A 71,255-nucleotide genomic window follows, 5' to 3' on the forward strand; every position below is an offset into this window, starting at 1 on the left:
AAGAGGTTAACACGTGCAGTTTATTTCTGTTAATCCCACAGGTCTCTGCAAGATGGTGGTTTAAAATTGCACACAATTGACACTGCTCAATTGGAGAAATTATGCAAAGCAGTGATCTGCACTAAGTGAATTTACCCAGAAGTACTTTTGAAAATGAGACATCATTAACATATTTGACCTTTTCTTGTGATGGCGGTTCAAAAGTGAAGCTTATTGTGAATGCAAGTGTTTCATGATGGCCTTAACTGTATCAAGAGGCCTGGATACTAGTAAGAGAAGTGTTCTAGTTTCTGTTTGTAGTCTTAGAATATAGACCAATCAAAAACCAGCCAGCTTTACAATCCCATGTCATCAGTGACATCCCATCTCCCATTAGTAGTGATCGATGTATTTATTCCTGAAACAAATATCTGCATGCAAGTGCAGCTAATGATTCGTTCTTGATCAAAAAATGTCAACAATAAGATGTTATTTTGGCAAACTCAAGAGTCGTTAATGCTGGGTTTATTTCAGATTCATATAGACTAGCCAAAGTATTAAGCCAGATTGAAGCCCCTGTGTGACTCAGACTAACAGACACTGAGACAGAAACAGGAGACTCCAGAGGATATAATGAACCCATGGGAGGGGGGGAGGACAGTGAACCATGCTGCCGGCGCTCCAGTCTGATTTTATTTTACAGCTGATATGGAAGCTTTAACATGCATTAACACAATGCTGCTATTTTTAGATGTATCACTTAAAGCTTCCCCTCAAACTCTCAAAGTAGACGGTACACAGAATGACTGTGAGCCAGACCCAAGCTCTGTGGTCCTTGTTAATGAAGTAACCCATCAAAAAAGGTTATTTTCTAGGGAACTCATTGAGCCAAATAACGTTCTCCTGTTGGTCTGCATGCCTCAGATTGAGAGCCAGAGCCGAAACAGTGCCTGGGGAAGCCTTATAAGATGTGATGTGTATAGACATTGATGATCAAAAATTCTAAATGAGCCATTCTGGTGCATCTGAGCATGCAGTATATATCAAATAACTACTAATACTGCACTCAGGGCACACAAAGACTCTTGATGAGTGCATTAAGATCATTTTAGTATAATATTTTGACAAAACACAAGCATTGAATTATGGTTTATTTCCTCTCATAATGCACTAATGATGCCTCCTAGAGTATTTATGTTAAAGTTACAGCCAAATTCCTCAAATGATGAACAGAGAGGGGAATTTCTGATTATAGCCATTTGTTGAACCTAACTGCTTGCAAATATTCTGAGACTTTAAGAGGGCAGTATTCAACATTTTTAGATTCTAAAGAATCCTGAAGGTTTTTTGTCTCAGGTTTCCCGTTCTGCTGGAACCTAATTAACCAGCGAGCAGGCTTGTGAAGCTCTGCAAGGCGTCTGTTGCTCTTTTCTCTCATCATTCCTCCTGAGGGCTGCCTCTAATAAATTGAGGTGGATGTGAAATGAAAAGTGACTTAATTCCATGTTATGCTACCAGTCAGGCTGCATTCATTTTCCTTTCCATTTCACAACCATCCATCTGTCCAGTAGAGCTGATATTCTGCACACTTCTGACAATCAATCAAGCTTCACTGAGTGAGCGAAGAACACTGTTTGGTTTAAGAGCTTCCTGTTCAACTGCTGTTAACATACTAGATCCAGTCGACCCGTTCCAATCAAGGAGACCCCAGGTGACTTATTACATACTCATTTTACAGAATCTTTGCACTGTTTTTTGCTTCATCCCTGCACATGGTACAATGTAGAAGCAACAGCATGAACTGTAAACTTTGCAAAACAAGTCTCAAAAGGACAAGTCATTGTTTGCAAGGTTTTTGCTGGGAGATGAATTATCAGAAGCACTGACTATCCATTCATTATCTTTACCGCTTTTTCCCATTCGGGAGGCGGGGGCTGGAGCCCACCACAGCTGTCATTGGACAAGAGGCGGGGTACACCCTGGACTGTCAATGACAGTGCTGACATATAGAGACAGACAACCAGCCACACTCATATGGGCAATTTAGAGTCACCAATTGACCTAAACGGCATGTCTTTGGCTTGTGGGAGGAAGCCGGAGCAACCGGAGAGAACCAACGCATGCACAGAGAGAACATGCAAACTCTGCACAGAGAGGGAGAGGGAATCGAACCGGGAACCTGCTTGCTGTGAGGCAACAGTGCTAGCCCTCCCACCACCGTGCAGCCTGACTAAAGCATGCTTATGTTTAAAATCAGTATCTGTCTCACACTCAGGGCTTTGGGGGATGCTAGCTGAGCATTGTGAGCAACCTCTGATTTTTGTTTAATAACTGAATTCAATTCTTCCATTCAAATGAACAGTCAACAACAACAGTGTTATTACCAAGAAAACATACACTTAGCAGGAAATATCAAGCTGAGATATTGTCCCTTGACTGTAGCTTCATATTTAACACACATTGGAGGGGTGTATATACAAATATATATAAACATTAAGGTCATGTGTTACAGGAGACATCTTATATGTTTACATAGTGATGTCACAGCAAAACTGGTGCAACTTAGAAAAGCTGTTCTTTTGTTGCATCATCAAAATTCACTGTATCAGCTTTCAGAGTGCTGATCAGTGAATATTTCCTTTAAAGAGGACATGCTATACCCCTTTTCTAAATGCAATGAGCCCCCCCCCCCCCCCCCCCCCCCCCCCCCCGAGTTTTCCTGGTAGACATCACTCAGACCTGAGCGGACCTGCGCAAAAGTTTTGCTCTAGGCTGGGGGTGGAGTACATGGCCGGAGATACCCGGGGAGGGGAGGGTATTTATTTTAACCAGAATCCCACTGTGACGTCACAAGGAGAGCAAATTTGAAACGGAGCATTTTTCTCTGTGTTGTAAGACTTATGCAGACCACAAACAAAAGACTGGATGGGTTTATTTCACATTTTGTGTGCCGATAGACACTCAGGTTACCCAAATATATGTTCAAAAACACTGTGAAGGTGGATTTTTCATATATGTCCCCTTTAAAATCTGTATCATATCAGCCTCTATTCTCCATTATCTGACAGGTTTTATTTCCTACAGACAGAGTTTGGTTTGGTTTAGAGATTGAGGATGGAACTTAGTAAGAAAGTATAGCTACTTTTCTGTGTATAACATGTGACATTGACTGACCACTCGTCATGTACTGTATACTAGCAGATTACCAAACATCTCTCTCAGCATAAAGATAATCTTGTCAGGCATGGCTTATTTTGGGAAAGCCTACCGAATTTCTTCTACTTCAAAATTTAAACTGTGGCTGAGTTAATGACATACATGTCTCATCTCTTGTCTCAGCTACCCAAGTTCAAGCTGATGCTCTTTATGTTGAAGTCCTCAGCTGCATTTAGTGAATCACTTCACATCTTAAATGAGCCCTGCAGCTTCTTATAATTACACTATTTCCTGCCTTAGTAAAATTCCACTATGGTTCTTCCTCTCCAGACACAGAAATCAAGCATGGGAATTGATCTTTCAGAGGTAAAACTGAGGTCATCAGACACACAGGGAAAGTGTTGGAAATGAAAGAGACAGGCACTAAGCCTATAACTGCTTCACTGCACAGTGGCCAGTAGTAATCAGCAGTACAGCATCAGTGACTTATAGGTGACGGCTGAAAACAAGGTAGCTGTCAATATGAGACTTATCTCCATGTTGCTCTATTTTCCTATTTATTTATTTATTTAAAGCATATAAAAATAACAAGATCAAATATATTGGCGAACTTTCTGCAAAGATTTGATTTATAAACACGTTCTCCTAAAATAAAGGTGTAGGTTGAAGAATAGGCTATCTAGTACCCCGTTATTCCTTTTTAGATTTAATCAAGTCAAGGACGAAGCATTCTTAATATCACTAAAGAAGACAGAAGACCACAAAAGCAACAAAAACTCAACGTCAAAAATAATGAGGGAAAAGGGAATATATCAAGATGCCAAACATGGTGTGTAATGCAATTGGAATAGATGTGTCTAACTTACTGCTATACTAAGAAAATAATAATGATTAAAAAATGATGTTATTTATAGCCTATAATTATTATCATAAATTGCATATAAATCAAATGTCATACAAGAAACTTTGTTCAAATTGCTTTAATTGCCCACATAAAGGGGATCGTGATTTTAAATGTAATAAAACATTGGAATACATTGTAAAGCAAAGTATAATAAACAAAACGTCTGATACAAATAAAATAACAAATAATACCAAAAGTTTAAATTCAAGTCAAACGTCTACGTCGACATGTTGGCAACAATGATGCATGTAATATGGGCTTTTGAAATTATATCATAGGCTTTATTCTGTTTGGGAATCTTCCACTTTCAAACAGAGAACCACCAAATCAGATATTACATTGTCCTTCTCTCATTTATTCATCGATTTGTTGAGTCTAATTAACACGTTAAATGGATTGATGTTACAACAGTGATCAGCATGATTCGGTCAATCACAGCAATACAGAGACGCGCTCACTAAACACAGGGTAAACTTCTCATCATTCTTTTTTCTATTGAAAAAAAAAATAATTTACCTTTTACTTTTCATCCAGTTTCTTCCAGTATCTCCTTAAAGTAGTTTTTCTCTGAACAAATAAAAATGTCTTTAGTTTTCCTCCGTGTACGTTCCGAGTCAGCAGCTGGTCTGCAGTCTGCTGTCTTCAAGCTGCTCAGCACAGCGCTGTGTCACTACTACATACTGAGCTCCACACACGCACACACACACACACACACGCACACACACACGCACGCACGCACGCACACACACACACACTGGATTCCGTCACACTTCCACACAGGTACGATTAAAGGTGCACCTGTGCCTTCAAAATAAGGGCGCAATACCTTTTTAGAATGAGATAATAGTCACGTTTTATCATTTACTCCCCTAGTTATTATGATTTATTCAACGACAAAGAGACAAAGACGCAAAATGTAGTAATAGGCCTACTTAACCTTTAACTTTCAATAATGAATGTTATTTTTATTTCGCCTGGGATGAACTTAGTTCTGAATTTTCAATAATTAGACCCCATCATGTTTTCTGATTTATTTTTTTTTCTAGCGAATATAGGCTTTTAATGACAGCCTATGCATGTGGTTGACATCATGGTACGCCTACTTCAGTTTTACTTTTAAAAATGTCTTAAGAGGAAGGGATGTATCTTCTGTGTTCCAACTTGACGATTCCTCCTGCGCCTTCTGGCTCTTTCTGCATCCTTTGCGCTCCTTCGCACTTTCCAGGGCTCATGTGTTCGAGGGACGCATCTCCCTGCTGCACACAAACTCTATATTCTCTGAAACCAATAGGAAATCAAAATGCATAACTGTATCATGATTTAAAGTTTTGCTATACAACCCAGTGTAGCATCATTCCTTTTTACAACTTGGTTAACATGTTTCATGCAGAGCCTAGTTTGTAGGCTTATCCTTGTCCCCGTTTTTACGTTCACGTTGCATTATCTATGTGATGGCCATCAAAAGAAGAATTTAAGTTTTTTATCACCTCACATGTATGGCCCTGCAGAAACCAAGAAGAGTAGGCCTACACCTTTTAGAATGCATTCGCTACACTGGTTACTGCTGCTATCTAGTGGCTAGAAGCAAGAAAGCAACCGTGATGCTTTTTGTGTAGGGAGGCAAATACATATCCAATGGTTTACTCACATTTCCTTTCATGGTGTTGAGCAGGGGTAAGAAATAATATAGCTGCTCAATCAGAGCTTAAAAGAACGGAGATACATAGAGAACTCAATAGTCCTGAGCAAAAATAACTAATGTTTTCTATGCTTCAAGAGGGCCAATGTAACCACAGATGTGTTGATTTAATTTTGTTTGATTGTTTTGTTTTTTTCCCCCATTGTTTTTTATTAGCATTTTCAAAGTTGAACAAACAAAAATAGGGCAGTAACCCATACATCAAAATTATCAATACAACAACAAAACAGATAAAAGATACAAGTAGTTTTCAAACAAGATATATATGAGACAGTAAGTAAATCAAAATAAAACACGTACAGATGCAGACACATAAAATTGTTTGATTGTTAATGATTACAAGCACTTTACGTCTTCCAACAAACCATTTAGTGTTGTTTTGTCCACCGCATTTGTAGGAAAATTACAGAAACCTCTGATTGTAGGACCCAAGTGACCATTTTGCTTCATGCTATTTATTCAGTTTAATATTGAAGACAAGGTCGAACAATTTCAGAGCTACTCTAACTTGCCTGCTGTATAGTTCTGTTTACTGTAGCTAAAGGTTTAATGGTGGAGAGGAGTAAATAACTGTATGGTGTAATGATTTAATTGCGAATTGTCTTTCAATCTAAACCATTTTATTGTTTCATTAAAGTTAACAGACCAACTAGACTTTAAAATGATGATTATTACTATATTATTACAATACTGTGTCCTTTACTCGTTCCATTTACTTCATAGAAATGGCTATTTAAACTTTTGTAAGAGTTACGAGGAGCCTGGTCAGGCCCCAAACCTTTTGTTCTTTGATGCATATAGAAAGAAAATAGATATATCTTTAGAAGCCATAGTGTTGCAAGTCTTTGTGCATCATATCTAGTGGGGTTTTTTTTTACGACTGTGATGTTTGTGTGTTTGCTGTTTTTTTCTATTTAAACTCTTTCAACCATGATAACTGTATTGAATGCAATGTTCAAGATTTAATATTTATTTTATTTGTCTATAAACTCTAAGCATACATGAGAGCAAGATGCCTTTGTCCTCCGATAAGGCAAACTTAAAAACAGAGACAAATGTAAACAAGAAAGCATTGGTAAGAATTTGAGATTGAGATTAAATATTCATAGCCACATAAAGTTAAGACAACCCAAGTGATAAGAACTTACAAAGTTGAACAATTTTAATGAGAAAACATTTACTAACATTTAGTAAAAGTTAGGGTAAAAAACAGATTCTTTAATTAAAAAAACTTTATTCTTTAGTCAACCCCAAAGTGTTCATTTTAAGATGGCAAAAATAAAGAATCTGAAATAAAATAAGACCTGCATTATCAATCTTAAATACAATAGAATATAAAAGACTCTCATATGAAATTAAATGACACAATATAATATAATGTAATCAACCAATCAAATCAAACTTGTTTTGTATAGATAGCTCTTTTCACAATAATAATACAGCACAAAATGCTTAACATAAAAATAAATCGATAAACAACAATATGTATCATCATCAATAACTAAAACCCTCAGATTTGTCCTGGTTGACATGTAAAAAGTTCTCTGCCATCCATATTATTATCTAAAACACAGTTAAAAATGCACTAATGGCTCTGTGTCATTGGTAGACACAGCAATGTAGAGCTGTGTAGCGTCTGCATAACTAAGAAAATTGATGCCATGCCTCCTGATGAAATTTCCTAGAGGTAAACTATAAAGGTTAAAAAGTAGAGGACCTAAAATTGAACCCTGGGGGACCACTACATTTAAATTCATAGTCTAGATTACCATTCACCTAAACTCACATAACATTTTCAATTAGTAAAGTAAGATTCAATCCTAAAAACAGTATCAGATATGCCAATGACTTTAAGGAGTCTGTTGAAAAGTTCTGTAGCGTATGAAATGCTTCACTCAGGTCAAGTAGCTAATACTAGAACAGAGGGCATCTTTCTAGTGATATCTCTGTGCTGTGATTTTTAAAACCAGATTAATTAATTTGATTTATGTTGCTGGAGTTCATCAAATAATTTAACTTAGAAGGCCTTGCCTACTTCTTTTTTTTTTATAAGGTAATGTAATATATAGTATAATAAAGTATGGTAGACTATAGTAAAGTATCAACTATATGATTTAATTGTTATTGATGAGGTTGTTCGTGAGGCCGCCACTGCACTGTCACTAAACACAAATCAGACTTTGTCGGTACAGCAGCATAGACTGTAAATATTAGAACAGCAGTCAACATCTGGCCCTGCACACTGATCTCAGGTCCGTCCTTATTCATTTCCAGCGCGGCCTTTTCCCTCCTCGGCTGTCGTCTTTTGATGACGTCGAGGTAATGGCCGCTCTCGCTGTGCCGTTCCTAATGTTTTATTTTCTCCACCACAGCGGTTAAACTAAATCGTTTATTATTTATTGTAGACTGTTAAAACCAATATAAGCGGGAGAGGCGAAGTTCTTAACGCAGCAGCGCCGTCTTAAAAGAGGTCCGGGTCGACAAGGTAAATGAAAACATGCAGTAGTTGGTAGCATGAGTGTAGCTAAGAGGTTAGCTTAGCTTCGGGACAGGCTTCATTGTTGATTGAACGACAGACGAGTTAGCTGCTTTGTCCACTCAGCGCTTACGCTACTGTCGGTTAATATGCATTTAGACTAACCAGTGTGTTTGTTTGTGTCGGTGGATGCTGCTCTGCATGTGGGTGAAGACGGTGTTGTAGGTTGTAGCCTGCTCTCTTCACGTTGCTAAGTTATGGGCCTTGATGCAAACTAGCGCGGCTAAGCTAATCTGTTAGAAGTCATACTGTCTGTGCTCACTTGTAGTGTTGTCAGGTGTTGTTCTGCTATTAATGTACAATATTTAACTTAAACCTGGAAAATAATAGCAAACATTAAAGAATACAGTATTCTACAGACGCCAACTTTCAGAAGAAAAAATGTTTTATAAGCATCATTTGGTCTTCTCCACCGAAACAGTTAACCGAAGTTAACAAATCTCTACAAACATGTAAAGTTATCTGTCATTCATGTTCGGTGCTGTCAAGACTATTATTTAACTTTTTAATATGATTTATGTTTACTTAATAGTAAGGTCAAATTACTGGTGTTCTCAAGTCATTTAACATCTATTTGGAGATTTTCATTGTGTCACTGTTTACTTTATTTCTGTTTTTATAATAGATTATTCTCTAATGGATACTCCTGAGAGCCCTACCCAGTCCCCTCAGTCCCCTGAGGAGGACGAGAAGGGCCTTTCTGACAATGACCTGCTGGATTCTCACGATGAAGACGAGGACGGGGTAATCTCAGATAGTGACATGGTCCACGAAGATGACAATGAGGCGTTGGCTGACGAAGATGACGATGATGAGGTAGCGGAAAGCCGAGGAACAGGTTTGGAATTTGATGAAGAGAGGGAAGAAGATGAGGTGGTCCCTGACTTTGTCTCAGACCCAGAAGATGAGGAGCCTCAAGAAGAAACAGAAGGGATGGGACAAGAGGATGGGACCATTCTGCTGATGGAGGGGGATGAGGATGGTACACAGGGGGATCGGGAGGAGGACAAGGACGGAGACGAGCAAGAAGATGGAGTGATTGACACCCCACAGTCTCCAGACTCAGAGCCGGATCAGGGCAGGCGCTACATTGCTGAAGAAGATGGAGAAGATGGGGAGGAAGAATACAGGGACTACCAGAAGGAGACCTCGACAGAGCGTGAGTCAGCTGAGGTGGGTGATGAGGAGGAAGAAGACAAAAGCAAAGCAGAGGAGGAAGAGGAGGACGAAAGGATAAGAGCTGAGGAAGAAAAGAGAAGGAGAGCTCTTGCGATAAGGGTAATGAAGGATGACTCAGCATCTGTTTCCAGGGACCTAGATGAGCATGAACTGGATTACGATGAGGAGGTCCCAGAAGAGCCCAGCATCCCTGGTCATGAGGAAGAGGAAGATGAGGAAGACACAAAAGGGGAAGGAGAAGAAGAGGAGGAGCGTGAGGACAAAAGCATTAAGAAGAAGGAGAGGAAAAAAATTCTCCCTCCATCTCCGAAAGACGGTGAATTCAGGAGGACAGACGACTCCAAAGGGTCTGAGAGGGCACGCAGAGATTCCTTCAGAGACAAGAAGAAAGATGAGGATGATGGAGAGATTGATGAAGGAGAGATAGATGTAAGTGATCATTATTTTGCTTGTCGTTACAAGACAATAAGCGTAGAGCTGTGTGATGTTGGGGAAAAAAGTGATGCCTTTTATTTTAACTAGCAAAAAATGTGACAGGACTGCGAAGTTCAAGAGTATCCTGATAATGACAGAAGCCTGAAGGAAACAGATCGTTAATAAGGAATATTGTTTACTAACAATTTAAGGATAAAAGTTGTTTCTGGATGCAACATGAGTTATTTGGGCTTGATCCTTAAATGTACAAATATACATCAAATGCCAAGAACATTGAAAAGCATTTAATTAAAAAAATATATAAATGCCTTTTAAATTTCATGGTCATTTCATCCCTTAAAACAAACTCTATCAGTATCATATCTTCAACAAAAAGACTTAAGGATCAGCCATTACAATGGCTTAAAGAGCCCATATTATGCCCTTTTTGGGGTTCGTATATTTAATCTATGTACCTACTTTTGTATGTTCACAATAGCTAAAGTCTGAAAAAAGTGTCTGTTTTCATGTACTGCTCCTCCTTGCTCCCTTTCTGCTCTGAGTCCATCAGCTGCACTCTGCTGAGCCCCCACTGTTAGACCTCACGTGGGCCAAGTCTGCTCAGATTGGTCTGCTGATCCGCTCTGTCGTTATTGGTCAGTTGCTCAGCACGCGTCTCGGAAATTTCAACATGAGCTGCAGGGCTTGCCACAACGAGCCAATGGGCTTATCCATTTTTTAAAGAAATTTCATTCAACAGTTCATTTCATATTACAGTTTATTATGGCTGTATTCTTCATAAATAAATAGTAATTAAAATTGATCAAGCATTCAGGAGATTGCAAGCCGAGACGCCAATAATTTATAATCTGCATAATAGAGATGTTCCTAGCGACTAATTTCCCAGTAGGTTTAACAGAAATGTAAGCTCCAAACAGCCCACGTGTCTCAAGGTAAAAACACACTTAGCCTGCATACTACTGTCTCCTAATTTTCTAGATCTCGATTCCATCCGTCCACTGTGCTGGTTTACACCCGAGCAGTAGCAGGATGAGAGAAGGCCCGTTAGTAACAACATTTAGCCTGGATTAGGAGCCTTCAAAAATATTATCAGTTTGTTCAACCGACTAGTTATTTTGGAGCCGACTAGTCAGGATGCCGACTTTTTGACAATTTTGGCAACAACTTCCTCTCTTTGCAGTAAAGCGGGAGTTCTCTTCCTGACCCTCTGTGCTACTAGTTTTGGATTTTGACCCCGGCAAATAATCCCCTAATTAACACCTGCAGCTCAATGAATGTTTTATAGCTGTTAGTCCCACGTGTCCCTCTGCAGAATATCCAGTTGATTTTTGCAAAATTGAGGTTGAGGTTAGTTTTTCACACAACCTCACATCAGTGGGATGTGTTTGGCTATAAGTTTGGAAGGTGATCTCTTTTTCTGTTATTGTGTTTTTGCTTTGTTCATCAATACACAAACTGTAGTTGTTGAATGATTGAATTGCAGTAAAGATATGATCTCATGTCCCAAGCTTTTGAGGCCATTCAAGCACTCTTACATTGATTGGCATGATTTCAATAAAAGTCAAACAAATACTGTTTCTAACAACAAATACTGGGCACCACCACTTCAGCCTGCTACTGTTTTAAATGTTTTTATTGCCCCTGGAGTGCATTTCACTCATAAATGTAAGTGAACATTACTTTCATTGCTTTTACACTACATGTCACATTGACCCTATCACACACATTCATACACTGATGGCTGGACTGCTATACAAAGAGTTCATCAGTTATATCTAAACCCATTCATATGCATTCACACACATCTAGCTAATGCCTTCAGGAGCAATTTTGAATTTGGTCTCTTGCCAAATGATACTGACATGTGGACTGTAGGGGAGGGTATAAAACTGCCAGCCTTCCAGTTTAGAGACATCTGTCCCTGCCACAGAGACATGACCCTCCTATATGTATGCCTCATATGTACGAGAGGCATTATCATTGAATCTAGCTTCATTTCACCACCTTGCCACTTGCGTAGCCAGTTTCCCCTGTCTGCAAAAAGGTTTGTGCAAATAGGCGAGAGTTTGCTACGCTTTGTCTTTTTTGATCACATCTTTCGCTTGGGAAGTGGCATACTCCTCTTTCAGGCCCTTTTTTGTGTGATTACAATGGTTATAAAACAAACTCCAGGGCTGTGATGAAATAGATTTTCTTTGTGCGTACAGGATGATGACCTGGAGGAGGGAGAAGTTAAAGATCCCTCCGACCGGAAGATAAGACCCCGTCCCATCTGCAGGTTCTTCATAAAAGGTAGGTGGTGAAGAGCAGGCACCACCATGTGGCTGGACACATATATCAGCACAGTGGAATGTGTTGCTCCAGTCATTTATGTCAGATAATGTTTGCTGTTTAAAAATAATGGATCAAATGATGGTAAGGCTGGAACATTTTTGTATTGTTTTATGACATTTCTTTTTTCCACAGTGAGTTTTAGAAGTTGTTTTGGTATTTTCTCAAAGAGGATGATACCAAGTACCTGTAACTTTTTAAATTCTGGAGCAATCCTTGACTCAGATCCCAAAAAATGAACCAGGTTTTGATTTGTGCTGAGATTCAAGAACAAACACAAAGAATGCTGTTGCATATTATTGGATTACTTTAGTTTAGACTGTGTGGTTTTACAAATTTATCAAACCCCAAACTCTCCTGAACAGTGAATGAACCCCACATATCATACATTATGTGTTCTTAATTGTAGATGTATAACAATCTTATGTCCTCATTATTTATCTTGTATTCATCCCTTAACAGTGTGTGAGGAAAGTTAGTCAGTTCTGATGCATGTTGAACTGCAGGGGGAGCTGTTGTACTGACTAAATCGTTTTTCTACTTCCCTTTGTAAGTCTTGCACTCAATTAAGTTAAATGGATACCATATAAAAGAAGATTTTGCTTCACCATTGTGGAATTTATTTCCAGTTTTAAGTCAAGAACAATCAATATAGGTACAACACCAACTGAAGTGTTTTTATTGATACCTTAACATTGCTTCCAATATTATGTAGAACATTTAATTTGTCTCAGAAGAACATATTGTTGCAAGCATTATAGATATAATAATTTCTCCCACATGCCTTTGATACCTTTGACAGACTTTGGGGTCTAAATGTATTATAAGGTACATTGTGTTCAGTAAATTCTTCTGGCAGACAGCTGCAAAAAAACACAGAATTCTCGTTTTCAAAACTGAGGAGTTGCTTGTCAGTTATTTCTCTTTTGAGTAACGGTAGGTTTGTTTTGTCATTTTTAATACATATTGAAACATATATTTAGTTATCATTTCAAATGCTAAAGTTTATAGATTAACACAACCAAACAAACTGATAGTGGTCACAGTAGATCAGTAACTCCTGTGTTCTACAATGTAAAATGACAATTTGTATTCAAAGCGTCTGGTGGCTTTGAACAGATAAATGTAACTCCTATTTCTGGTGAAATAAAACAATATTTACTTCAAACAAATCTTTGAAGGAATTCATTGTTTTCTGTCATGCAATAAGAATACAAATCTGAGCCTGTCTGTAGCAAAAACTAGCACTTTAAGTAGAAGTAAAAATGTCCCCCCAGAGATGACAGTCCAGCCCTCTAACAACTTCAGTGGCAGCCAGCTCATGATTTACTGATGAAATAAAAAAAAAAGCTTTTGCACCATTTAGTCATTTAAATCCGATATTACTAAAAAACTAGTCGCAGGATAGTAAATATCAGAAACCCCCAGTAATGCAAGTACTACTCGTGAAAAAAAAAGAAACGTTTTTTGACTGTATACATTTTCTGTGTCATCAGCTGCCTGCAATTGATTTTAAAACACTTTCTTTTTTTTTTCTTTGTACAGGAAATTGCACATGGGGTATGAACTGTCGGTTCATCCACCCTGGTGTCAATGACAAAGGTAACTATTCTCTCATCAGTAAGCCAGACCCGTTCTCACCTAACGGAGCGCCTCCAGGAGGACCACACCCACTCATCCCCAATAACCCCTGGGTAAGTCTGTCTCTCACAGGGCTGCATTTTTGTAACACTAATAAAGACATTTTTTTATGCACTATGTAAACAGTAAAAAATTATGTATGATATCTTTGCTTTTGTTTTTGGAGGAAAATGTGTAAAAACTGTTATATTGTTACAGGAGTAAATACTAATAGATCAGAAATAAAATGAATGAACGAAATGCCATGCATCTGGAACTGTACTGTCAGAAATTCTATTGACATTGTTTCTTTGGCATGTAATCTGTCTGTGAGCATCTGTAGACAAATGTATTTTTCACTGCTTTAGGCTGCACCTGCCGTAGAGGAGCTTCCTCCCCCCCCTCCTCCAGTGGAGCCTCCTGTAGAGAGTGCCTGGGAAAGAGGATTACGGCATGCCAAAGAGGTAAACCCTTCCAATGCCACTTCTTGACACATTTGACCCCCCGGGCGCCCTTCACAGACACAAAACATTTAAACTAACTTTACCGTTGCAATAATGAGCCTAAAACCAACGAGTGTTGACAATCTAAAAGGAGTGATTTCTTTTAATATATATTATTCACCAGAAACACAAGTCTCGTAACTTGATTGGGATCGAGTGCAGCTCTCTATTTATTCACAATATTACCCTCTGAATAGAACTACCATTCAAAGCGCACAGAGATTCGCAGTACACACAAATGTTTGTGGGTTTGTAGCGACCCTGTGTCAGTGGGCTGCTGTCTGCAGAAAGACCAGTCTCCCTCATGTGAGTGTACATCTCCTCAGTCACTCCCTGGCCTCTTGCTTTTGCCACAACATTACAGTCTTCATTTACTGAGGTCAATAGTGCATGCAATGGTCAAGTTACACTGAGGGCGCCCACTAGTGGCTCAAACTGCAAACTACATGAGACGGCCTGGTGCGCTGATAGACTATATTTTGAATTTGAATGGCTCATTACAGTTTCAACCTTCTCCTCCATGTTAGAATGAATGTGCGACCTTCGAATAAAAAATGAAAGCCTTAACTTCTATCTTATGATACAGCAGTCATTCTGCATAGTGTGCGTGGGACTTAATGGTGGGCAATATTGCCTCAGATTCAAACCACAGTATTTTTACTGTCCTTCTGCTAGAGCTTACAGAACCAGTCCTTCCACAAAGCTGCAGCTCTTAATATGAGGAGACTTGTTGTGATTTCCTCCTTTTACCTCCGACAAACGAAACACCTTGTCATCAGAGCAGCAGAGTGCAGAATCCAGAAATAGTTAAACATAAACCACTCTTCACGTCAAACAATCAGTCAAAGTGTTGCAAGCAATCATTTTCTATACAATCACAGTGAAATGTATCCCTGTCAGTTCTTACAATCTATGTTTTGATCACAGTGTTTGAATACAATAAGTAAAGTAGGGATCATTATGACAGAGAAAGAAACATGTGGCATGAATCCTTTTTGCTCCTTTACATCAGAGTTGAAACTAATTAGTCTTTTTAATTCTGTGTCCCGTAGGTGCTGAAGAAGGCCACTATCCGTAAGGAGCAGGAGCCCGACTTTGAGGAGAAGCGCTTCAACGTGACCATCGGAGAGGACGAGAGAGAATTTGACAAAGAGAACGAGTTCTTTAGAGAACGCAGCTACCGCATCATCAGAGAGTATGACCCATTCCCATGAACACTAAAGTCATCAGTGGAAACTAGAACACACAAGACACTGAATCTTTAAACGATTCTGTTTCTCTCTTTCAGTGAAATGGAATTCAGGGACCCTGCATACGGGTAAGTTGGACAAACTGAAATAACTTTTATGAAACCCTGTAAGGTGGACACATATTTACTGTTAGCTATGGGTACGGCTCTCTTGTGCGCCCTCTAGAGGCATCCTCCAGTAACACACTTCACATACACATTAACATTTACCGTACATGTAAGAAAGTCAATCTTCATTTGTGCAAACAGGAGAGTTGTTTTTACAGCAACTGTTGAATAGCTCAACATCTCTGTCACGAGTGTCCGGACCATTTCTCATGAATCCAGAACTTTTTTGGTACATGCATCTTGTCATAGATGAAAGTAATCTTGGAATACTTGGACTGAGTGATCTCACGTGGATTAGAAATTTCCTAATCTAAGTGAGATTATCCTTTCTCAAATTGTTAAAATAATTAACAAAATAAAACCCATGTTTATCTGTGTTGTTTTTGTTTTTCTAACTGACAGCAAAAAAGTCAACATAATATAAACGCGGTCAGCCCACTTTGCATCTTCTCATGAAATGTCATGTTTTATGGCAGCGTGTTGAAGCTTATATTGCCCCGTGTGCTCCATAAACATCTAAATTACCATTTGTGACGTATTATTAAAAGAAATGTGTCTTCCTCTTAAGCGACCCTTATGCTGATCCATACTTTGACTACGAAATGGAGGCCCTATGGCGAGGGGGGCAGTATGAAAACTTCAGAGTGCAGTACACAGAAGCCCCTCTTCCCTACCCCTACCCTGTAAGTATCCATTGCATCTGATTAGACAGTGGTCTTCTACTTTCTATAATTTCTGATTCTTTGATAAACATTTGTTCAACAATGAGAATGAATTACATTACAATAATCAATTAACTTATATCATGGGAAATACTTTTCTTTCAAAATTCATGTACAACATTTTATTCTGGGCCAATAAACAAATCTGTTGCTTTACCTTTTTCTTAAAATATAATAACTGACATTACAAAGAGGCTGAAAAGAGGTGCAATCATGTATTGAATGAGTTCATGTTAATTTGAGGCTAAAGGAGTATTCCATCTAGGTCTGAAGTACCTAGGTATGATAGTCACTGCGTATATCAAAAAGTACTGTGAATTAAATATTGGTGATTTGCCCCCCCTAGTGGACATGCAATTCAATGTATGCCAAATGCAGGGAGAGAGAGCCATGATGGTCCAGCAAGCCAGAGAATGGAAGCAGAGAGGTTGTAAGTTAGCAAAAAGAAGAAAAACAGTTCAATAATTACATGTTATTTTATTATTGTTTCATGTTGTTGCTGTTTTAAAGAACAAATAACACTGACACCCCTTGCACAGCCCCGCAGGAATGAACTACATGTTTACATATGTCTGTCTACCTACCACAGACAGACACCTTCATGATGCCCTTATGTAATCTCACTCATGACTCTCCAGAGTTCCCTCGTTGATAGAAAAGTCAAATAGTATAGTGAGAAGGACTAACACATTGTGGTCTTTTTACATTAGCAGATAAGCCGGATTCCGTCAAAGTAAAAAGCTCAATATTTGGCATTTCTTGCAACACAACTGATCATATCGATCTCAACAGGATCGCGAACGTGAGCGAGACCCCCGTGAGCGGCACCGGGACAGAGAGAGGGAGAGAGATCACCGTGAGAGGGAGCGCCGACAGAGAGAAAGAGAGAGAGAGAGGGAGCGTGAGCGTGAGAAGGAGAGGATCCGGCGGAAAGAGGAGTGGGAGAGAGACCGGTTGAAGCGTGACGATAAGGAGAGGCCGAGGGTGCGTCCTCCTCGAGATGCAAGGGAGAAGAAAGAGGAGGAAAAAATGAAACCGCGCTCACCTCTAAGCATGCCGCCAAAGTAAGTCACACATGTTGGTTTTTGATGTCAAAGGACAAAGTATTGGTCACAATGTACAGTACACATGATCACACAGTGTTCATCACAATGTACAGTACACATGATCACACAGTGTTCATCAAAATGTACAGTACACATGATCACACAGTGTTCATCACAATGTACAGTACACATGATCACACAGTGTTCATCACAATGTACAGTACACATGATCACACAGTGTTCATCACAATGTACAGTACACATGATCACACAGTGTTCATCACAATGTACAGTACAAATGAACCCCCCCCCCCCCCCCCCCGAAGGTCCCTTTTAAGATTTATTTTTGGGCTGACAGGACAGCTGTCATTAAAAGTAACGCATAAACACCAAGATTCCTTCAAGTGTTTGTGTCGGCGTGTCCCCACCCCCCCAACGCTGTCAACCTAGGGGAAACACTGACAGTGTTCATCACAATGTACAGTATAATGTGACATGAGAGACAATGTTACTTATGATGTCATGATTATGAGGATGACAAGGTGGGATAATTCCCATTACATCACTAAGTATAAAAGGTTTTAATCATGGTTTATTTAATATTCAGCACCCTCACATCATTTTGTAGTGGTGGGTGATATGACCGCAGATCTTTATCAAGGTTGTCGTTCTTTTTGTGGTAATGGTATTATATCGCGGTATTGCAAGGGATCACACGTATAAACACAAATTCACTTGATACTAGAGAAAGATGTTATTATATGTTCAGCTCTCAGTAACTTGCAACAGGTTCTGCATGGTTTAAGGTTCAGTTTCTGTCCTGCAATGTTGGTTCAAGGGAGTTTTAGTATTTACAGCCGCTCCTCTTACCCTTAGTCACAGTCAGCTTCATTTAACCATTTCAGACTTAAGACAAGAGAGCAATGAGTTTAAACACACCTCAGGTAGATCTGTTGTAATGGAGATGCAAATCCATTCCAGAACATAGGCTATGTTATAGCCCCAGACAGACAGAAAGAGACGGATGCAAGCGAGCTGCAAGCTGTTATTTGCTGAAACTTGGAAAGGAAAGAATACAAGTTCACCTGATTGCTGAGCAACAATTCACTTTCACTGTAAACACTGACACCAGCTCTAACACGAGGAGGAAGCAGTGCCATTTGGAGCGTGTGAGACAAATCACTATTTAACGCTACTTTTGTTTAACTGCCTCTGTGGCTGAGCAATTGGTATTGCTTTGTAGGTGTGCTACAAGCAAAGATCCTCTTTTTCTCAACTCACTGGTTCCTTGTCTTTCTGCAGCTCTGTCAGACAGCCTCAGGCTGATTCATTAAATGTAATGACGCTCTGCAAGCATCATATTCGGCTTACTTCCTCTTTTAAATTTTCCTCAAATGGGGATTCTGTTGACAGGGATGGATATTACCGGTAAGTGCTAAAAATAGCATACCTATGTTGTGATTCTATTTTTTTAGCTGGCCTATGGTGTAATCTGATGACGCCATCTGTTTGCTCTTGCATCACACCTGTGGAGTGCAGTCTTTCCCCTACCATTATATTAGGTCATGATTCCATAACTCTACAGTCATGATTCCGTCAGTATCATCATGGAAACGGCCAGGTCTGGGGATGATATTGACAAAAGGCTTATGTTTATAGTGTATCAACTCATAAACAAACAAACTGTTTCCAGCTGCAATAAAAATGAGGAAAAGAAGAGAATCCCCTCGTTCTGTTAAAATCTGATGCATTCATAACTCTTTATGGTGAGAGTAAAGCTTAGGCAGAGGTGAACTTCAATCATCAGACTCCCATGTTTATGATGATGCTTTAAATCTGTTGGAATGTGACATTTAACATTCATGCATGCATGAGCATTGTATTATTTAAATGAAATAAGTTTCCCTTTGAAAAATACAGACATCCATGACAAATTGTTGCATAAAAACCAAGATCATAAAAAATAAAGTATTTGACGGTCAAAGTAAAAAAACGATGTAATTAATGTTGAAGTCAAACTCAGCCTTTTGCTTAATGACTGAATTTCATGACTTTCAAAGCTGCTGTCCCATAATTTATTACATTTTACTGCAGATGCATAAAAATCACCTGTCAGTCATAGGTGTGCTCTTGTCCAGTTAAAGCATACACCTACGAAAATAAAGAATGCTTTTTCAGCAACACCTTCTGCCAAAAAGTCTGACAACCACGGGCTTCAGATTTACCAGAGAGGGGGAATGTGGTCTGCAGCACCACATCCATGCAGTGAAGCCATGCCTATCTATTGAAAAGAAAACATGAAAAAAAAATTCCACAAAAAAAGTCACAGGTGAACAATGCATGTCAGTCTGAAACATGAAACTGTGACCAGGACATAATTTGTCATATCTGTCCATTGTTAAAAGTTCATATGATAAAACCACTTCCTCAGTGTGATTCAAAGCTGACAAATCTGATGACAGTCCATCAGTCAGAGCCTTTTCTTCAGCCAGAGTCAGTGATTTTGAAATATTGGAAGTTAAACAGGTCTTGTTCCAACTAGCCTCAGAGACAACAGACTGATATTCTGCGTCACACCCATGCTTTGCTTTTGTGTTGAGCCACGATGAGTGATGTAAATCACTCATAGTAAATCCTTATTTCCTACCAGAGGCAACATTGAAATCCTTCCTGTTTGAACTACTAAGTAATCAAAAAGAGAAAGCGTTTGAATCCCAAACTAAAGTGGAAGTCAAATTAAGCTGTTTACTTGATGACTGCATTTCTTGACTTTGGAAGCTGCTGTCCTATCATTTTATTATTTGACTGCAGATGAAGAGGTTGAATCACAGCTGAACAATCATAATGGTTAATAGAATAGTACATTACTAAAAACGGACTGCTTTGGGTGTTCTGTAATGGTGTCTAAACCATTTTTTCCAAAACCTGTACACAGTTTTTTCATGAACATTTCGTCAGGTTTGCCTTCATCATTTTTTCATGAAAATTTCCATCAGGTCCCAGACAATGGTACATGTACCAATCAATAACATTTGATCTGCACATTAATTATATGTATGCAACTACTTTCCTTGATCAGCCTTGCTTTTCAAGAATAGTGAACTTACCAAACAGGTGTTGTCCCTTTAACTCTGACAACAGAAGTGACACTAACATATATATATATATATATATACACACACACACAAAAAGGCCTCTTGCTTTGTACGTGTGCTACAACCAAAGATCCTCTTTAGTCTAAACTCACTGCTTCCTTGTCTTTCTGCAGCTGTCAAGTAAATATTCTACGTCTGATCTATATTTAGAAAGAAACTGACGCAAGGTTCATGTTAGGTTCAACTTCAGTTTGTATAATTAACCGAGCCTCCTCCTGTCAGAGGGTCTCAGGCTTTTCCATGAAGGCTTATTCATTAAATGTAATGACGCTCTGCAAACATCGTATTCAGCTCACTTCCTCTTTTAATTTTTCCTCAAATGGGGATTCTGTTGATAGGAATGGATATTAAGTGCTAGAAATATCATACCTATGTTGTGATTCTATTTATAGCTCGCCTATGGTGTAATCTGATGATGCAATCTGTTTGTTCTTGCGTCACACCTGTGGAGTATATTGTTCCTTTAGTTTTCATTGTTATACTATAAATTCTCCAAAACCAGACAGCAACTGACTTCTTCAAGTATTCAAATTCTATCGTCTCTAATACAGGGCCGTTCCTTTCACTGTGGGAATATCCACTCAGCTTGTTCATTTCCTCTCTCAAATATTTAGAGACACGCTTTAAGATAAACACTCAGTTCTTGGTGTGTTATTCATAAGAATAAATATTTACTTCTCTAATGGGGAAAAGTCAATACATGCTGATGGTAACTGTTGTAACAGCAAGCTATTCCATTATTATTGGAAATCAGCTCTCATCAACTGTCAGTGATTTATCATCAAGGATAAAAAAGGAAAAGCCTGACATTTCAAACCTGAGTGTATGCTGTCAGATGAGAATAAGATTTAACATATCAGCAGATATTACTTTATGAGTCCCATAGTCTAGTTTTGTCTGACTTTATTAAATGCCAAGAAAAATTGATCAAACAATTTGTCCATCAGTCAATAGAGAAAACAATCAGAAGTTTTGATGATTGAAAAACAATTTGTCTGGTGTAAAAATGCCAAAATGATGAGCTGTTTCCGACAGGAGGAAACATGCAATTTGAGGAACATGTCAGACAATGTATTTTCTTTTGAATTTGACCTTTGTCCAAAGAGAACTCTCGCAGAACTCTGGGCCGCAGGACAGAGAATTGTGAAGAAAAAAGGTTTAACATATCTTCAACGTAACTTACACCTATCTCTAACCAGCAATTGATCCTGTTTTCAAATTTGTCAGCAGGCCGATGGAGCCTCCCTCAAAGAAGGATATGATGCCAGTCATGAGGCGACCAGATGAGTGGAAGGATCCATGGCGTCGGTCCAAATCACCAAGAAGAAGACCTGGAATGGGGTCCCCACCACGAGGGCGCAGGCGACATCGGCCCTCTGGCTCCTCTGTCTCTCTTTCAAACTCCTCCAGGTAGGATTAACTTCTTTACTTGTACTTCTTTCAGTATAAATGTCTGATTAAGATTGAGTAACAAGGTTTCATCTGTTTCTGTCACTCATTATCATAGCGTTGTTGTTAAGAAAATGATCAAATAAGTAAAAGTCAAAATAATCTTGCAGGCCAGATATTATTGCTGGTAGGCAAAAAAGTTGTGGTGCGATAATACCACATACAGCGCTATTGAGCCACCCTGGACCACAGGGATGGGAATTCCTTCACTGCGACATCCCTACTGTTAAGGAGCTTGTGCCTGCTGTAATGTACCCTGTGTTTGTGTTGCAGGTCTTCTTCTCGCTCTTCATCCTACACAGGCTCTGGGTCCTCTCGTTCCCGCAGCCGCTCCTCCTCATTCAGCTCCTACTCCAGCCACTCCTCCCAACGCAGCTCTTTCAGCGGCAGCCGCTCTAGGTATACTAGTGTGTTTGTCTCACTACACCTACTTGTTGATTTTGCCCCAGTGCTTAAAGGAGACACATCATACTGTCATTCCTGTGCTTCTGCACCTCTGCATGTCCTCTACTCCGGGATTTCACCGTTTGAAGAAATGGATTCAAATTTGAAGCACTTGCAGGAAGTCGACATTAAATAGGAATTTACAGCATTAAAAAGTTTTAAGTGCTGAAAATTCAAAGGAACACTGAACCACAGTATAAAACCATGTCAGTTAAACTTCAGCCATATCAATCTGTCCATTTAGGAATAACAGCTAATTGTCAATGCATTGAGTGCAGTGGTACTAGCAAAAGCAAGACTATCTGAAGGGAATGGTTTTGTATCTGGTGTTCACAGATTATTGCGCTCTTCTCATTCTACCTGACTGATTCTTCTCTAGAACCCTTTTCACACATACGGAAATCTCCTGAAAAACTCCGGAGATTTGGCTACCCGGAGGGTCTTTAGGCTATGTGTGAACACAAACAGCTGCATTTTTTGCGCTGACCTTACCCGGAGTTTCTCCAGCCAGACCCCTAGTATTTTATCCGCAGAAAATCAGAGTGAGCTGATGTCTGAACGCGGCCGCATATACTCCGGAGATTTCAATTCGAGCCAATGGGACCCGAGTGACGTTTATATACAGTGACCGGCTAAAGTGTCTGCACGCGACCACTACGATCTCTGTGCGCGTAATTAAACGGCTCCATTATGTTTTCTGTTCGTCAGTATATTGTTCTCCACTCTTTTGTGGATGTTGTCATTCCATTGGACTACACATAGCATTGATATAAAGGCAAATATTCTCATCATAACGTCGTGTAGCGGACTCTGTTACTTCGGCCGCTACTTTCGTGTTGTTTATTTACGTCACGTTGTACCTCCCCCTCCCCTCTGACAGGGAAAGTCCCCCGCTGTGAGGAGCATATGTGAACGGCTAGATCGGGAGAATTTCTGGAGCGGTCCTCCTGCAATTATCTAGATATTATCCGGAGTGCATATGTGAAAACGGCTTAGTTTTGTGTTCTGCTAGTGTCTTCGTTATTACTGGTAGCATGAGGCAGTACCTGCTGCCCAATCAGGTTGCACAGGTAGTCCAGCTCTTCCAGGGTGGCACATCCATATGTGCGGTCACAAGAAGGTTTGCCGCATCTCCCAGCACAGTCTCAAATGGAGATACCAGCAGTTACACAAGGAGAGCTAGACACAGCCGTAGAAGGGCATCAACACAGCAGCCATATATAAACTCTGTTGTGTTAGGAGGAATAGGAGTAGCACTGCCAGCAGGCTATTGGTGTGCATGTTTCTGACCAAACTGTCACAAACAGACTCCATGAGGGTGGAATGAGGGCCCGATGCAGATGCTCCCAACACCGGGCAGCTCAGTTCACCAGAGAACACCAGAATTAGCAGGTCCACTATTTGCACCCTCTTCTCTTTATATATGAGAGCAGGTTCACACTCAGCACATGTGACAGGATTGAAAGAGTCTGGAGATGTTGTGGTGACGATATGCTGCCTGTAAAATCATCCAGCATGACCGGTTTGGCAGTGGGTCAGTGATGGTCTTGGGAGGCAAATACAGTCCAGTACAGTCACAGACTGTCCAGGAGCTCACTGATGCCCTGATCCAGGTCTGGAAGGAGATCCCCCAGGACACCATCTGCCGACAGAGCATGCCTGGACATAGTCAGCAGTGCTTATGAGCTTGCGGTGGCCATATATACTACTGAGTCACTTGATGAGAGGCCATGATAAAATTCACGCAAATTAGATCAGCGTGTAATGTCAATTTTAATTAAAATTTTCAGTGTGATTTGGAATCCAGCTCTCAAAATGTTTGATGCTTTTGGTTTCCATTGACAGTTGTTACTGCATTTTGTTCTCTGATGTACAAAGATATTTCTATTGAATAATTTCTTCATCAAGATCTCCTGTGAGTTTGAAGTGTTCCCTTAAGTTATCATAGCAGTGTAGATTAATTGATTGGCTGTAATAAGTGACTGATGCCAGAATATTTGTGAAAGATAGAAACATGACAGCAGAATGAGCATGATGTGACGGTGAAAATGTATGTTTTAAATTGAATTAATTTCTTTAAATTTTCAGTGACCAGCCTTTGTTTTGTTCTGCTAATTATTTATCCAGATATCTTCTTTCTTATTACAAATTAAAGTCCAGCTACAATCTGTCATATGTTAATACAAGGGTTTGACGCTTATGTAAACACCAGTCAGCAGAGAAAATATGTGTAAATGCTGACCCGGAAATTCTGTTTAACATGAAAGCAAAAAAAATACACTTCCACTACACTTCTGAAATGTGATCTAATGTTGAATTTAAGCTTCATTATAACACTCTCATGACTGTGTCATAGGTCTCGATCTTTTTCCACGTCTCCTTCACCGAGTCCAGCAGCACCAAGGGCGGCTAAGAACAAACCAGACCCTCCCCCTATGCTGGCTAAAGGGTAAATACTTCATCCACTCAATCCATAGACACTGATTATTTCTTCTGCCTCCATCTTTGCTTCACCTTCGCTTCACCTTCAAGGGTTATCTTGATCATTGGATCATCTGGACTATTTTTAACATGACCCTGACTTTGATCACAAAGCCTGCAGCATTCAATATTGGCTCACTCAATGATCCACCTTTTTAGTAGCGCACTATGAGCTGGACTTTTGTCGTGGCCTTTCAAAAATCAAGTTTTGTTTCCTTAATTACAGCGCCCTCATCTTGTTGATTGTGTTCATATGTTTTGGAAAGCTAATGCACATCATTTACAGTTATTGTATTGTATTGTATTGTGTCAAGTTTTGTGGTTCTACCTTGTGAACCCTGATTCTTGTTTTTCAACACTCATTACACCTCCCCTAATAATTTGAAATATGAACGAGGTGTAAAATAATGCTATTACATTTAATTAAGTGTCTAATTTATGGTCAACTTTTTCTCCATAAACCACAGTCAATCAATAGGTTGTCACAACAGGGCCCTTCAAAGTTTATAATGACGGTTTCTTCATAGCATCAGATGTCATTATGATTGATCACAAGTTAAAACATCACATGGCATGGTAGATGCTTTCAAATTTTGCCCTTTTCCCTTCAAGCATGCCGCCGAAGCCAGGGGCCATGCCCCCTCCTCGCAGAGACAAAGCTCCCATGAAGAAAGCTCCCAGCCCTCCTCCTCCTGGTGGACCACAAGGCAGGCCTTCCAAACCCCCGCCAGAAGGAGGAAAGCCTCCCATCAATCCTCGGGAGCCTGGAGGTGCAGGTGGTGCGGCAGGTGGTGGCGGAGCAGGGAGACCCCTGCCTCCACGGGAACCTGGAAAACCTCCCAACCAGAGGGAAGACAGACGGAGAGACCGGCAGCAGCATCTTCCTCGGAGGTAGGTGTCTTATCTTAAAGGTCTTCATGTATTTGCACATTGCATCATATGCTATGGGGTTGGGACACATCACCAAAGGAATTTGATTCATGGTAAGAATCAGGTAAAGAAAAGGCTTGCTTCGAGGTAGTCTATTCAAACTCAAGTTTGCATTGGGTTCTTGCTGAACTGGTTAAAAAGACAGATCAGGAGAAACTTGAAACTGTCACTTTTTTCAAGGATTTTCTAAAGCTCTGAAATTGGTCTCGTTCGAGTTTACTTATGCCAAAAACCTAATTGCTTATAAATAATTTTGACTTTTACTGTTCACCTGCAGCCAAAAGCTGAAGTCTTTCCTGCTGCTCAGAGTTTTTCAAGCTTCACTACAAAGTGGCCCCGGGTGAAATACCATGTGTTATATAGCTCTATATATATGTATTATCCAAGGAACACAGAGAAAGAAGCTACTTTTAAGTGGCATTAAATAAGCATGTGTTTAAATTCCAAGGACCACGCTAATATGCAAGCGAGTAGTAATGTGGAGTAGTATCACAGCCTAATTTTATCACAAGTTCTACCGTCTTTCTTAAGGCTATGACCATGATACAGTATCAGTACGCTTGTTATTGATGTTTATTATTATTAACGGCTGGCAGTTTAATCGGTCAGGCTCTATTTTGAACAATGGAAAATGGCTACATTCCTTAAGTAAAAATAATTTTTAATCAATTGTGATTCAAATTCAGGTCTTTGTCATACTGTAAGACCGTATTGTGACAATTATTTAAGTCAGTTTACTGAAAATGGTTGAGAAGTAATTGACTCCATGGTCCTGCCACAGATGTGTGTAAATGTCATTATTTTCCTGTATTTTTTCATTCTGCAATGGATACTTAGTCATGATGTCATCAAATGTCATGTTGCACAGCTTGAGCTTGAGAAAAGCTTCCAGGATTTTATTAATCAGGTGTTTGTTGTGCATGTAGCTGGAAAACATAGGATGCCTGGGTGTTTGTGTTCAAAAGGTTTGCATTTGCATGAAGTTTGTTTTGTGTGGAAGACATACAGCAAATAGTTTTGAAAAAGCAGAAAGGTGTTTCCTCACAATTTCATTTTTGCATAGTTGTTTGTGTGTGTGTTTGCGTGTGGCATTCAGTGATACCAGAGTTGCATCCAGCCTCTGCTGTTTGGGGGGGAAAACCAGAGAGATTGTGTGTGTGTGTGTGTGTGTGTGTGTGGGTGAGTGAGTGGGTGGAAAGGCTTGAGGAAAAGCGGTGAGCGATGTGAGTTTGCGTGTGATTTGAGCCAGAGGGGAGGAACAGGTAACGAGCAGGGGACAACAGCTATGGTGTGTGAGAGTGTCTTCCTCTCTGTTTGTGGGCGTGTGTGTGGGCAGCCTGTTGAAACTATCCAGGAAAACCAGTTTGTATTTCTGTTTGTGAACGTCTGCACTGTGATTGCATTGATAGTTTTTGATATATGTCAGTGATACTGCGGCTGTGGGATAGTTAACGTTCATCAAATATTTCACGTGGCAGATAAAGATTGTCCATGTCTTTAAAGTCACTAGAAACCAAATCCAGTTTGAGAAATTAGTTTCATACAACATATTGATGGTGGTGCTGGATGTCTGCTTCGCTTGTGTACTGTGTCTTTTCATCTGTGGGTTTAGATTGGGTTTATGATGATCTAATTTCATCAGCAACTGTTGATTTTCCATGGAGAGAGTTTGGTTCTGTTATATGACAATAAATCAAAAAAGTAGGGGGACACTATAAAATGTAAATAGAAACGGAACGAGAAGGTGTACAAAACACTGAAACCCCAGATTTAATTTAAATAGCACAGAAAAAGAGAAAATATTGAAACTGACATTTAGTTGTATTGGGAAAATCAGCATGTTTTTTATTTTCCATAAACGATGGAATTTTGAAGTTTTAACATTTGATATATTGTCTCAGTGTTTCCCACACAGACTTTTCCGGGGCAGGCCGCCCAAGTATATTTCCGACCTTTTTTTATTTCATTTTTCATTTATTCATACAATTGCTGCGTGCACGAGAGTATTAAGCGTGTTGTATGTAGCTGAAGCTACTTTTCCCTGCTGTGAGCATCGTGGGACACACTGAGACACATCAACATACTGCTGCACAAACACACACACACACACACACACACACACACACACACACACACTGGAGCGCCAGCCACCACGCGCACCTTTTTACTGCAACAGCACAAAGTTGATCCATACGGACCAAGTCGGGAACACACGTGATCCGGTCAAACGGTCTGTTCGACTTTACTACGGTCACTCTCACCGTGACTGTAGCTAACCAACAGCAACGTCATGTCAAGGATTCAACATTTCCTTGAGAATCACTCCAAGCACTATCAGGGATCTCAAAAATGTTTAGTTCTGAATCTGAATGTCTGAATTGATGTTCAGGATCATTTAAAATGTATCGTCTCAGAGATGTTTAGTTGAAAAGATGTCTCCTAAGTTTCAAACTTTCGCTGACTGAGTAACAATGAGTCCATGGCTCAATGATGAAAACCTGCTGCTTTTGCTTTCATGAACTCGGCAATGATCTCTGCTGGATGAGAAATGCTGATTCAGTGTTTGTCAGAGAGAGACCGAGGAAGTGTTGTACTGTTTTCTCTGCTCCAGACTGACTCAATGACACAGTTACTGTGGCTGAGCAGAGAAAATAGATATTGATAATAAATAAAAAATAATATATGGATGAACAAAGAAAAATAAATATATTGTATGTAACATATGTTATAATTAAGCAGCCATCCATCCATCCATTTTCTATACCGTTTTTTCCCGTTTGGGGTCGCTGGGAGCTGGAGCCGATTCTAGTTGTCATTGGGGAGAGGCGTGTGTACACCCTGGACTGTTCGTCAGTCAATCACAGGGCAGACATATGTAAACATGTCTTTGGACTGTGGGAGGAAGCTGGAGTACCCGGGGGGATCCCACGCATGCATGGGGAGAACATGCAAACTCCACACAGAACAGGAACCTCCTATCTGTGAGGCAACAGTGCTAACCACTGCACCACCGCGCAGCCATAATTAAGCAGACATCAGGGTTTTTTCCTGCATAGAGAATTCTTTGGCGCCCCCCAAAGAGGTTTTACCCAAATGGAAATTCCCAGCACAAAAACAACAAAAAAAGACGATTGAAATTCTCTCTGAATGTATGTTTAAAATATCAATATATCAAATGACTTTTGAACAAGCAGAACATGAACTTAAATACGACATGTCTGACTTCCAGCAGTCAACTCCCCTCTCCCCTCCGTTTATGCATGCAGCTCGCGCTGGATAGCCAGCTGTTCGTATGTTTTGGCATGGGTGGATGCTCCACTGACAGTCCGCATGAACATTCTGCTTATATTAGGTATTTAACATTGTCAAAGCTAAATCAAGAGAAAAGCTAGTTTTTGTGGATGAAAGCAACCCTTCTCCCAACCTCACTACAGCACTCTCGCTCGAAATCCCCCCCCCCCCCGTTTCACTGTTGCAATAAAAAAAAATCTTAACCAGATCTAATCGGGGTTTCATTTATTTAAGCATAATGCCAATTTTCTTTGTAAAATGGTCAGAAATAACAGGAAAATCGAATGCTTACTATAGTTCTTATAGTCACCCCCAATGTTGCGTTTTGGTCAAAGACTCACTGGTTGAGTTTTTACAAATATAATAAACATTCTGGCTCATGAACCTGGATTAGCTCCTACCCCAGGTTTGAAAATCCAGGATTTGCTGGTCCTTTAATAGAAACAGCAATAATATGGTATGCAAACACCCTATACAGGTCTAAGATCAATCTGCCGGGCTTGCTTGGGCCTCTACATGTAGAATGACAAAGTAGCATGTCAGTACAACCAGTCTTTGTCTGTGTCTTTCAGACAAACTGTGAGTGGGAGTGTTAGTGGAAGTGGCAGCAGTTATTCTGGTTCCAGCTCCAGATCCAGATCCTCCTCCAACTCCCTCTCACGCTCACGCTCTGGATCAAGAAAATCCAGGTACCCGCTCCTGTGAACACCTTCTATTCACATCAAGAGAGTGACCTGTGAAATTTTACTTTTATAGAGATAATGCTGAACATATATTTCAAATATGGGTGTATTTACTTCTACAAAGCTTTAACCTATCAGATGAATGATCTCATTATATAACCATTACACTTTCACCAATAGAAGATTGGACACAAAGCATGTTTGCACATAATGTAACTCTGTGCAGTTAACACATACAATCCAATAGAGCTGATCATAAGCTCAAAAAGTTTCAACTATTTTGCATTACTTGAAACTGTCAGTTGCATTAGTGTCGCACCACGTGGAGTCAGAAAGGTTTTTTTGCTTTGTAGATGTTGCACAGACATTAGCTCTGGTGTCAGGATATAGCAGTTCAAAAAACATAGAACTTAAAATATATTATTTTTATTCTGAAAATTTTAGCATGTCATCTGGCATTCTGCTTGAGGCACCAAAATATAAAAGCTACTTTGAAATGTATATTAAAGAGGTCATGCTGAGTACACATCCTAATGAAGATGAATTATGTGCTCTTCTCTCCTTCTTTCACGTGCTGCTTCTGTTTGGAAACATCCAGGAAATCCAGGTATGCTAGTCATCTCTGATGGTGTGTGCATGTGCAGTAATGTTATGTTGGTAAATGGACTTGAGCTCGTGTAGCACTCTCCTAGTCTTCTGACTACTCTGGTTCTACTATTTATAGGATTTGTGTTTTGTTGAAAATCAACAGTTTTGTTTAATTGTACACCACATTTCCCCAAATTCCAAATAAAAGATTCTCATGAAGGTATTGTATTTATTTTTTAAATTCCATCTGTCTTAAGCCTGGCTCACACTGAGATTTTTCCCCGTTGTATAAAAGTCGGGGGGGGGGGGCATGTCAGCTCACACTGTACGACTGAATTGTTTACGACGCCCGACCAGACCTTGAGATTGACGTGCTCACACTGTACGACCCGATTGTCGGGCACGGCCGGAGAGCTCACACTGTACGAGTGAAATCGGGACGGAGCGTTGACAGTTGTTAATAAAGTTTCATTTGGAAAAAACATAGGACGGCGGTTGGTGAAAGAGAAGGAAGTGGAACTTGTTGTAGGATATAGGAAAGTAGATACAATTGTAGATATATGGATACAAGTTTCAGAAAAGATCTGTACGCCGGGTTGCGTCCTGCCGCTGGTCGCCATGACTACAGTCCTCCCTTGTCTCTCGTGATTATATTGTAGTCATACACAACTTCTGCCGGACCCTTTCGTGACGTGAATGTCAAATATTTTAATTTGAAACATCAAACATGTTTGAAATAAATCGGGGACGTTAAGATTGCCGCTCACACTACAAGATAATCTGAGCAGATAACCGGGTCCGAGCAGCCTTGAGTCGGGAGAGACCCTGCGATTGTCGGGAAGGAAGAATCAGAGCTCAAATCAACCCGATTATCCTGCAGTGTGAGCCAGGCTTTAAGAGACGTATGCAAAGAACAGAACACTCATGTTTTAACTTACCTCTTGTTTCCCGCCGCAGGTCTCTGAGTGTGAGCAGCGTGTCATCGGTGTCATCAGCATCGTCCAGCAGCAGCTCTGTGCGGAGCGCTGACTCGGATGACATGTACGCTGACTTGGCGAGCCCCGTGTCCTCCGCCAGCTCCCGCTCGCCCACACCAAATCAACCGAGGAAGGAGAGAGGGCCTCCACGGGACCGTCTTCCACACGGCAGAGACAAAACCAGGGGTTAGTGAAGACACCAAAGTCCCTGTTCAGTGGGATGCATGGCCAGACTGATGGACAACAGCATAACATACATGTCCCCCATCTCAAATAACCAAACATAATAACAGCTGAAATGACAGTGATCTTTTCAAATATGTACCTTTTAAATGTTTACTTTGATAATCAAGGCATTTAAAAAGATTTAAGAATGTTTTATGCTTTATAAAAAATGGGTATAAATAATTGATGGCCATGACTCATCAGTTTGTCATCCTCAATATAGAGAGACCGCCAAAGAAAGATGAACCTTTCCGGGAAGAGCGCAGGAAGATTGACCCATCTGGAGGCCCACCAAGAGGAGGCAACCCTATGCCTAGATCAGGACCAGGAAGCCGCGGTGGCCACCCTTTACATCCCCCACCTGGCGCCATGGGCCCCCCAGGAAACTATGGAGGTTCAGGATCTCACAAAGACATCAAACTCACCCTCCTCAACAAGGTGGCTATTGTAACTCTTTCCAGTCTTAAAGAGTCTGTTTAAAAAACACCAGAAACAAACTCTCTGTAGCCTACATTTAACAGTACAATATAAAGATATTCTTTTACCTTTACCCTCCCCATCACATTTATTCAGAAGAAACATAAAGTCAGGAAACAAAAAGAAGTGGAACCACACTTGTTTTTGGTGGAGGTGTTGGTGCTTTTAGAGTTATATTCAATGTTTTATTAAGCACGATCCTGACAAAGTCAAATGTTTTAAACACAATTTTAACCAATTAAAAAAAGATCGGAACAGATGTGGAGAAAAAAACTCACATTCTGCTTATCTCAAAACTTTTTCCAGATAAAACCTTTAGAAAGGAGGGTTGTCTGTTTGAAATGGCAGCACGCTGCTCAGTAATGCAGTAGATTCCCTCTGTGTAACATCAAGGTTGCGCTGGGTCTATGTCTGAAAACAAAGTCAACAAGGGGCGGGCTCAAGACAAATTTACGTGATGGATGTAAGCTGCTAACCTAATCACAAGCTGGAAACCACAGCCACATTGTGGAAGTGAGTTTCTCAATTGGCGGAACAGGACAGTAGAATGGATAAAAGACGTTCATGCTCTGCTAAAATAAAACAATTGCACATAAATTAATTTCAACTCAATTCCATAAATTAAGTATTTTGTTCCTTTCTTTTGGCGGGGTGGGAATGGTAGGGGAAACACTGATAACATAAAATTAGATTTACAAGATATCTGAAGTGTGGAGGAATGTAAAAATTAGATGCATAATAAGTCAATTTAAACCCAACTAAATCCTTTTCCCTTTTTACGTTGCATGTTAAAGATGTTTCACCTCACCGTCAGTGTAAATGTCACAGAGGCTAGTTTGGCTCAGTCTGTAGAACAGGCATGGAGTGTACAGAGGCAGAAATCCTCAACGCCGCAGCCACAGGGATGATTTCTGGCCTCGGTTTTTAAATGTTACTCTTTTACTCTTCCACATTTAGGGCCTTATTAAATCAAAGTAGAAGTACAAAGGCAGAATGATGGTGGAGCATTTGACAGGTGTGGCATTAAAGGAAAAACAGAGACAGTCAAAGTATGGCAGAGCTGTCTGCTGCGATGGTCAGGAGTGTCACTGCTGATGCATACTTGAAATTGATTTCTTCCACTCATGTATTAAAATGCAGTTACTTTCTGACGCTGCTCACATTAACAGATACAGCAGGGGCTTCAAAGCTTTAAAACTGTTGTCCAGAGGTCAGTGGGAAATAGTAACAGTGGCCACATCCTCTGAAGAAAAGTCCATATTAGTTAATATGACGAGCACTGTGAGCCTTTACAGCTGGTATTGAGTGCGATTTTCCATCACTAAACAAAGTTTTAAGCACTTAGAAGTGGATTTTAACTGCCTTGTTGACTCGTTCTCACTCAGGTGTTCAATGAATGTTTGCACTCTTTACAGCAGCAGGGAGATAAGGGCAACCGCAAAAGGTACCTGCCTTCTGACAAAGACAGGCCGGGTTCCCCCCTCAGCAAGAGAATGGCGATGTCTCCAGACCGAGGTGAGAAACATGCTGAGAAACTATACACACACCTGTTCGCTCTCACAATGTCATGTTGATCCGACACTGCAGACTTACACAACCTTTTTTTTCTTTTTTTGGTAAATAATCAACTTTATTAAGCTTGTCTAAATGTTGTTGGATTCAGAATTAATGGATGAACTTGTGCTGTGATGATTCTTATCTAACCAGTAAGGTCCTCTATAAGAAAATATGCGTCAGTGTTTAAAGTTGCACAATGGTATTATGTCATCAGTGTGTGTGTCGAATTTCAGCAGGTTGCAGCAATGAAATCAAAGGCTTGCGCCGCTCCTTTGTTTCATCAGTTAAAACTCACAGACTTTACAAACTCTATCAATACCAATGAATGTGACTTAGTTAATCATAAACTGTATGATGCATTTACTTTACAATCTGGTTTCAGTGCTCAAAAGACAAATGTTACAGCTCATATCAGGGGAGTCCATTATTTCACAGTGAAAACTTAAAGCCAACATGTCTGTTTTTGTTACTGTTGCTTCAATATTTGGTCATCTGGTTCATGTTTTCCTCCTCCACACTGACACATCAAATTTACTTGGTTTTGCTCTGAGGTGACCCTACAGCAGTATTCAGATGTTATTCTCTTTTAAAAACAACAAACACAAAACAACATTTTATAAGGAAGACAATAAAAACTCACCTTAAAATCTATTTGTATCTTGTGTTTGTGAAAGCTGCAGTAAATAATATTTTAATTCTGATTTGAATGTGTTAACGGTTTTAACAGACCAGCTTTAGCACTGCAATCAAAACAAAGTTGATAACGTCTATAAGTTACCTAAAACCAATGCTTATTTTAAAATGCATGTATCTAGAGATGTTGCTCACTGGTTAAGCTAAAGCAGTGGTCAGCAACTACATTTGTACGAGGGCCAGCTTTTTCTTAACAGACACAATGGGGACTGGACTTTTAAATGTGCTGGCACATAACCTGACAGCTGCCCGATGTGACAGGTCAAATAATTCTACATTAGACGCCGGACTAAGTGTCATTTTTTTTTGCATTTCTGCTTTAAACAGTCAGCGTCAGTAGAACTTGCCTGAACAACATTTCCTATTTGACACCACAAGAAGAAATCTGAATGTATGAATCAAACAAACAGACTCTGAGGTCTCCATGCTCGGATGACTTCTAGTCCTGCTGTGGTTTGAAAGTTCAGGACTCTTATGAAAGTGTCCATTCTGTTAATTAACCTCTCTAACAAAAACACTAACCCACATCCTGTTTCAGATCAACCAATGTGGAAGTTGAGACATTTCATGAAAGAAGTTAACAGCTGCCACGAATGAATTCAGAAGAACTTCATTAACGGGTTTATCCAGTCCTCAGCATCATGTCTGACCCTGAATATGTTTGCTTCTCAGGCCGTGATAAGAGGATTCCTGGTCGACCCATGCTTTCCCCTCGAATGGATCGCCCCAGAGGCCAAGGTCCCAGACCAATGCCCCCCCAGGGAGACAGGTTGGTTCAGCATTAACTTTTAACATTCAACTGCTGACTGTGATGTTTTGTATAGTTTATCATACATCATAAAAAGTTAGGGGGGAATCCCTTTTGGTTCGTCCCTATCACTGTTTTTTAGTCAGGTCAAACACATCAGGGTTTTCAGAGCATGAACTTGCTGACCACACATGTCAGGCCACAATAGAGGAACATTCCACGGAAGTGGAAACATTCAAATATTATATCATCACTGCTTACGTGACAATATTATACTGGCTGGTTCACAAATTCCCCAGTTTTTGATACAAGCTATGTAAAGGCAAAACAATTAAGTGAGCACATCAAATGACTAATTAAAAGGTTCCATGCTCCCTCTACGCTCTGAGTCCGTCAGCTGCACTCTGTTGAGCCCACACTGTTAGACCCCACGTGGGCCAAGTCTGCTCTGATTGGTCTGCCGATCCGCTCTGTTGTTATTGGTCAGTTGCTCAGCACGCTTCTCGGAAATTTCAACATGAGCTGCAGGGCTTGCCACAACGAGCCAATGGACTTAGATCAGTGATCTCACACTGACAATGACATCGGACTGACACATTTTTTTCGAGGGGGGCTAGAACCGAGCGATACATGCAGCTAATGCTACAGCTAACAGGAGGACGTAGGAGAAGCCGCGTTTCCGCGGACTTTGAATTTTTGCACATAGATGTGCCTAAACATGTACAGGACACTTGGAAAACACACTAAAGGACATATAAAACCAGAAAAAGCATAATATGGGACCTTTAAAGAGCGATGACGTCCAAACACACATATCGATGGATTCGCCCACTATTCAGATAAGTTTTCGAGTGAGGTCCTCAGGTATTAGTATCTAATTTTAGACTTTTAATTTCCTCAATGAGTTGCATCATGAACTCATTCGTCATAACATAAATAAATCTATTTTAATACATGAACAGGGAAGTATCTGAATTTCTTTTTGTTTTAATTATGTTATCAGTTTATAATAAGTAACATTGTGTTGAGTTTGATTACCATTATTTAAGTGAGCGCTCATATGTGTCATCCACACGCGAACGTGTCTGTGTGTGTGTATGTGTGTGCATCGGGGCGAAACTCCGCCATGCGTCACACGGAGAGCAGAGGAGAATTGTAAACACGCGACCATGTAGAGACAGAAATGACATGCCGTCGTGTAAATAAGATAAATAACATGAGGCTATTAAGTTTGTTTAATAAAAGGACGAGGTATAGACCTGTTCTTTAGGAAAGGTATCCTTATGACTTATGAGAAAATAAAATTAACTTGACCATCAAGGGGGGTGTGGGGTGCCGTTGGGGGGGGCGGGCCGCCCCCCTAATATAATGGTAGGGGAAACACTGCAATATTATTTTCTTAACTGAAATTAATGAAACTTTTGCTCCTCTTCCTCAGAAAACGACCTCTGTCACCACCCTCAAAGTCGTCTGGGAAAGGCCCGGCAGTGCCTTTGGGCAAGCCGGCCGCCCCAGGCTCTGCTCCAGTTGCTGGCTCAGGCTCTGGTTCAGCTTCAGGCTCTAACAAACCCAGCAACACACTGTCCCGCCGTGAGGAGCTGCTGAAGCAGCTGAAGGCCGTGGAGGACGCCATCGCTCGAAAACGTGCAAAGATCCCCTCCAAATAAACAAAAGCCCACATCTCGTCTGTTAGCCTGCCTGAGTGAGGCCCTGCGAGGCGGAGAAACAATGAGGGTCATGGGATGACTTTTCTCCTGCCTTGAGTGGATGTATTAAAATGTTGTGTGGTTCATGTATAGAGGCTATTGTGTAAGAGAGCAGGAAAAGGCCACTCAACATCCATCCTTTGCTTGAGGTTCCACTCTGCTCCATTCCAGAGAGTTTCTCGCTCCCATATGCTCGTTTTTAGATCCCGTCAAAAGTCTCTGAATGTCTCGGCTGCAGTTTACCTCGTCAAATTGCAACAGGAGGAAACATTTGGGCATGTGGTCAGGGAGGGATATCTCAGGAATGGCATGTCGACGTTACAGAAACAGAAGGGTATTAAGGTGCACTTGTGCACTTGCTTCACACTGTTCATTCAAAAAGGAAGCACCTTCTCATGTTGTGTAACATATTACAGATTTATACACCGTGAGTATCCTACGTCTGCCTTTCTCTAGCCCCTCCTATCGTCTTTGTTCTCCCACACGTTTTCTTCGGTTTCCTCCATGTGGACTCAGCTCTACAGGTTACAGACAGACTTCACAATGCTTATTTGTATAAATCCACAAATTCTTGAGCATTCATATTCAGCCCCTTTAAGTCATCATGAGCCTGTGCTTTGTCCACAGCAGACTTATCTTCAACCAATGACTTGTCTGCGTTCAGTGTTAAGGGCAGTGTTCACTGTCACACTTTGTACAAAAATAGCAAATCATCCATTTCTTTAAAGTGTAAGATTATAGACAACAGTGATGTGAAGTATTGCTTCTTCTTCCTCTTTTTTTTTTAATCTACAGCATTTTGTTTTCTTCTAAGCTCTTCTCAAGTGATCAACTGATGTTTTATTTGTGTGATATTTTTAGTTTGAGGAGTACGAGAGATTGAACGGGGACATTTAGACACAAGATTTGTCTTGCTTTTGTGACAAAAGCCTTCTAAATAAACTATTTTGATAAAGAGAAGTTGAGTCACTTGTATTTTCTATTCTAGTTTCTATTTCTATTCTATTTACGCTTTACAGAAACTTGATGACCCACTTGGTTGTTTATAAATTCTTTAACTTAACTGTAACTGGAAAATATGTAGATTAAGATTAAGCTTAAAATAAATGACATTTAGATGATTGTATTGAGGTCGTTTTAGTGGTTTCAGCCAAAACCAGAATCTTCTTTTCAAACCTAACAAAATATAACTTTTTCTTTGGGTTTGTTAAACTATCACAATTTGGTTCAGTTTAGGTTAAAGTCAATAATGGGTAAACATTAAATACACCATACCTGTTAAACATCAAGATTATTAGGATGATGTGATTTTTCACCACAGCTTTAAATAATGGAGATCACTCTTGTATGTGGCGTGTAACCTGCCCGTGTGGGGCGGCTGGCAGAGTCGGCAGTCTCCTAACCGTTAGGCCAGGGGTTTGATCCCCAGCTCCTGCAGCCACATGTCCGATGTGTCCTTGGGCAAGACCCAAAAGTTGCTCCTGCTGCTTCATCAGTGGAGTATGAATGTGTATGAATGGGATTCTCATGTCACTTTACATAAACCTCTGCCATCAGTGTGTGAATGTGTAGGTGTGACATGCGGTGAAAAATCACTTTGAGTAGTCAGAAGTGTCAATACAAGCTCAAGTCCATGAACCATTTACCATCCATTTACCAAGTATTTCTCTATGTCAGAAATGATCTTCCCACTGGATGCAGTGAGTCTGAGATTTAAATGTGCACCAATGGAACTGTCAGTTTTGTACATGCAAGGGCCAAAAACAAAAAAAACATTTACATATAATCTAATGATTTATAATGTTTCAGAATGAATTCAGAATAGAGTTTTGCTTACAACAGCTGAAAAGGTTTTTCAATAATCGAGTTGGAAATGTAACATTTGAAAAATTTTAAACTGAAGAAGAGGTAAAAGACGCTAATATCTGCTGTATGGGACTAATGATAAACAACTGATTTCTAGTAGCTCAACATTTTAAATGCCATATAAGTTACATTTACATACAGTACATACTGTGTCTTATCACTCTTCCATGTGGTCATTCAATCCTAAATGTCATCAAAATGTGGTTTCATTTTATTCTAGGTGAAGTCTGTCATTCAAAGCCAAAGAATATATGTAAATAATGTGTTTGGGAAACACCTCATTTCAACATCACTGGGAGAGCAAGCATAACCTCCTCACTGAAGTCATTTGTTTATCCGTGGGCACACATTCACTTTACTGGCACATGAATAGATGGGGATATTAACCATTACAAGTTTTTGAGTTGCAGTTTATACAAATATCTCCAGAGCTCCCAGTAAAATATGTGGTTAGAAACTAAAATTTACAGATAGTGACTTCATGATGTGGATGCACAGAGAGCGCTCAAGGTGCCAGTTCCCCTGGTACTCTAAGCCTATAGCAGCATTACGAGGAACTGGTTCATACCTGCACCAGTCCTAACTATAAGCTTTATCAAAAAGGAATGCTTTAAGTCTGTTCTTTGAAGTACAGAGTGTGTCTGCCTCCCGGACCCTAATGATTAAGATCATCATTTTGAAAGACGGACCAGAGATCAAAGTAGCAGCATACAAAGAACTGAATTGAAGTATTAAATCAAACTGATGTATTTTCCCAACCTTTAGAAACAAACATGGGTATCTTAAAAGCATTCCAATTAAAGAACAACATTCATTAGACCTCCAGAATATGGATAAACTTTCCATGAGTCATACAGTAGGTGTTCTTAAATAGTCAGAATAAGGGTAATACAGTAGAAAAGGTGATTCATTCTCAACTTCTCCTAAATTGCAGATATCTATCAATGGTTGAGCTAGACTGGGGCACTGACTAATGCTGGGGGGGCAAGGTTTTACACACAAACAAATGGATAGCATTGTTTACCCTTTCTATCTGCACTAATCATATCTATGTTAACTAATAACGTATCTAAAATGTGTTATGTTCCTGCAAAAAAGAAAAAAAGATTGACTTTAAAAAGTAACATCTAAGCTGAATTCTAGTACTCAATGAGAAGATGTATTACTACAATATCAATTGGAAAGTACTAACAAAAGGAACAGTTAATATACTAGCAGCAGTAAACACAGCCCAATTAATTATTTTGTTTTTACATAAATCATGCCTTACTGACAAGGCAAATAGCCAATCAATCAATTTTAGGGTGACTACTGGGGTGCCCAAACCGATTTCAGGGGAGGCCATGGCCATGGATTGTACCTGCAATTGACACAAAAAGTCGTCCACCTCAGAGATTCTAAATGTGCTCATTTGCAGATCCAAAGACCTCTGTCTTTGTCAAGTATATAAAATGAATTACAGAGCCTTAATAATCCTTGTATTATAAATAATTAATTTGGCTTTCACAAGCTATCTTTCAACCCTTTTTTTCAAATTCCAATCATTTTCGTGCTGCATGGTTTATTAATTATATATATATATGGTATGGTATATGGCATGGTTTATTAATTATATATACTATATATATATATATATAGTGATTTGACTTCCTGGAGAAGAGTGTGATCCGTTCCAAAGGAAACCGTTTGTATTGGCCACAGTTTCTGACATATCAAGGTAACCATTCTACAGTCTAATTTGAATCCATCTTACTGATGAACGAGTTCAACTATTGTCCCCCTTGGAGCCAAAGTAGCAGAAAACGTATGAATGTCTTAAAGACATCATGCAGCTCTGTTCTGATGAGAGTCTGCTATTCATCTTCCTTTAATTCCCCATAGCCGTTCTGCCTGATTAAACATCACAGTGTCACTACCTCGTTGAGTTAAAAGTATATAACGTACCATGTAAACTTTTTGAACAAAGACCCTGATCCCAGCGGTCCCAGCTGAACCTGCAAAGTTTCCCTGTACTCGTAAATTCATCAAGAGAAAATTCCATATAAGGTAATAAGGTAAGGTTATTCATTTGCCAGAATGGTCAAAATGACGAACAAAGGAAACAAAAAGGACAAACTCTGATTATGTCATGGTCAAAAGTGAAAGAAGTTTGCAGTGTGTGAGTCTTACACCTAAAATCTAGTTCTTCTTTTCACTGTCTTTTCTTTGTATTGTGGTCACATTTACTGACGTAGATGCTGCTTTCAATATTGGGAGAGTGGCACACAAGGATGAGAAAAAGAAAACACGTATCCCCCTGAATGCATTAAAACGAAAGAGTCTGTTTTGACATTTTAAAAAGTTGAAATAACAGACAATGTATTTTAAAATGTGGGGTAGCTCTAATAAAATGTCCTCCAAATATATGCACAAATCAAGTATGGATTCCTGAAAACTTGACTGTACTGTAGTACAGCAATGAAGTATTTGCACTTCATTACTTCCCTCTTCTGAAATGCAAGATGCTTTTGTTTACTTTTGCAGAGCTTCACACTGCAGAGCTTCACACTGTGGAACACACGCAGGGACTGACCAGGGAAAGTTAGTGTAAATGCCCCCAAACATGCTCATGTTGATAAGAGGACATTCCCCTCTCTTGATAGATGAACATTGGTATAACCGAAACGTCACGCTGCACTACACTGCTCAGTGTTCACAATGTAACTGATTCAACAATAGAACAACACCACACAGAGTTCCTCACAGCTCTATGAACCTCTTTAATCTGGCAAACCTGAGTTTTTGCTGTTTGCGATCAGTAATAAGATTTAAGATTTCCTTTTTTTATTGATCCCCGCAAGGGGAAATTTCAGTTTTTACACTCTAAGTCATGCAACACATACATAGGCTGAAATATACAAACACATGCACAAACAGGATCCTATGGACATGCACTAATGGAGAGAAGTCAGAGTGACAGAGCTGCCCACAGTGGGCGCTCCTGAGCTGATGGTGGGGAGGGGGTTTGGTGCCTTGCTCAAGGGCACCTTGGCAGTGCTCAGGAGGTGATCTGGCACCTCTCCAGCTACCAGACCAACTTCCATATTTGGTCCGCACCGGGACTTGAGCCGGTGACCCCCCGCTTCCCAACCAAGGTCCCTACAGACTGAGCTACTGCTGCCCTGAGGTAAGAGGAAGAACAACAGGGGCTACAAATGTAATAATAAGCAGAACAGTGTTTTTTTACTCTCTTACAGGATGCAGCACTGATTGAATTGAAGACTTATTTTACCGTTAAAGCCTCCAACAATTATGGACGCAGGGGATGCTCACCTCTGCTTCTATGAATACAACTAAGAATCTGATGCATTATTCACACTATGAAGTCATAAACTCAGCAGCTTTGTTTTTTTTATTTCTCGAGTTGGGGCCAAAGAGGCCAATATTGCTTATTGTTTTCTTGTTGATCCTTTTGTTCGTTGACTGCAGGATTACAGAAAAATCACTGTTTCACATTGATGAAACTTGGTGGGAGGTTGTGACATGGACCGATAAAAAAACCTATAGCCTTTTTGGAAAGATTGTTTACATTAACTAACACATTTCTAGACTAAATTGTAACACCAAATTTTCATTCAGTCATCTTTACGGTGCAAATACTTCTTATATACTATAAACAGCCTATAGACTTTAGTTTTTATTGTCCCCATGGGGAAAATCCTTTTTACAACCCCATTTCTGTCCAACAGACAACTCCCACCAAATAACTGTACATACACAAAACAGTGTAAAAACAAACAACAAACAACAATCAAAAGCTCCCACTCTGGCCTGCTCAGAGAGGCCTTTTGTTCGGGGCAGCTATAACTACAGGAGTTCAGGCTTTTCTCAAGGCGAGCCTTTCTGCACCTCCGTCCTGAGGGAAGTGGGGTGAGGTGGGTATTCAGTGGATGTGTGACAAGAACTACTTAATCATTTTTATGGAGTAGAGGCTGTTTTACCCAATAAAGGTCAATACGGATACTCCTGTTTGGGTCACCACCGCCTCCTGAAGAGAACGTTTTTTTTTCTGTCTCTTAAGTTTCTAAATTCCTGACATATAAGCAAACGTTGTCTACTATATGTTGCTCATCAGCTAGTGTACAATGATTTATCGGAGCTGCCACTTTTCTGTGGATCAAGCATTCAAAGATGACAGTAGAGAAATGTCCCAGTGACACTGCGCTGCAATCACAAAGGTTTGCTAACAATAGCTGGCACCTAATCTCCTCAGAACACACTTGGCAGTGTAACTGGGCCGGCTACACAGAGATCTTTGGGAAATTCTCCCGGCAGAAAAGCCCTGAAAAGATAAAAAAAACAACAATTAAGTATATTGTTGTTTTTGAGCCTTTGGGATTTACAACCCTGTATTACCTCATCACAACTGAGTCAATGAGATAATGATCAACTGATCTGGGATTACTGTAAAACAAAAGAGTTGAAAGACTTGTCTTTTCTTTAAAGGGAGAAAACAGATTTTGTTTTTTATTGAGTCATTATAATCCCTTTTTATCATTGTAATTTGATTTTTAAAAGGCTCACGGTCTCCTAATTTGAAACTTTGTTATTAAAAAAAGATCATGCTAAGTGGAAAGAAACATGTTTTAAACTTGAGATCTTTGGAATAAATGAATAAAAGACCAAATCTCTTGATGCGTTTTGAAACACAGTGAATTCTTTTGTATGCATGTGTGTTCTAAAACGAAAAACAACCATTTTTTAAAATTTGTTATTTCTAAGAAAACTCAATAATTCAACGTACATGTGGCTGCTGGTGCTGGGGATCGAACCCCTGGCCTTCCAGTTGAGAGACAACTGACACTGAGCCACAGCTCGTTTGACAAATCAAACCTGTGAAAAAACAAACATTTAACATGTCTTATTCATACATTTACAATTTACATAAAAAATAAATGATATGGGGCGCTGGTGGAGCAGTGGTTGGTGCGCGTGCCCCATGTATGGAGGCTGTAGTCCTCCAAGCGGGCAGCCCAGGTTTGAATCCAGCCTGTCGTCCCCCACTCTCTCTCTCCCTGATTTCCGACTCTATCCACTGTCCGAATAAAGGCACAAAAAAGCCAAAAAATAAATCTTTAAAAAAAAAGGAATAATAAAATATTACATAAATATCTAAAAACAATAGCACTAATCTCACCCCCCTAAAAAAGTATACATTAAAAATATTTGTTCGTTTGTCATTAATCACCAAACTAGATAGACATGCCCAATTCAGCATCGGATGGATTCCTGTCGCTCCAGAAGACTACACTCCCACCCTCTTGAACTCACCCCCAAAAAACATCAGAGACTCACCCTCACCCTCCACCTTCAAGAAATCCCTAAAAACTCAACTCTTCTACATCACATGCAAACCCTCACAAGCTGTTCTCTTCCTCCTTCTCTTGAGCTATTTCTCCTTTGTATTGTTTTCATTGTTTTGTATTGTTATTGTTGTTCTTTGTTAAGCGTTTTTGAGTATTCAGATAAGTCTAGGCTATTACTGAATGCCTTAACCAGACAACCCCCTACAGGACTTTAATATTATTTCCTCTTAGCGCAAAACCAGCATACAATACCAGAGACCCTCTCAATCAATCAGCCAATCAACCAACCAACCAACCAATCAATCAATCAATCAATCAATCAATCAATCAATCAATCAATCAATCAATCAATCAATCAATCAATCAATCAATCAATCAATCAATCAATCAGTCGGGGCGCTGGTGGTGCAGTGGTTAGTGCGCGCGCTCCATGTATGGAGGCTGTCGTCTCAAGCGGGCGGCCCGGGTTCACCTCCCACCTGTGGCCTCTTTCCCGCATGTCATTCCCCACTCTCTCTCTCTCTCTCCCTGATTTCCGACTCTATCCACTGTCCTATCTCTCCATTAAAGGCCAAATCAATCAATCAATCAATCAGACTTTATTTGCTTAGGACTTTCTATAGGCCTACTCATAGTGATGAATGTATCATTGGCTATGTGATTATAGAGAAGCGTTCAGTAAAGACAGCCTTCAATAACATAAAAAATAGGAACTGGGGGAAAGCCATCGTAAATGTCATCAGTTTACAATGAGGAAACACCAAAGAATACGAAGTATTTATAAACTGTAACAGGGTATATCCCTGATTATGGTACCTGTGTTTTTTTTAATCATCAGCTTGATTGGCCTGCTGTTTAATCCTCGGACCAACAAATTCCTCTCCTGCAATAAAAAAAAATGAAAGACAAATGCATCGTTGTTGACCAACACACATAGTTAACCTACAAAGGATATATGATATTATTGATCTGTTCATTAAATTAGCCTATTAAAAAAATATTTTTTGATTCTGTAGGCTATTTTTGTTGCCTGTTGTTGGTCCCTAGAGGACATTTTTTACACAGAGTAGACTGTGAGCTCTCCAGTTTGATAATCAATCATAAATTTGCCTAACTGCACACCAGTGTGTGCGTTTGTTTGTGTGCGTAAAATTCCTCTGCTGAGCTGATGCATTCCTATGACAGCACACGTGGGCACTCACACCTGTCTGCCTACCTATGAGCCAAAGAGGAAGAGTTTCCATTTCCTGGTGCCGCCGGATTTTCCCACAAACACGCCTGAATAAAAGTCGGCGTGTGAGCATGATGGACAGCCAAAGCAAAGCAGATCCCCTCGATAGAAGTCTGAAGCGAGAGAAAAAAAAAGAAACAGAAATGGACGTGAAGAAGGTAAGTGACAGAGTCAGACAGAAATGGCAGGCTGCTCTTTTCGCCTTCCATCACTCCAGCTGACTCTCTGCTCCTCCCCAGATTCTCCTCTTTGGACTGTTAATCGTGCCCGTGTTTACTTCCCAATGCTTCAACGAGAGCCAGCTGGAAGAGGCAGCGGATAGGAAGCTGCGGAGACACTACCAGCAGCCTTTGACGCTATCTACCACGAAGTCACCGACGGAACCCGCCTGTCCCGTGGAGCTGTACCGTAATTATCCGCCAATGGATCTGAACGGAAGGTCCCTGTCCCCCTGGAGACAAGTGTAAGTAACACCGCCGTTTACACTATAAAGGTTTAATTAATTAATGAAAACTAACCTATAAGTGAATTTACCGGATGAAATCCCTCCTTTTGAAAACTGGGCTCAAGCTTACTTAATGTATCTGCTGTTATCCATAACATACCCACTGTGCGTGCAGGGATGAATTTATCTAGCCTAATCTAAAGATACCCCAATATTTAATGTGAAAGCGCCGATGACGCGCAGTTTGCGTGAGCCACACCTCGGCTCCAGAGAGGGCGAGCACTCTGCATCCATCACTGTGAAAGTGCACATCCGCTCGCAAATCGGATAATTATTTTAGCTGTGTGAAATGGGTTTAATAGAAGTGATGACTTGTTTTTACATAGAACTAAACCTGTAGGCTGTAACACGTAGAACTGTCCAAGTATACAGCTTCAGCTCACAAGTGTTTGAATAGACTTTAATAGCTGAAAGATAAACACAAATGCCACTCAGTCAAAGTAGATCCACTTGAAGTGCTTCCATTCACCACTGACAGGCTCAGATTTTATTCTTTTTAGAGTCAGACCTTTTGGTCGAGTTGTTACATTGCTCTCTGCAAAGCCCAGAAACTCTGTTGACAAAAATATGATTTTTTTTTACATTATAACAGCAGTATAGACCTGCATCATGGGAAATTATGTTGTGCTGCTGTCTTGAGTTGTTCTCTGTGCATTATCATGCATTAAACAAATATTTGACATATTTAACATCTACATATAACTCTTAATAGTTTTATTATTGAATAATAGTTTATCGTTTTAGAAAACAGTTATCAGTTATGATTTCAGCGAAGCACAATTGTATTAGATGTCAAACGCCTCGGAACAACTCCATTCCTTATTTTGATAATCTGCTCTTTTTTTTTCCAGAATTCGAACCAACACCGCGTTCTTTCCTTCCACTTACTACGAAGCTGAGTGTCTGTGCAGCGGATGCATCTTGATCGAGAACAGCCCAGATGCGGAGAAGAGACTAGTAATGAGTGATGCCTACAACTCAGTCCCCATAAAGACGAGCAGGATGTTTCTGAAGAAGGAGCTCTGCAAGGATAAACAGACATACTCTTTAACAACTGTTCATGTGGACGTGGCTGTTGGCTGTCACTGTGCCAGACCCAATCTGGTACAGTGACAAACTACAGGAGTTAAGGTTGTGTTTGTTTTAAAATGCAGCACGAGTCTAGCTCAGGGTGTATCACAGTGTGATGAGTGAGTGACGGTTGGCTGGAACTCAAAGCACAGATTGCACTATTGAGATAATTAATAAGGCTTCACAAGTGGAGGTCACATCTGCCTGTTTTTATAGGCCTATTTATTGTCAAATCATCATATGATAATCTATATTGTGTTATTTAGGTCTTTATAGGCCATGTGTGCTTTTTATCAGGACTTTGTTACAGCTCTGCATAGTGCAGCTCATGTAAATGGGTATTTTACTCTTGTCTTTTATATTGATGGCCTTGTCATCGCTGAGAATAGCTATTGTATAGTTTTAAGAAGTAATAATTTAACTGCTAATAATATTTTATTAACTATCTATTTATTTTGTTTGTTTTGTAATTTGAATGTTTGAGGATTTGAAGAATTCTAAGATGAAGAAGACTTGGTATTTATGTATGTGTGATATCTTGTGGGTCCTCCCAGTAGGACTTTATAAGTCTTACTCAAGAGTTCACCTTCATTGAAACAAAATAAAGAAATGATTTGAAAGGATAAACATTCTCAGTGTCTTTCTGTAGACTTTTCTTATACTACTGCTGGAAAACAATCCTTAAAAAAAGGTTTGCCAACATCAGTAGGTTTTATTTGATCATTTTCTCTTTAGGCAGTTAACTTGCATTCTGTGAAATCTCCCTTTAGTTTTAAATTCCTGTTTTGTAGCCTGGAGTTTGCAGTTTGAATGTCGACATGTTGGCTTTGGGGAGCTGAAGCGACCACATTGGACATTAAGATGGATATCAGCACTGTTAAAAGCTGCCATGTTTATGTTTTATTTGTTCAGAATAAGTGTTACTTTTCCATAGCCGTTTCATTTAAACCTGGCTGATGCAATCCAAATATATTTGATATGATTCATTTATTTTCGTGTCATGCAGTGCCCAACCCTCATGGGCTTATAAGACACCAAAGAATTCAGTTGCAGTGGTTCACATTTACAAATCATAACATTACAAAGTCGCCGGCTCCTGTCACAGTTCAGTCTTAAACAACGTGTTCTGTCTTTTTTCCCAGGCTTTACAAACAAAATCTGCTATAACAAAAGTTCCTTTTTTAAAACACAACTCAAGTTTTTCATAATCGTCTAGCCAAAAGAAATCAACATAAATTGGAGACATTCTTTTAAAAAGAACATCCCTGATGTCAGCATACTGTACATCGGACAGTAAAACAGAAAGTGAATCTTGTTTTCAATTTCTCCTAACTCACACAACAAACAAACTCGGTCTTCCTCTGGAATGGCATTAAACCTGCCGGTCTCTAAAGCTAAAGGCAATGTTACTGAACGTAGCTGAGCGCAGAGGGATCTCTGTCTTTTGGTTAAATTCAATTTAGCATAGGCTTCTACACTGTAGCAATCCTTTATGAGACAGTATGTTCTTATGTAGTTTTGGTTTTCACCATATATCCACAGACCATTTCTCTTTGTACATTAGAAACATATTATTTTTTATCTCCTGAATATCACAAGTTAACTTATTTAGAAAAATAAAGAACATATTATTCTTATGGAATACAGATTTTATCTCCTTTGCCCATAGGTGACAATGGCAGGTATCCCAAATAAAAAAAAAATTTGTGAGTCTCTGATCCAACATCTTTACAAGTCTATTCCAAAGCCGAAGCATTTCACATTTATGTCTGATGTGATTTTCTTGTGTTTGAAACAGTGAAGTATACAAACCTCACATTGTACTGTATTTTCCCACTTGTATTTATTAACCAGCTTCAGAAGTTCCCTCAGAGACCAAATCGGACTCCCCACTAAAGCGAAAGAGAAAAGTAGTCCTCACTGAGATCACATTTATTTGTCCATGTTGTTTCTCTGTAGTTTTTCTATAAAAAACTCAAAACCAGCTAAGCTTTGTGTGCTGGTTAAATAGAGGAAGTAGTTGTTGCTGCTGAGCTGAGTGAGAGTGACATCAACCGACTAACAATTCATGGCATGAATAGAAATGACGTGCAAAGACGTACCTGTTGTGGTAATTAAAGAACAGCAAATCCACAAAGACTTATAAAGGATATATATATAAATATCATCAATAAAATCTCTCCAAGGCAGGCATCCATCAGAAAAGAATATATACAAGTTAAACCTCCATATTAAACATAAAGTATGATGATTGATTTAACAACTAAATAGAGCATGCTTTGTGTAAGTTTTAAAACCACGATGTGGTGGCTGTCCTGTAAGTGTGACATACACAGTGTGCATGTCACACTACACCATGATGTAGAGAGTAATATACAAATAATAAAGAATGGGGGAAAAAAACATGAAAATAATCCGCAGAAGCAAAATCCAGCCTGCTAAAAAATAACTTCAATACTATAAAACAGAGAAACAATAAAGCACCAAGTGGGCCACACGCTGTGGCACGGTTATGTAAAGGCTTTAATTGTTGCAACACTTACCGTAATTGACATAGCAGTGAAAACATGACGCACCTGCCTGCAATTAAATTTGTACAACCTGTATTTATGAAACTAAAGCAGCCTTAATCTGTGAGTTCACATAATGTCAACATAAGGTCAACACACCCAAGAAGACCCAACCCCCGAACTGAGCCGACTGGAGCCCTGCCTAATTGTCCTGATGTGCATTTATTAGTCCAGATTGGTTGCTGAAGGGCCACATGAGCTACACGCTGGCTGTTTAAACTGTATGCTCAATTCTACTTCTATTTCCATGGGCCCATGCGTCCCAGAACAGCACCAAGTTCTTGGCCCCTCTTGTTAGCCTTCCAACCAAAAAAAAAAACCTGTCACTCAATACTCAAAAAATATATATATATGTTGAAATTAGTTCAGATCTGCTCTCTGAGAATCCCTTTTTACAGATTAACTTCACAATGGTTAAGGTAGGAAGGGAAAAAGGAAGAGAGTGGAGAAGTAAAGAAAGGAAGTGGAGAGCGGACAGGAAAAAGAAAAACCTGGAGACATTTAATTTTCTGGATGCACTTCATGTTTTGGCATCCAGTTACTTGATATATTTTCTATTTTTTTAAATGATAACCTATTTTTAATATCCTAAAATCACCACCTGCTGACAACATGTCAGCTTTGCCCACCGGCCTTCCTAAAGTACATGGTAAATGGATTTGAGCTTATATAACGCTTTTCTAGTCTTCAGACTACTCAAAGCACTTTTACACCACATGTCACACCTACACATTCACACACTGATGGCAGTGGTTGCTATGAAGTGAGACCATCAGAAGTAACTAATCCCATTCATACACATTCATACGCCGCTGACAAAGCAGTGGGAGCAATTTGGGGTTAAGTGTCCTTCCGGTTGAGAGACGATGACTCTACCAACTGAGCCACAGCCGCTGTATAGAATAGGATGAAATAAGACAACAGTGACCTCTGCTGTCTGATGTGTATCTCTACCATACAAGCTGTTCCATTTAGATTCAATATCAATGCTTGTTCATGTTGAGATAATGGTTACACAAGTAGGCTGTTTAAACCAAGTCAAAATTGTCTCATTTTTTTTCGTTCTTCCACTAATTGTTTTTCCTCTGATTGTCTTCTGTGTTATGCTGAAACATACCTTCTAACAAATAGTGAATAACAGTGAATAAAGTTGAATTTGCCTCACTAGATTTCCTTATTTGAACAAAAAAAATTTAACTGTTACCAGCTGTTCTGGCTGCATGTTATCTTTCAGGCCAATGGATTTTAATCAAACTAATTCTACTAAAAGAGCAGGGCCCGTATTCACAAACATACTGAGAATCCTCTCAGAGCGCTTCTAACTTTGCTTAAGAAATCCTAGCAAGGAGTCTTAGCAGTGCTTTAGGAACATTCTCAGGGCTCAGAGCGAGGAAGAGACAGAAACTTTTATCTTAGTGAGGAGGTGTGGTTGACCCTGTTGCTAGGTATGACACATTTGTTCAGAAGCTGTGATTGGTTGATCCAAAAAACTGGAGAAAAAAGTCAATCATAGAATCTAGTCAGACATTGTATAATTATGAACACTTTAAGTAAAGTTAAGCTCCACTGTGTTCAGGATGATGATGACGGTAACTGAAAATTCTTGCATATCTTAAATGCATGGCTGTGCCGTATCCTCTCTGGCTCAGGAAGACTCCTCAGTGTCATGTATATATGTAATTAACATCTGTGTGATGATTTGTAAGACGTACTTTAAAGGTATATAGCCTACAAAATGTTTGAAATCACATGCCCACCTGTGCAGCAGGCTCTTCACATGCTGATATCAGCTTGCTTTGTAACCTTATTCCAATGAAATAAAGGTGGCTGTCTATGTGTCTATGTGAATACAGAGCATACTTATGAAGAAACGTACCACTCGTTCACTCGCCCAAATTATAAATTGTCAGTCAATTGTTTTCTGCGCGGTTTTCATTTGTTTGTTATTTATAATACTATCATCCTCCATTGCAGTGGATCCAATCCTTTTTTTCCCCTTGTTAAACATCCTTCTTGTATCTAAGAAGTCTTTTGCCTGCTCCACTTTTCAGAAAATGTGAGCTCAAACAGGCTGTTTGGAGATTTCCCTTCATGACATCACAAAGGGCAGTAACCCCTCCCCCATGTGGGTGAAACTCCCACAGCTAGGTATTTGTTCTGACCTGAGTACACCTCCTCACCGTAAACAATTGGGCATGTAGCCAGAAAGCCAGAGCCACCTAAACCCTTCCAGAGAGGGGGCGTGGTCAAACACAGCTCACCTGCATTTAAAGGTACAGACACAGAAACAGCCAGTTCTGAACAGGGCTGAATAGATGAGTTTATAGGTATGATCAAATACAGGATCAGAGTGGATTTACAACTAGAAACTTCACAGACATGTTTTGGAGAGCTCTGAGACTTATTTAAACTGGGTGAACAAGAGTATAATGTGACCTTCAAATTTGCATCTGTTTTTTTCCTTCAATGGCAGCTTGATAACTAAATTCACAAACAGGAAATGGATTAAGTCGACAGGAATGACAGTAAATAGATCTATTTATTTCTTCTTTTTTTAATCAAGGCTTTTTTTTTTTTTTACAAAGTGGAGACACATTGACATTTGTTAAAAATGAGTTCAGATGTGGAGGTTACAGTGATTTATGAAAATGATCCATTGTTCTCTGACAGTTCACTTATGTAGCAAACTTCTTCTGCCGGACAGGTGCAGGCAGCTGAGACATTATCTCCAGCAGGGGGCGTTCCACCACAACAAGAGAGTGGTCCTCCAGTAAAGTCACACACAGGAGGTGCTGTGGAAACAAATGAAACCATTAGAACATCAGTTCATACAAAGTTGATTGAAATAAACATCCATCAGTGTAGAGTTAACAACACAATGTGACTGTAATCTGGATCAAATTTGGATGCTACTTTAAAACACACTTAACGTTTAGATGGTGGTTGACAGCATTACTGTCACAGTGGAAGTGTTCCAATTTAAAAACAATGCTGCACATACTGCTTAAAAGTGGGATCATTTATCGACGTGCCATCACCACCGCTTTAGCATCAGAAATGTTTTCTTCTATGCAACACCACAACAGTAGCATTTACAGCTAATCACACTGTACTGCCACCATTCATAGATGCTGCTGTTCAATTCTCCCAGAGAGCACCAAAGAACTGATTTACTAGTGACAATAGCAAACAACAACAACAACAACAGTGCATCGCTACAAAATAAGTAAACGTTTGTATAAATGTCACAAAATTAATTATGGAAAGGAGAAAATGGTACCATCACTTGTGTATTGTAGAATCTTCAAGACAATGTCATGTTTCTACTTCTACCTCACTCTTGTAAAGATGATTTAAATAATTTCTGCCATTCGAATTTTCCACAGTTGCACAATGGTGTAGGATTTTTCAGTGTTTTGGCATCTGACCAGCCTGAAAACACATTCCTCTGTAACTCTAACTGGACTTCTTGGATCCTATCCCATTGTCTTACCATTACCTTAAAGATAGTCAGTAGCTTTCCCCCCCAAAAAAGGAAATATATACAGTACTTCTACTATGGATTTTGATGTTTGTTTTGTTTTGGTTGACATTGCTGGGCGGAGAGTGGATGCATTTCCCCCAGACAATGACTGGAGTGGATACAATTGAGCAATTGGACGCTATTCAAACCGGGTGATTATGACTGACGCTGACTTACAGAAAGAAAGTAGATCATAGTGAGGTGAGACACCACGTGGATAAAGCCTGTTCCTAAACAAGGGTGGACTTTCGTTTGGCTTTCACCCGGGGAAGAGGAGTTGGCCTGCTTTCTGTTGAACAGACAGCTGACAAATACCTGTGTTAGCTTGTGCTAGCTTGTGTTAGCTTGTGTTAGCTTGTGCTAGAGTGCTGTGGAATGCAGTGTAGGTATACGGAAGTAAACATACATATAAGTCCTGCGGTGAGTGCTGTGAGTGTGGTGATGAGCCCAGGAGGAGGGGCGAAGTTTGAATGTTGTGTGTTTACGAGCTGCAAAAGACAATGCTACTAACTCTTCCTTTTAACAACATCCCTCACTGATGTACCACCTGTGCTTAATACTAATCACGCCTGTTTATTCTGGGTCAAAGATAAAGTGAAGCTCCACTGTGTTCAGGATGATGATGGTACCTGAAAATTCTTGCATATCTTAAAGGCATGGCTGTGTCGTATCCTCTCTGGCTCAGGAAGACTCCTCAGTGTCATCTGATTGTAGAGGATAGCCTTCGCTTCAGGAAGTGGCTGCACATGAAAAAGGACACACACAATTGTAAGTATAGTAGCATTTAGAACATCCAGCAGCATTCTGATATTTAATCAGAGCAAGTTTAGTTAGTTTAGCTCATTAGGATCCCCATTAGCTGTAGCATTGCTGCCGCTATTCTTCCTGGGGTCCAAGTATACGCATCCAGGGAAATGATGAGAGCTCACTTACCAGACTTTGATCAACGATGCAGAACATGAACATGTCGTGCAGGATGATGTGAGCCGGGTTTTTAGGATTGAAGGTGATGTTCGTGATGAGTGTGTCCCTCTCCAGCCACAGGTAGTGCAGTCCTTGTTTCTGCAGCTTCCGGCTCCACTCTGTGTACTCCTTCTGCACCAGGGAGTACTCAAAGATCTGCAAACACATTCAGCAGAAAACACACACTGTAATCAGATCCAGAGAATACCCACCTCAGATTTAGCATTAAGAAACTTCAAAGAGAAATTCTGTATTTTTGAACTTTGGCCTTACTACAACTACAACTGTGACACAGACGTAAAAGCTACAATTCTATTCTTGAGGGTGAAGGCACATGATAGAAGTATGTCCATTAGAAGGTTAAAATCCCTCTCCCAAACCTCCACTGACAAAACCGTCATTTTAGCAGACCAAAGCAGTTAGTGGTCTGCTGCTGACTTGATAGCTCACTTTTTTTTGTTATTGCACAACAATTAGTTTGGATCCAACAATGTTCATTTAACCCACAATAACACATAAAAACTAACAAACTGAGGCAGTGGTAGAAAAGCATCTCCTTTATTTGTAAGGGAAAGGATGGCTTTGGGTAAAGTGATGTCATGGTTGTTTCTGGTCCAAAGAGAATCTTTTTGTAAAAGAAAAAAGATCTACGTCTGCTCTAGGTTCACTTCATGCAACAATTTGAAAAACAATCTGATCCTGTCAGCACTTTCACTTGATGTACTTAAGACTGTTTTAGGATGACCTTTCAGCCATGATAGTCTGTTACGTAGCGGATAGCGGAAGCAATCACACAAAAATCCAGAATACTCTAATTCTCTATAAATGTTGTGCTTGTCTATTGTTTTGAGGCAGGGGATATGATTAGCAGTCTGAAGTTTTTGTGTACCTGCTGGTCAGCATGCGCCACCACCAGGTTGCTTGTGGCTGGGTTGATGGCTACGGCGGTGGGGCAGGAGTTGTACACTGGAACTGTACAATGAAGCTGTAAACATAAACAAGACAAAAATAACTTACTGTTGATGCTTTATCTATACCAATCAAGGAAGAACAGTTTAAGTTTAAAATATGAACACAGGAAAAATATCTCAGTTCTTACATGTTACAAGAGGTGGGGTAAAAAATCGATACAGTAAAGTATCGCAATATTATATCGCCTCATGGCGGCCAAGTATCGATATTTTTATTATGATATTTTAGATATGTTTTTTTTATTTGTAACTGCTGAAGGGGTTGCACAATTCATTTTGAACAAGTTGCATTGTTAAGAATTCATGTTCAAGTTCAATTAGACTGAAATACAAATAAAAAGACTGAAGTGAGATGAACAGACTGAGAATGTTATCTTATTTGACAAAACAGTTCTTGATTTTGTTTTGTGTAGTGGACATAATAAAGAGTTAAAAAGCTAAATCGCAACATATTGTATCGCAATTCTCAGAATATCGCAAAATGTTAAAAATCGCAATAGAATCGTATCGTGTCTCGAGTATCGCGATAATGTCGTATCACTGGGACTCTGGTGATTCCCAACCCTATATCTTACCTTTAGCTTTTGAAGATTGTAGACGTGAACCTCACAGTCTGTGTTTGCTGACGCGAGCCACTTCCCATCTTCACTGGCAAACAGCAGGTGGACCGGCTGTCTGGAGCCTGAAACGCACACAAAGACTCTTTATACATAGAACAAAATGAAAGTTGCAGGATGATGGGTCAAGTAGTACGTGCGTGCTGTATTTGCAAATTAACACAAATAGTGTCATTGCTCGTTTTCAATTCGGGTCAGAATAATACAAGTATCCTAGACTCAGACTCACCTGACTTGGGTTTGAGGGTTTGAAGGTATTTGCACTCCAGCTGGTTTAGGGCTACAACAACGACAGTAGAGTGAGTGGAGGAGGCAAAGAGTTTGGAGGAGTCTGAGGAGAAGCAGAGCTGATGAGCCCAGCGAAGCTCTTTAGGTAGTCTGGAGACCTGAAGAGAGGAAGAGGAGGAAGACAAGAGGGATGAGAGTCATCAAGCTCCTCATAACCTACACACACAGCCTGTCATGTCAGGGTTAAACTATGGACTACATCGCCATGCATTACAGATCCAAATGCTCATAGCTGATGCTCTAGTTGCAGATGTTTTACACAGCAGAGGAGGGGGCTCACCTTTGTGATACTGATGTTGTTGTTGTACTGTAATCTGTACAGACGGACACTGGAGACTGTAGAGTAAGCCAGCCAGCCTCCACATGGAGACAAAGCACTGCAGCAGATATGATCCTCCCCCTGCAACAGTCAGAACACACCAAGTTTGTAATGGTTTGGGATTTTTCAGTTATTGTCATGATATCAAGATGGCTGATGAGACAACACCGTGTTAAACTTCCACTTTGGCAACATATCTCAACCTCCATGGATGCCAGACCTTGTTTTAACTTTTTGTCAGTGACTGGAAGCGACTTACAGTACAGATGTCTAATATAAAACAAAAGATATACGGTAGATGGAAGGCATCCAAACATACCTTCGTCTTCAGCTGGATCAGTTTCTCTGGCTTCCTCTTCACAAGCAGACTGTCACCAGGCTTTCCTGTTAACACACAGTTATTACACTGTGAGCTCCCATTAAACTTTCTCTATCACGTATGCTGTTTGCAGTATCTTGCACTATAATACATTTGTGTGTGTGTGTGTGTGTGTGTGTGTGTGTGTGTGTGTGTTGACCTCACCGTGTCCATCGCTCTCCCCGACTCTCCACACCTCTAAATGGTCGGGGAACTGGAAGAGCAGCAGTCCTGCTTTTTTTGCACAGCACACCAGATTTCTCTGTTTGGAGTACAGAAAGAGTTGAGCGTGTCGCCATAGCAACAAACATGATTTCTTTTTCTTTATATACCATCACACGTCAAACTATAAGAACTGTCTTTTATAGCACTTATCAAAATGTACTGTGATGACTGTTTTTTCCAGCTACATATGTACTCACGTGTGGGAATGCTATTTTGCGCAGAGCTGACTCCTGAGTTTTCTTCTCCACCTTGTCCAGCAGGGGTCGCACGACCAGCTGGGTGTCCATACCTGACGGGATAATATACAGGAAAACGTACCGTGGCGTCATACAACAAATTCACAAGTAGATTTTGATTAATTCTTTCAGAAGATTTCTTGTGATTTTGACAAAAAAAAATCAGTGTCTGTAATAATAGAATCAAGCACTACAGAAAAAAATCTGATTTTGACTGTTTCAGCACAGCCAGTCTGAACAGCCCTTACACCATGTCTGAAGACCGAGAATCACATCGGTATTATGCATTGGTGATGTAGGTTGTCTAAAGTAAAGATTAATTAACAATGAGGATGTTTTTATCATATACTTTCTATTAACACTGAACCTGACAGTGAATGCTGTTTTTAAATTTAAGCCTCTATCATACAGCCAAGTCACACAAGCGTTTAAGAAAACTTGTGAAAACTATATAAAAACTGTTTTTATTCAATCTGTCAAATACAATGCAAACCCTTCTGACGGTGGTTGAGACAATAACCATTTTATAACATTCAAAACAATCTTCTGAAAATAAGAACTGGTCAAAAAAAACAAGTTGAAGAGAAAGGATGGAGAGATGCAATATCTCTTGTACTATTATTGTGGTTTAAAGCCAGATGATTTGAGGTCTCATTCACTCTTGATCATCTGGTAACTTCAACACTTTACATTTTATTACACTTACTTTGAACTCTTATCTTTAAAATGTTCTGTGTTTTTCATACTGTAATGTTTATATACTTCCTGGACAATATCTTGCACATTGCTGCACAGCTGAATTACAAAAATCAATTTATATTCTTTATATTTTTTGGTTGATCATTTTACCTACATTTGGGTTCTTGGAGGTAGGAGGTCTGCTGTTTGCTTTGATTTTTTATTCTTTACTTTCTGTTTTGCACCAAATTTGCACCAAGTGCTGAGATTCTCGTATTGTTCAGATTTAATAATAAATTAGAAATATGTAACTTATTGGTACCGCAGTCCAAATTCAAAACATTGGAGAGAGCTGCCCCCTCCTCCCTAGAGTTGATGTGCATGCAGGTTTCCATATAGCGGACACTGAAGCTTCAGTGTTTAGCAGCTCTTCCTCGCATTGTTGCCAGCACTTTAACATAGCATGTTTCCTTAATGTCTGATGGTATAGTAAGGTCATCTCATGATTTAATTCAGTAGAGATCTTACATTTTTCTCCTTTAAGGTATTTAAAAAAACAATAACTGCATATGAAACACTGACCTCCAGAAACCACTGCAGTGTCTGTGTGGACGAGCGCCCTCACATCATGTGAGTGGTTTTTGAAGGTCCTTGTTCTGATCCACTCTTTATCCTGCTGGTCCACAGTGGAGGAAAGGAACTGAAACTGGACGATGGTTCCCTCTGATGTCCCCGCTACCAGACTGCTCTCATCCTGTGACATATTCAGAAGATTTAACATCAGTCTGACTCTGTTGTGACATGAAACTAAAAAGGTCACTTTAACCTGTAATTCTTCTAAACACACCGGTGAAACAGACAGAGCCAGAACATCCCACTTGGTGACAAGGTGAGTTCTGACCAGAGTCCCTGTGAATCCGTCCCAGATCTGGACCTTTCCCGCAGAGTCGCCGCTAATGATGGTGTGGTCAGAGAGGAACACAATGCTCCACACCACCACCTCTTTGCTCTTGGATGCTCCGACGCCCCTCTCCACCAGCAGCCTGTGTGTGGTGTGGCCTGAGATCGGCGTAAACATACAAAAACTGAGGGGTCATAATCCTATCATCAGGTGATTTAAGAAATACATGTTGATGAAGATTTCAACAGACACCAAACTTAGCTGTGCATCTTCAATTGGAAGATTTAAATGTTGTGCTAATCTTTTCAGTACTGAGTTGTCTCTTGTTACCTGTTTCAGCGTCAAAAATTCTGATCATGTCCATCATGCCTGCAGCAATCAGTGTACCAGAGGGATGCCAGGAGAGAGATATAATACGACCTACAGAATCAAATAATACAAAATTAAAAATGGAATGTTTCAGCAGGATCCACCATTAGCCACCCATAACAAAGTACTGAACACATTTCTTGGAAGAAGGCAAGTTAATAATTGTAATTGTGCAAAGTTACAACCACACCAGTTATCCTCTCTGACCATCACACATGAAGCAGGAGCACAAGTCTTTAGTTCTGTGCCAAAAATGTTCTTCGTGTTTTAATTTGACTTATTTGCCATGTGAAAACAACTTATTTATGATACCAATACTATTATTGATAATATTCTCCATAGTTTGGTTTAAAAAAGTATTTTTGTTTCCCAAATAAGCTTGTTTTCTTACCTTTCTGCCTGTCCAGGTTTCTTTGAAACTGAATTATCTCCTCCAGTATTTCAAACATCTTCACAGTCCCATCGTCACAGCCCACCTGAAACAGAAAAGAATGACTTAATAAGTTCAAGACTAGACGAGACTTATCTCTGAAATGCTTACCAAGACACTATTAGCCTGGGTGGAATTATTTTCAGCACAAGACACAGAATAAATGTTGTGAATTCCCAGGTGATGACTTACCGCCAGCAGAGTCCCCTGGCTGTTGCTGCTGATGGTCCAGATTGGTCCTCCGTAGGCCTCCACTGTGTACCTGGGCCTCAGGTTCTCCAGGTCATACTCTGTGATCTCTCCATTCAAACCAGCACTGAACAGACGCTGGCCCACCCAACACAGAGCCTCAACAGCCCTGCCGTCCTGTCCTGGAATCACCTGTGAATCGAAATGTGGAGGTTATCCTTAATGTTGATCTTACCTGTGGGACACTGTTCACAACTTCACTGACACACTGAGCAGTTTAGGATCACGATCTCTATCTGCAAAAGGTTATTCAAGGAGGATGCAACTTGAGATGATTGTTATGGATCATGTCGTGAGGTTATCTGGACTTCATTAGAGCCCTTACCTTCTCTTGAAAATAGTTGTCAGCGAAGCAGAAGACCTCCACAGCTCCATCAGCCCGGGCCACAGCCAGCCGCTCCGTGTGTCTGTTAAACGCCATGGCGCTGATAGCACAGGGCATGTAGTCGAAGAACCGAACACGGTGCACCTTAAACTCGCCCATTTTCACTAAAAACACAAAACAAGGTTGTTATTGATGCATCAAAATATTACCTGAAGTGCGGATGTGCGTTAGCCAAATCAAAACTTCACAAGCGTCACACCGCAGAACACACAATGTTCCCAATAATTACGTTAAACTAAATTGTATTTACACACCATATTACAAAGCATATACCTGTTGTTCTCTGAGGTGTGTCTTTACTTTCTTATCTATAAACTCCACACGCTGGAAAACATCAGAAGCCACGTTGGGAACCTATGAACCGGAAACGAATAACACAAACACGCTAAACTAAACGGAAATACGTCATCCATAAAACATAATAGGAAAGCTTTTATTATTTTATTATTTATTTAACTATTATTTAGATATGCGGAAGGAAAATATAAAAACCTAATTTGTGTCATTCCTTTATAAAAAATAAATGTATTTAAATAAAACACGTGTATTTCTCACAGTTCTCCGGTTAACAGAGTAGTTCGACCCGCCCTGTGGTGGCGGTAACGCATCTGAATAGTAGTTTCCAACTGCCTTTAATGAAGACGAAGAAGAAGTGTCACGTCACGCACAGCATTGCGCACAGCACGCACAGCTGGCGGGAAATACTAACGCAGAGTAAACCACGGTGTGATTGTTTGGTCGGACCCGGACCAGGTTAATGGTGAATGTTTAAAAGTTGTCAATTTTACGTTTAATTACATTTGAACTAACAAAGAAGAGCTTGTGGTCGAACTATGGTCCAAATAGTCATAAGGTAAGATAGGTTCACAATAGTTCTGATATATTTCTACAGCCTTTCTTTAAATGTGTGGTGGAACCGTAATGTTTACAGTCTACGGGTCTAAGTCTAAGAGACGAGGACAGGGCTGTGGATAAGATTTTAGTAAAACTAGTGCATATTAAAACATCGGGATTAAACGAAGGATGAATACTGGAGTTTGTTAAAGCTGACATTTATCTATAATGTGTTACTAATGAAACCTTGAAACATGCCAATCGATCACACAGATGATGTGTCTTCACAGTGTGTTTGAGTTGAGTTTGGTGTGGCTCCGTCATCCCCTTTTCTTTTTGTTGACATTGTTATATCCTGAATCAAGTCTTAATATGGGCTGACCTGTTTCCATGAGTTGAGGGGATATCTCTGTGTCTTATGCAGAGGCAGTGTGGACAGCAGCAGTCCTCCTGAATGGCTGCTGGTGGAGCTGCAGGGAGAAGTGGTTTCCAGACACAACTCTGGTCTGGTTGGAAATGTGATGGGAGACCTGCTGTACACCAAAGAGGTAAAGAAATTAACTGTGTGTGCATGGATGTGCTTTTTTCTTCGTCATAGCGGATTAAATGTAGAAATGTGTTTTATGTTTTATGCAAGCTAATGCAGAGACGCCTATTCATGCTTTTATCACCTGTAGACTTGATCACTGTAATGCTCTTCTTTTTGGTCTTCTGAAAAAGATCATTTCTCAGTTGCAGCTTCTCCAAAATTCAGCTGCAAGACTGCTGACGAATACCAGAAAGAGAACACACATTTACACCGATTTTAAAGTCTCTGCATTGGCACCCGTTTGTTATAGAATTGATTTTAGGATTTTCTTATTGGTTTTTAAAGCTCTTAATGGTCTTGCTCCCACCTATTTATCCCATTTGCTTTTAACTTATGAGCCCACCAGAGCCCTCAGGTCTTCTGGAAGTGGTCTTTTAGTTGTTCCACACGTCCAAACTAAAACCTACAGTGAGGCATCTTTTTCTTACAATGGCCCCCGTCTGTGGAACAATTTACCTGGAGACCTGTAGGCAGAACACAATGTAAACATTTTTAAGAGCAAACTCAAGACCTACCTTTTTAAGTCTAGCTTTTAACTGAATCTCATTTTATTGCATTTTTAACCCCCTGTGTTTCCTCATTAAGAATTAATGATAGCGATTCCTCAGTACCTGTTTCTATCTGGTTATTTTCCCTTAGTTTTTGGATTGCGGGGTAGGGGTGGTGGAGGGATTCATCTTGTTGCTATTTGATTTATGTTGATGTAAAAGTGATACATTGTTGTATGAAAAGTGCTATACAAATATAAGATTAATAAGATTGATTGATGTTTTTGTGCCTTTTTGCACATGCATGAACCACTCACAGGCTTCAGCAGCCTTAGTCCTTGATAAGTGGGTCTGGGATTCAAAGTTCCGGGTACTTTGGATGGAAATGCAAATGTATTTTCAATTTACTATGTGGACAATGAAAATAAAGGTAATTTGGTTCTTTGAAAGAAAACAGGCTGTACTTTTAGGTATGTTAATAGATATAAGGTACATGCATAGTATATATCGGAGAAAGGTAGTTTCGTAAATTTCCAGAGCATGACATCACAACAGGAAAAGATCTGCAGCCATTAAATGTGTAGAGCCAAGCAGTACTATTGCTCTGGGTCTGAATGATAATCAGTCGAAGTTGTAAAATAATATGAATGTAATCATTCCTCAGGTGATCCTCTCCTCATAAACCAGTCTAGTCTAACTCAGCTGACTTTCCTCTTTTCTCCACCAGGGGGTGCCAGTGCTCATTGTGGGACATCATATTCTGTATGGGAAGCAGGTCAAAATGGAGAAACCATTTGCTGTCCTCACCAAGCAACCTGGGCATTCGCAGGATAGTCTGGGTGGCCATGAGAGTGATGGTGTCACACAGACGCCCATGGAAACAAACCAGCAAGGACCCACCACCACCACTTACTCTGTGTCTGCCCTCATCAAACGGAAGCTGATCTTTAAGACTCGCCCCAAACCCATCATCACCAACGTGCCCAAGAAGGTTTAGAAGGACTGTTCAATGACATGAACTCGTTAGAGTGCTTTTTAAAGGGTTCATGTCAGTCTTAACACTTTTGGATAAGCGTCTGCACACTGACCAGAATCAGGAGCAACGTGTGGAACCTGAAAGGCCCTAAGCAAAGGATTCTGTGCCTTTACACCATAGTGTCAGGAGGGACCTTGTTTTTGATGGAATATTTGCCCTGGATATAAAATGGCTTAATCTCTTTACAAGAAATGTTCTCAACATAAATTCTCTTTTGAGTCCAACCACTATCATTTGTCCAATATGGGCCTATATAAGATACTGTATATATGTATCAGCATTTGTATTACAGTTTTAAACCTTTACAGAAAATGTACTGCAGTGCTTTGACTGATAAATCAGGACTTTGTCTACCAGAGTGCACTATGCCTCCATAATACTCAGAGAACTGTCTGCTGTACATGTAGCAGAGGAACACAGATAAGCAATTGATGGTCTGCACTAAAAAAATGGTTGTCAATGTTTAATAATGTCATATATTCTTTTATTACAGTTATTTGTGTAAATAGGAAGCTTTGAGAGTATCTTTTAAAAATCATAGATGTGACAGTTTCATAAAGAAGGTCCGTTTTCATTCAACAAATCAGTTATGGCAACGATCTTGGTGATCTGTGACCCCCCCGTGGATCAGTCAGTCTTTGGAATTTTCCTGCTGTACATCCCTGTGATGAATGTGCAGAGGGGCGGTGAATAAATGAACAGGGATTTAAGTCAAGCCGTGTTGACCCCCTTCCTTTTGAAAAAGGATTGGACGAACACTTGCAATGGGCTGAGCATTAGTCCATTAGGATTTACATAGAGTAAATGTCAACTAGTGCGTCTACATGTCCATTAATATTGTAGCTTTGAGATTCAAATTAGTATTCATCTCATCTGGACATGATGTTTACTCGGGTAATGAGAAACCTGCCTATTCGTATACATGCATATGCAATCTTGACAATTTTCATGTTTATGATCGTCTGTTTGCTGTTGGGTCTTTATTCCTCACTTTCTCAGTCACCGTGTCCTTCCCTTACATAAAAGTGGTCAGAAAGCTTGAGCAACACATTCAGGCTGCTCACTATAAGGATAGAATGTTTCTTATGTACAACACGAAACCAAGATAATTTACAAATCAGATCATAACCAATGAACACGTGGAAATGCCTCTGCATTCAGGCCTTAAAAATGAAGTGAATGAAAAAGCACTAAAAAGGATCACAGCATTGGGGTGGCTGTGGCTCAGAGGTAGAGTCAGTCACCTCTCCACATGAAAGATGAGGGTTCAAGCCCCAGCGCCTGCAGACTCATGCCCGATGTAGCCCTGGGCAAATCACTCCCCCCCCCCATGTCGCCGCTGCCGCCTGGCCAGCGGCTTGTGGATGTGTATGATTGGATTAGTAAATACTGATGGACACATAGCTGCCTCTGCAATCAGTGTGTGAACAGCGCTTTGAGAGCAGTCATGAGACTAGAAAAGCACTGTACAAGCTCATTTACATTTACAGTGGTCTATGGTCACTGACTGAGCACTGCAGTGATTAAGGGACCTACTGACATTTAGAATAAAAAAAGGTAAAACCTTAAAAAGTGTTAGTAGATGAGAAATGAACTTGATTTATGGTTCTTTGGTACAGGGATTTGGTGGGGATGAGGGTCTGCCTACCTTTATGTCATTTTAAAGGAATGTTCGTGGTACTTTTTTTCTTGTGCAGCACCATCACCTTTTTCTTTCCTCTAATAATTTTAGTTTTAATCAGAATTTTTGACTGCTTACTGTAATAAAAAGTAGAAACAAAAGAATCCTAAGAACAGCTGCAGATCCGTTTAGGGCAGAACATTCACATAGTTTTACCTCCTCCTCCAACATACAGCATGTAAACATATTGCAGGAATATTTTGGAAGTGTGTGTGTTTGTTTGATGAGGGCAGGTCCCATGTTAAGGTGTAAAGACGTAAAAAGGCAGCCTGTTTTCTGTAAGCCTAGTGAAGGGAGCCATTCATTCAGCTGCTGTAAAGCTTCTGTCCCCGGTGCTCAGCGGACACCTCCCACACACACACACACACACACACACACAAGCTTGCTTGCAACATCATGTAAAGTTGTTAGTGATCAAAGATCTGTAATTTTTCATCTGTATTCAAACTAAATGCTGGATTTTATTTTATTATAGTGGAATGTGTATAGTTTTATGATTTCTCAAACAGTTTGAACATACTAATAATTTATGCAAAACATGCAAAAACAGGGTCAAGGTTTAAAAATACCAGATTATTTTTTCCAAATTCACGACATACATACCGTCACTTAATCCCTTGGGAATTAAGGAAACCAGCATCATATGTCTACTAAAGCTCTTCTTGACCATGTTCACTTATTAGGATTCCTCATGTGTATGTCTCTGGTGTCTTCTTAGTCAAATCAAATACACAGATTAATGCTCCTCGCTTAAAGCTGAGGCAGCTCTGTTAGCATGTCTAAGTAAAAGACACATCAACTCATCCAAGTTAAACTGCTCTAGTTATATTAAGCATTTCATTTTTAAAACATTGAATAACCAATTAGCTTTCGGGATATTTTGTTTCACATGCAGTACAGTGAAGAAAACATAAAATCAGAATATTGAGAAAGACAGCGCGGGGAAAATGTCACCACAGTCATAAGAATCATGTAGACATATTTCTGTAGTGAATGGGAGGATTGTGTCCAAAACAGGAACCGCTTTTAATGACTAAGGAACATTCCAGTATTCTGATGCTCGGAGTTAGAAGCAGCAAAAGAAACAAGACCAACCAAACATAGAAAGACAATTTCATTTTTTATTGTATGTGTCGTTTTTTTTAGCTTTCAAGTTTAAACTTAAACAGCCTTCTTAAATAAAACAATATGAACACAACTTCAATGGCACAATGAGAAATTGTCCAAATCAAAAAGATCAGTGTAGGCACAGATATGCTAATGTTGACATTGACATATGCTAAAGGAACTTTTAAGTCTGAATCTGTCTGATCTGTAATGATACATAATTCTAAAAAGACAAAAAAAAACACATCTCTTTAGTCTTTCACTTCTTTGGTTTCCAGTCTTTACACCGTTGTTGATGGAAGGAACAAACAAAGGATTTGATGTAAAAGGACACAAATGTCCAAAATTAAGAAAATAGTGTCCAGTAGTACTTTAATATTACACAAACAATAATTGGCACCTTTACAAGTTAAAAAAGTGGCCATATAAAAATCACTGCAGCACTGAATGAACCACAACCCAGTGGTGTCCGTGTACTGACAATTGGACCACAATTTAAAACTACAAGTTCCTCATTTGGAACCGCTCAGCAGCACCAAAAGTATAACTGCATGTCACATGTTCAGAAATGTTCCGATTGTCTGTTCAGGTAAATCACAGCTGCTCTACAAAATAAAGCTGGAGCAGATGATTGTGCTGTTCATAGCTGATGCCCAAGCTCTCTCTGTTTTGCTCTGAAGACATCCACACCTAAACAAACGAATGCAAGTAACATGGAAGGATAGCTTCTTAAAGTCTCTGCATTTCCTGAATATTGGAACGTTTCAGCAGTAGTTACAATCTGGATGCTTTTAGAGGCTAGGTTCAGATTTTTTTTTAGAAGTACCAGCTGTAGCTGTGGCTCACAAAGTGTACATGATATGTTGTATACCCAGTGTGAAAAATACAGCCAATGGTAATGCTCAGTTACTTAAAGATTGAGGGGTCAGCTCGTTCCCGTCCTTCCGCGAGTTTGCTTAAGGACTCGAATCGCTTTGGTCTATCGTTTTGCAGAATTTCATGAAATGTACGGAGAAATATCTAGAATCATGGACATATACACAAACACTTCTTTTTATCAAATGTCACTCAGCAGAATTTCTAACTTATGTATTTCAATTTGAAGCTGCTTTTGTCACTGCAACGCAAAGACTCTTGTATATGGCCATAGCGCCATAAAGTCCACTGGGGTGGTGGTCGAAGACAATGGAAGAGTCTGAAACACGCAAAACCTTAGAGACACAAGTTCAAAATGTGTACAACCCACAAGTTAAGGGTAGATCATTTCAGCGAAACAAGTAAATGACACGTTTTTTTTGTAGTTTCCTTCATTTACTCTATTTTTACCAAAACAATTATCTCTTCTTCTTCTTTTTTAAACCAGGGAACCCTGAAGGCTGCTGGGAACGTAATTTGTGCTACCACCATGTAATGTGGTTGTGCTGACTGACACGAAAAGAAGCTTTCATGTTGCGGACACGAAATACACTTGAATAACATGAGTTTGAAATGTGTGCTGGTTCAAGGACGTAATTGGGAAGAAGCAGTTAGGCTAGACGTGGTTTGAGAGAAATGCTGCTCGTGGCTCTTGTGTAGTTTCAAAGATGTCTTGTTTCATATTGCACCCTCTTAGTTGAGGTTAAGCCTACTCTCGAGGAACACATGGTTTCCTTTAGAATTGGTGGGTTGAGAACTCTGCAGTTGAGGTTGGGACTGTCGGGAAGCTGCGTGCAGTCACTGAAGCTAAGCTAGCTGTCAGTTGGTCAGTAAACCCTTAAACGTATACTGCTGTTTGCAAAACCACACTGCCTGGCTTTAAACATGCCACATGGGGGTAAACGTTGAAATTTAGTTTTTAGTCATAGTCTAAAAGTAATGAAATAACTACTAAACCCATCATTTTTGAGACACAATTATTTGGCAAAGTAATATTTCAATTAATAATTCTTGTGAAAACAATGGCTTTATAATTCTTTAGAAACTCAACCAACACTTTTTATATTGCCAAAAATAACTTGATATCACAGTTTTTTTGTTTGTTAGAGAAGGAGGAGAGTTTTCCTGAACCCTACAGCATTTCTCATCACCCGTAGAGGTGTTAGAAAGATCACTCTTCATAACCTTTACAGGGAGGAGAAAATATTACAGAAACCATGTAACAAATGGATAGTGGGTATTGTGTTGTCAGAGACTTGTGAAATTCTGAACCTATTCAATTTACACTTTGCTACAACCCAGAACAAGAACACACATTGCTATGGTCATTATCACGTGTCCAATGACTGAACTCATAATTCACCCAGAACTTTAGTTCTTTCAGTTATTGTCCTTCAGTCTCTCCCCACTTTTCTGTGTCTTTACAGTGTTATGAGGTTGATTTTAGAGCACCAGGATTTTTACCCTCAATTTGACACAACTTCCTCTTGCAAATAAGCACCCTTCAGATTTGTATACTGATGCAAAGTCAAGTATTTTAGATGACAAAAGATGATGAAAAGGCATTGGCAAAACTTCTAAGATTTGCTTTACATTCTGTCTAAACATCTTAAAAGAGGCTCTCATTCAATTCCATCTAACCTTTACTAAAAAGGAAGGCAATTACAAAACTGATGAATAAGTAAAGAGGACCTTCATGTCTCTAAAAGCATCCGACAACTAATATCATCACAGTTGTCCAGCTTACCTTTACCCATAAAGTATAGGTAAGATTTTATCTATACCCATTATTTAACTACTGTTCTCATCAGCACATCACAATTACAAGTGTGTGAACACTTTATTAACTGGATCACTCCTGTTTGGCTTTTCAATATGAAGCACCATTGAACTTGATTTAAATGGGAGGGCTGGATGGATCGATCCAGTCTTCATGGTTAGTCCCCCAATTGAATTCTATTTTCTCTGCTAGTATTTCAGATTCACACCTTTGTAGCACCAGTGATGAAGATGTGAGCTGATCACTTTAGTAGTTCACAGGGTCAACAGAGACCCTATTAGTCATACTGCCAGAAACAAAGCTCAAATGTTCTACCAGCCTCTCTGGATTCAGGTTTATGCCTCTGCATATGGTAGGTGATACTGCTCTTCCCTCTTGTTACACCTTTTGGCTACGATTGCCAGGTAGAGCACCAACAGAATGAGCCAGTAGCAAGCGTAGAGTATTGTCCCTGCTATCAATAAGGCTTTTTCTGTCTCACTTAATGGGTCCTGTGTTTCACAGTAGATGGTATACACCACACCTCCGAGCAGCACCATAGCCCACACTGTGACAGGAACTGCGCCTATTAAGTTGATAACAATCTTTTTGCGACCTGATGTGCCCCAACCTGCCTTGTTGATGGTGAGCAAGGCAAATATTTTGGCAGGAAGCAAGCTTGACATGTAGAGCAGAGAGTAGAGGGACATGAAAATCATGACCAAGCTGCCACGAAGGAAACAGGCGTAGGTGGCCTTCACCATGCCGACCAGCTGGACTGTCAATAAGAAGAGCAGAATGTTCCACAGCCTTCCACGGTAGAAGAGATGGATAACCGTGGCAACCAAGAAAAAGGGGAAGAAGCCGGTAACCACGGACTCATAGGTCATCCAGAGGCTGTGCTTGTGGAACCACAGGGCATTGTAAAGCCACTCACGGAAGTAAGACTTGCTCCATCGTGTCTGCTGGTTGAGCCAACGCAGGTACTGCGTCGGTGTCTCAGTCTGGCACTGTGACCGCGCTGTGAATTTTGTCTTGTAGCCAAAACTGAGAACCCGATTAGTGAGGTGTCGGTCATCACCAAAGCTGCACTTAGAGCCTAGGAAGGTTTGATGGTACCAGGGCTCCAGGAAGCGCTGGAGCAAGGAGTTCCTGTACATCCCCAGAGGACCGCTGATACACTGGACGCATCCAAAGTAAGACTGGCAGGCCCGCTCAATGTTGAAGGCCATCCAGTAGCGCACGCTGCTGAGGAAGGAGATCCACGAGTCATACTTGTTCAGAATCTGGAGGAGTGGAAAGTGGAGAAGTTAGTCCAAAACAGTCAGAAGGGACAAAAGGAATAAGGGAACACCTTTACTTTTAATTGTATTGTCACATGTTGTATTGACTTTCTAATCACCTCCCTTTAAGTTGTATGTTCAAATATCATTTTAATAATAAAACAATGTATGTCCAGGAGAGTTTTTTAACACTTTTTACTAATCTGTCGAAATACAGACACACCAGTAAATGCAATTCACATGAGCAAACACATACACTTAGTTTGCTGGTTTCAAAGGGCGAACACAAAACAGACTGGTTCTCTGAACCAAAATGTTGGCCCTGATCACGCATCTTGACATGGGAATTGACTAAGAGCTTCCTTCTGCCCATGTAGGCAGTTGTAGTAATATAAAATGCAGGATTTTACTGCACGACAGCTGCTATCAAAAAACAACAAGGTTGGCAGTGCTTGTAAAAATGTGTTCTCATTGAATTTTCTCCTGCAAGTCAAGGCTGATGCCATTTGTTTTCTTGTAGCTGTAGTCTTTGGCCTTCATATAATTCATTATGACTAAAAAGTATAATATTTTACCTGAACGTCTCCACCAACCCCTCCCACCATTGGATCGTCCTCAAGAATCTTCAGCATTTCTATGGTGCATGCTGGGTCCAGAACAGTGTCTGAATCACACACCTGAAGAATGAAACAGCAAACACAACGCTGCAGGTCACATAGAGAATGCAATGTAGCCTAAAACCATTTGCCAAATTAAGGCCACAGGTGTTGTACATCATTGAGAAACATTGAGTCTAAAATTCATGAGAGGAATGAGAGGCTGCTGACAGACAACCCAGCTGCTTCATTTAAGCTGTATATACCTGGGTCAGCTGTGGACACGACTTCTGACCCACAGCACAGATATAGAGGTCATGCAACAGCTGGCCATGAAGCGAAAGAGACGTTTGTTCAATATGGACAAAATCCTCTTGGAATACAAATAAGAACACTCTTTGTACTAGAAATTCACTGTTGGTTGAAGGGTGGATGGATGGACGGACAGATAGATCCGGTAAGCATGGATTGGCAATCTTTCTGTAAAAATCCAAGCCTAACTGACTTCCTTTGGGTTATGGAGGGGACTGAACACCAGTCCTTCAAGCCAATATGAGCAGTCAGTACTCAGGCAAAAGCAGAGAGTATTGTCTGAGCAAACTCATATCCTCCACCCCAAGAATGTGGTGGGATATCTGTTTTTAAAAAATGAAATCATGCATCGTACAACTCTAGGTGACTTTGAACCAATAGCATGCAAACACTGCTCAGTTTCTTTTATAAAAATCTGTTTTACAGAGGGATTTTTGTATGAGCACCCCCTGCATGCACCAGCACAGAAGCAGAGCAGATATAAAATCACTTATGCAGCAGAATCAATTACAATTTGGTAGGAATGTGCACATGAATTCAAAATAGCCCTGCACTAATGACTTTGTGTAATTTGGTTATATTTACAGCCAGCCTCTAACTATATTGGTCTGTGGTGGAAATGTTTCAGTGTGGGCCCCTGCTGCTTATTAACTTAATAAAGGAAAACTTTGACTTTGAAGTCAT

The 71,255-nt window shown here is 40.0% G+C and overlaps 5 protein-coding genes across 8 annotated transcripts in view; 3 read left to right on the top strand and 2 right to left on the bottom strand.

Annotated features, from left to right (window-relative positions):
- The first annotated feature begins 8,032 nt into the window (after positions 1 to 8,032).
- Positions 8,033 to 37,831, top strand: zc3h18 (zinc finger CCCH-type containing 18). Of its 4 annotated transcripts, none has more exons than XM_061036396.1 (20): positions 8,033 to 8,223; positions 8,900 to 9,882; positions 12,096 to 12,180; positions 13,765 to 13,913; positions 14,208 to 14,303; positions 15,395 to 15,537; positions 15,631 to 15,660; positions 16,268 to 16,382; positions 17,214 to 17,485; positions 21,850 to 22,032; positions 22,345 to 22,470; positions 24,872 to 24,964; positions 25,609 to 25,887; positions 29,790 to 29,906; positions 30,499 to 30,507; positions 31,446 to 31,651; positions 31,914 to 32,128; positions 33,583 to 33,682; positions 35,090 to 35,186; positions 36,604 to 37,831. In XM_061036396.1, exons 2-20 carry the CDS (start codon positions 8,911 to 8,913, stop codon positions 36,830 to 36,832), a joined length of 3,516 nt encoding a protein of 1,171 aa, XP_060892379.1. In that variant the 5' UTR covers positions 8,033 to 8,223; positions 8,900 to 8,910; the 3' UTR covers positions 36,833 to 37,831. The 4 variants fall into 4 exon arrangements, with proteins under 4 accessions (XP_060892379.1, XP_060892380.1, XP_060892381.1 ...); XM_061036397.1 differs by having other exon boundaries at positions 33,586 to 33,682; XM_061036398.1 differs by having other exon boundaries at positions 21,853 to 22,032.
- A 7,482-nt stretch (positions 37,832 to 45,313) lies between these two features.
- On the top strand, positions 45,314 to 47,509 carry il17c (interleukin 17c). The gene is made up of 3 exons (XM_061036400.1): positions 45,314 to 45,471; positions 45,553 to 45,776; positions 46,670 to 47,509. Exons 1-3 carry the CDS (start codon positions 45,385 to 45,387, stop codon positions 46,929 to 46,931), a joined length of 573 nt encoding a protein of 190 aa, XP_060892383.1. The 5' UTR covers positions 45,314 to 45,384; the 3' UTR covers positions 46,932 to 47,509.
- A 4,470-nt stretch (positions 47,510 to 51,979) lies between these two features.
- On the bottom strand, positions 51,980 to 60,350 carry utp4 (UTP4 small subunit processome component). Its single transcript, XM_061036401.1, has 17 exons — positions 60,245 to 60,350; positions 59,912 to 60,075; positions 59,530 to 59,718; positions 59,299 to 59,383; positions 58,869 to 58,958; positions 58,485 to 58,696; positions 58,220 to 58,391; positions 56,921 to 57,012; positions 56,664 to 56,760; positions 56,460 to 56,524; positions 56,102 to 56,221; positions 55,763 to 55,919; positions 55,492 to 55,598; positions 54,835 to 54,930; positions 53,916 to 54,101; positions 53,612 to 53,722; positions 51,980 to 52,251 (listed from the first exon to the last, which is right to left on the bottom strand). The coding sequence occupies exons 2-17, from the start codon at positions 60,068 to 60,070 to the stop codon at positions 52,135 to 52,137; spliced, it is 2,055 nt and encodes a 684-aa protein (XP_060892384.1). The 5' UTR covers positions 60,071 to 60,075; positions 60,245 to 60,350; the 3' UTR covers positions 51,980 to 52,134.
- Positions 60,351 to 60,643: 293 nt separating this feature from the next.
- Positions 60,644 to 63,430, top strand: chtf8 (CTF8, chromosome transmission fidelity factor 8 homolog (S. cerevisiae)). Its single transcript, XM_061036402.1, has 3 exons — positions 60,644 to 60,824; positions 61,230 to 61,353; positions 62,610 to 63,430. Exons 1-3 carry the CDS (start codon positions 60,805 to 60,807, stop codon positions 62,877 to 62,879), a joined length of 414 nt encoding a protein of 137 aa, XP_060892385.1. The 5' UTR covers positions 60,644 to 60,804; the 3' UTR covers positions 62,880 to 63,430.
- Positions 63,431 to 67,945: 4,515 nt separating this feature from the next.
- Positions 67,946 to 71,255, bottom strand: part of has3 (hyaluronan synthase 3) — a 13,148-nt gene continuing 9,838 nt past the window's right edge. The window contains exons 4-5 of the mRNA XM_061036404.1: positions 70,239 to 70,340; positions 67,946 to 69,666 (exon numbers count right to left, since the gene is read on the bottom strand). Coding sequence (XP_060892387.1) covers positions 68,737 to 69,666; positions 70,239 to 70,340 — 1,032 coding nt within the window. The 3' untranslated portion in view covers positions 67,946 to 68,736. The remainder of the gene's footprint in view (positions 69,667 to 70,238; positions 70,341 to 71,255) is intronic.

This window comes from Labrus mixtus, chromosome 4 (assembly GCF_963584025.1).
Source record: "Labrus mixtus chromosome 4, fLabMix1.1, whole genome shotgun sequence".
Taxonomy (NCBI): Eukaryota; Metazoa; Chordata; class Actinopteri; order Labriformes; family Labridae; genus Labrus; species Labrus mixtus.

Excerpts from the sequence above, each read along its gene's own strand:
- zc3h18 (XM_061036396.1), top strand. The coding sequence starts at position 8,911 with ATGGATACTCCTGAGAGCCCTACCCAGTCCCCTCAGTCCCCTGAGGAG. Across the intron at positions 15,538-15,630 it reads AGCTACCGCATCATCAGAGA|TGAAATGGAATTCAGGGACC; the intron begins GTATGACCCATT and ends TCTCTCTTTCAG. Across the intron at positions 25,888-29,789 it reads CAGCAGCATCTTCCTCGGAG|ACAAACTGTGAGTGGGAGTG; the intron begins GTAGGTGTCTTA and ends TGTGTCTTTCAG.
- chtf8 (XM_061036402.1), top strand. The coding sequence starts at position 60,805 with ATGGTCCAAATAGTCATAAG. Across the intron at positions 60,825-61,229 it reads ATGGTCCAAATAGTCATAAG|AGGCAGTGTGGACAGCAGCA; the intron begins GTAAGATAGGTT and ends TGTCTTATGCAG. Across the intron at positions 61,354-62,609 it reads ACCTGCTGTACACCAAAGAG|GGGGTGCCAGTGCTCATTGT; the intron begins GTAAAGAAATTA and ends TTTCTCCACCAG.
- utp4 (XM_061036401.1), bottom strand. The coding sequence starts at position 60,070 with ATGGGCGAGTTTAAGGTGCACCGTGTTCGGTTCTTCGACTACATGCCC. Across the intron at positions 59,384-59,529 it reads GCCAGGGGACTCTGCTGGCG|GTGGGCTGTGACGATGGGAC; the intron begins GTAAGTCATCAC and ends TTTCTGTTTCAG. Across the intron at positions 54,931-55,491 it reads ACAATCTTCAAAAGCTAAAG|CTTCATTGTACAGTTCCAGT; the intron begins GTAAGATATAGG and ends TTATGTTTACAG.
- il17c (XM_061036400.1), top strand. The coding sequence starts at position 45,385 with ATGATGGACAGCCAAAGCAAAGCAGATCCCCTCGATAGAAGTCTGAAG. Across the intron at positions 45,472-45,552 it reads CAGAAATGGACGTGAAGAAG|ATTCTCCTCTTTGGACTGTT; the intron begins GTAAGTGACAGA and ends GCTCCTCCCCAG. Across the intron at positions 45,777-46,669 it reads CTGTCCCCCTGGAGACAAGT|AATTCGAACCAACACCGCGT; the intron begins GTAAGTAACACC and ends TTTTTTTTCCAG.